Source organism: Balaenoptera musculus, chromosome 10, assembly GCF_009873245.2.
Source record: "Balaenoptera musculus isolate JJ_BM4_2016_0621 chromosome 10, mBalMus1.pri.v3, whole genome shotgun sequence".
Lineage (NCBI taxonomy): Eukaryota > Metazoa > Chordata > Mammalia > Artiodactyla > Balaenopteridae > Balaenoptera > Balaenoptera musculus.
Window position 1 is genome coordinate 26338095 of NC_045794.1, and position 72089 is coordinate 26410183.

Sequence of the window (72089 nt, forward strand, 5' to 3'; positions counted from 1 at the left end):
TTACCAAGGATGTTCAGGGCAAAAACCTGCCTGACCAAGTTCTCTGGTGAATCTTACTTGTAAAGTGTGTTCCACCATCACAAAGGAACAGACTTTAATGCCTACATTCATGGCAGTCAAGCAGTGGACTTTGCATAGCTCCTTTTGTGTTGGACTTACCAAAAAGCACAAAAGATTTCTAAAATCTCTGGTAGCTGCTCCATCCATCAGTATCCAGTAGGTGCTTCAGTCTGGATAATGATGGGAATCATGACACAGAAAATATTTTTTAAATGACTTCATATATATTGGTCTGTAATTTTCTTTTGGTAGTGTCTTTGTCTGGTTTTGGTATCATGGTGATGGTGGCTTCATAGAATGAATTTGTAAGTATTCCCTCCTCTTCAAAATTTTGGAATCACTTGAGAAGGATAGGTATAAGTTCTTCTTTGTATGTTTGGCAGTGAAGCCATCTGGTCCTGGACTTTGGTTTGCAGGGAGTTTTTTAAATTACAGATTCTATTTCACTTCTAGTGATTGGTTTGTTCAAATTATCTGTTTCATCTTGATTTAACTTTGGCAGGATGTATGCTTCTAGAAACTTGTCCATTTCTTCTAGGTTGTCCAGTTTGTTGGCATATGACTGTAGTATTCTCTTATGATTTTTTTTTATTTCTGTGGTATCGGTTGTTATTTCTCCTCTTTCAATTCTTATTTTGTTTATTTGGGTCCTCTCTCTTCTCTTCTTGGTGACCCTTGCTAGAGGTTTGTCAATTTTGTTTATCCTTTCAAGAAACCACCTCTTGGTTTTACTGATCTTTTCTATTGTTTTTTTGATCTCTTTTATTTATTTCCTCTCTGATCTTTATTATTTCCTCCCTTCTGCTGGCTTTGAATTTTGTTTTTTCTTCATTTTCTAATTCTTTCAAAAGTGGTAGATTAGGTTATTTAGCTGAGTTTTTCTTTTTTCTTGAGGAAGGTCTGTATCACTATTAACTTCCTTTTTAGAACTGCTTTTGCTGCATCCCATAGACTTTGTAAGGTTGTGTTTTCATTTTGTTGTCTCAAGGTATTTTCTTTATTTTTTTAATCTATTTTCTTTGAGGTATTTTCTGACTTCTTCTTTGATTTCATCGTTGACCCAGTGTTATTTTAGTACAATGTTATTTAGTCTCCATCTGTTTGTTATTTTCCCCTTTTTCTTCCTGTGGTTAATTTCTAGTTTCATACTGTTGTGGTCAGAAAAGATACTTGAAATAATTTCTATCTTCTTATATTTATTGAGGCTTGTTTTGTGACTTAGAATGTGGTCTATCCTAGAGAATGGTCCATGTGGGCTTAAAACAATGTGATTCTGTGTTTTTTTGGATGTAATGTCCTGTAGATATCAATTAAGTTCAACTGGTCTATTGTGTCATTTAGGATCTCTGTTGCCTTATTGATTTTCTGTCTGAAAGATCCGTCCATTGATGTTAGTGGGGTGTCAAATTCTCCTACTATTATTATATTCCGGTCAATTTCTCCCTTTATGTATGTTAGTATTTGTTTTACATATTTAGGTACTCCTATATAGGGTGAATATATGTTTTTTTTAATGGGATTTGTTTATTTATTTTTTTGGCTGCATTGGATGTTCATTGTTGTACATGGGCTTTCTTTAGTTGCGGCAAGTGGGGGTTACTCTTCGTTGTGGTGCACAGCCTTCTCATTGTGGTGGCTTCTCTCATTGTGGAGCATGGGCTCTAGGTGTGCAGGCTTCAGTAGTTGTGGCATGCAGGCTCAGTAGTTGTGACACACAAGCTTAGTTGCTCCATGGCATGTGGGATCTTCCCGGACCAGGGATTGAACCCGTTTCCCCTGCATTGTCAGGCAGATTCTTAACCACTGAGCCACCAGGGAAGTCCCGTGAGTACATGTTAATGAGTGTAATATCCCCTTCTTGTGTTGGTCCCCTTATTATTATATAAGTATATATAATTGGTCCCCTTCTTTGTCTTTCTTTATGGACTTTGTTGTAGAGTCTATTTTGTTTTGTATGAGTATTGTTACACCCGTTTTCTTGTCCTTTCCATTTGCATGAAATATCTTTTTGCATCCCCTCACTTTCCATCTGTGTGTGTCTTTTGCCTTAAAGTGAGTCTCCTGTAGGCATCATGTTGTAGGTTCTTGGTTTTTTATCCAATCTGCCACTCTGTGTGTTTTGATCAGAGCATTTAGTCCATTGACATTTAATGTAATTACTGATAAGTATGTACTTACTGCCATTTTAAATCTTGTTTTCCAGGTGATTTTGTAGTTCTTCTTTGTTCATTTCTTCTTTTTGTTTTTCCTTTCATGGTTTACTGGTTTTCTTTTGTATTATGTTTGAGTTACTTTCTTTTTGGTTTTTGTGAATCTACTGTATGTTTTTGATATGTCATTACCCTGGTTTTCAAGTATGTTAACCTGTAACTACATGTACTTGCTTTAGACTGATAGTCCTATAAGTTCATATTCTAAAGATCTACATTTTTTTACTCCTCTCCCCCACATTTTGTGATTTTGATGTCCTACTTTACATCTTCATTTTCATCCTTTTGCTGTTAATTGTAGTTCTAATCCCTTTTACAAAATTTTTTATTGTTTTTTAATCTATGTACTGCACACAAAAACCATAGAACTAATAAATGAATTCAGCAAGGTAGCAGGATACAAGATCAATACACAGAAATCTGTTGCATTTCTTTTTTTTTTTTTTTTTTTTAATTTATTTATTTATTTATTTATTATTTTTGGCTGTGTTGGGTCTTCGTTTCTGTGCGAGGGCTTTCTCTAGTTGCGGAGAGTGGGGGCCACTCTTCATCGCGGTGCGCGGGCCTCTCACTGCTGCGGCCTCTCTTGTTGCGGAGCACAGGCTCCAGACGCGCAGGCTCAGTAGTTGTGGCTCACGGGTCCGGTTGCTCCGCGGCATGTGGGATCTTCCCAGACCAGGGCTCGAACCCGTGTCCCCTGCATTGGCAGGCAGATTCTCAACCACTGCGCCACCAGGGAAGCCCTGTTGCATTTCTTTACACTAACAATGAAATATCAGAAAGAGAAAGTAAAAAAAAATCTCATTTAAAATTGCATTTAAAAAAATACCTAGGAATAAATTTAACAAAGGAAGTGAAAGACCTATTCGTTGAAAACCATAAAACATTGATAAAGGAAATTGAAGATGATTCAAAGAAGTGGAAAGATATACCATGCTCTTCAATTGGAAGAATTAGGATCATTAAAATAGCCATACCACTAAAAGCAATCTACAGGTTTAATCTAAGTTTTAAGATTTAATTTAATAGATTCCTATCAAATTACCCATGACATTTTTCACAAACTAGAACAAATAATCCTAAAATTTATATGGAAACACAAAAAACCCAGAATTTCCAAAACAATCCTGAGGAAAAAGAACAAAGCTGGAGGTATAACCCTTCCAGACTTCTAACCATGCTACAAAGCTACAGTAATCAAAACAGCATGGTACTGGCACAAAAGCAGACATATAGATCAATGTAACAGAATAGAGAGCCCAGAAATAAACCTATACACCCACAGTCAATCTATAATAAAGGAGGAAAGAATATACAATGGAGAAAAGACAGTTTCTTTAGCCAGTGGTGTTGGGAAACCTGGACAGCTACATGTAAATCAGTGATATAAGAACACTCACTCACACCATATACAAAAACAAACTCAAAATGGTTTAAAGAACTAAATATAAGACATGACACCATAAAACTCCTAGAAGATAGCATAGCCAAAACATTCTCCAACATAAATTGTAGCAATATTTTCTTAGATCAGTCTCCCAAAACAAAAGAAACAAAGGAAAAATAAATAAATGGAACCTAATTAAGCTTAAAAGCTTGTGCAAGCAAAGGAAACCATAAACAAAACAAAAAGACAACCCTCAGAATGAGAGAAAATATTTGCAAATGATGTGACCAACAGGAGTTAATATCCAAAGTATACAAACAGCTCATACAACTCAATATCGAAAAAACAAAAAAACCCAATCAATAAATGGGCAGAAGACCTAAGTAGACATTTCTTCAAAGAAGACACACAGATGGCTAATAGGCACATGCAAAGATGCTCAACATTGCTAATTATTAGAGAAATGCAAATCAAAACCACAATGACATATCACCTTACACTGGTCAGAATGGCTATCATCAAAATGTCTACAAATAATAAATGTTGGAGGGGGTGTGGAGAAAAGGGAACCCTCTTACACTGTTAATGAGAATGTAAATTTGTGCCACTATGGAAAACAGTATGGAGGTTCCTTAAATAACTAAAACTAGAGCTACCATATGATCCAGCAATCCCACTCCTGGGCTTATATCTGGAAAAGATGAAAACTCTAATTTGAAAAGATACATGCACCCCAATGTTCATAACAGAACTATTTACAATAGCCAAGGCACAGAAAACTCAAGTGCCCATCAACAGAGAATTGGCTTTAGAAGATGAGATATATATATCTATAAAAATAAATATTGCCATTTGCAACATCATGGATAAACCTAGGAATATCATACTACGTGAAGTAAGTCAGACAGAGAAAAACAAATATTATATGATATCACTTATATGTGGAATTTTTAAAACAATACAAATGAATCTATATACAAAACAGAAACAGATGCACAGACATAGAAAACAAACTTATTTAAAACAATACAAATGAATATATATACAAACAAACAAAATTAATGCACAAAACCAAAGGGGAAGTGGGGGAGGGATAAATTAGGAGTTTGGGATTAACAGATACAAACTACTATACATAGAGAATTCCCTGGCAATCCAGTGGTTAGGACTTGGCACTTTCACTGCCATGGCCTGGGTTCAGTCCCTGGTCATGGAACTAAGATCCCACAAGCCACACAGCATGACCAAAGGGAAAAAAAAGAGAAAAACTACTCTATATAAAATAAGTAAGCAACAAGGATTTACTGTATTGCACAGGGAACTCTATTCAATGTTTTTTAATAACCTATCATGGAAAATAATCTGAGATATATATATATCTAAATCACCTGAAACTAACACAATATTGTAAATCGACTATAATTCAATTTTTAAAAGTCTTCAAATAAATGGTCAATGAGTTTGGGAATGACATAGAAAAATCTAGCCAATCTAATTGCTTATAAAAATATAAAAGTTGAGGAAGCCCAAATTTTAATTGGACAAACTAATGAAGATAGTAGTTCTGGAAAATCTTCTGGGGAATTTTTTAAAAAATGCCTAGCCTAGCAAAAATCAGATTTCAGCTACAGACTTAAGAATCTTCTTAAAACAATCCTCAACATAGTACTAGCAAATCAAATCCAACAATGCTTTAAAAGGATCAATACACCATGATCAAGTGGAATTTATCTCAGAGATGCAAGGATTTTTCAATATCTGCAAATCAATCAGTGTGATACACCACATCAACAAATTGAAGTATAAAAACCATATAGAGATAGATGCAGAAAAAGCTTTTAACAAAATTCAACACCCATTTATGATTTTAAAAAAACACTTCAGAAAGTGGGCATAGAGGGAACATACCTCAACATAATAAAGGCCATATATGACAAACCTACAGCTAACATCATACTCAATGGTGAAAAGCTGAAAACATTTCCCCTAAGATCAGGAACAAGACAAGGATGTCCACTCTCACCACTTTTATTCAACATAGTTTTGGAAGTCCTAGCTATGGATATCAGAGAAGAAAGAGAAACAAAGGGAATCCAAATTGGAAAAGAAGAAGTAAAACTGTCACTGTTTGCAGATGACATGATACTATACATAGAGAATCCTAAAGATGCCACCAGAAAACTACTAGAGCTAATCAATAAATTTGGTAAAGTTGCAGGATACAAAATTAATGCACAAAAATCTCTTGGGACTTCCCTGGTGGTGCAGTGGGTAAGCCTCCACACTCCCAACGCAGGGGACCTGGGTTCGATCCCTGGTCTGGGAACTAGATCCAGCATGCGGCAACTGAGACCCGGCGAAGCCAAAATAAATAAATTAACGAATAAATAAATAAAATATTTGGGCTTCCCTGGTGGCGCAGTGGTTGAGAATCTGCCTGCCAATGCAGGGGACACGGGTTCGAGCCCTGGTCTGGGAAGATCCCACATGCCACAGAGCAACTGGGCCCGTGAGCCACAATTACTGAGCCTGCGCGTCTTGAGCCTGTGCTCCACAACAAGAGAGGCCGCGATGGTGAGAGGCCCGCACACCGCGATGAAGAGTGGTCCCCACTTGCCGCAACTAGAGAAAGCCCTCGCACAGAAACGAAGACTCAACACAGTCATAAATAAATAAATAAATAAATAAAAAGAACGTGAATTTCTTAAAAAAAAAAAAATCTCTTGCATTCCTATACACTAATGATGAAAAATCAGAAAGAGAAATTAAGGAAACACTCCCATTTACCATTGCAACAAAAAGAATAAAATACCTAGGAATAAACCTACTTAAGGAGACAAAAGACCTGTACTCTGAAAACTATAAGATGCTGATGAAAGAAATCAAAGATGACACAAACAGATGGAAAGATATACTAGGTTCTTGGATTGGAAGAATCAATATTGTCAAAATGACTATACTACCCAAGGCAATCTACAGATACAATGCAATCCCTATCAAATTACCAATGGCATTTTTCACAGAACTAGAACAAAAAATCTTAAAATTTGTATGGAGACACAAATGACCCCGAATAGCCAAAGCAATCTTGAGAAAGAAAAAAGGAGCTGGAGGAATCAGACTGCCTGATTTCACTCTACTGCAAAGCTATAGTCATCCAAACAGTATGGTACCGGCACAAAAACAGAAATATAGATCAGTGGAACAGGATAGAAAGCCCAGAAATAAGCCCAAGCACCTATGGTCAATTAATCTATGACAAAAGAGGCGAGAATATACAATGGAGAAAAGACAGTCACTTCAATAAATGGTGCTGGGAAAACTGGACAGCTACATGTAAAAAAATGAAATTAGAACATTCTTTAACACCATACACAAAAATAAACTCAAAATGGATTAAAGACCTAAATGTAAGACTGAATACTCTAAAACCCTTAGAGGAAAATATAGGCAGAACATTCTCTGACATAAATTGCAGCAAAATCTTTTTTGATCCATCTCCTAGAGTAGTGGAAATAAAAACAAAAATAACAAGTGGGAACTAATTAAACCCAAAAACTTTTAGCCAAGGAAACCATAAACAAAACAAAAAGACAACCCACAGAATGGGAGAAAATATTTGCAAACAATGTTACCAACAAGGGATTAGTCTCCAAAATTTACAAACAGCTCATGCAGCTCAATATCAAAAAAACAAACAACCCAATCAAAAAATGGACAGAAGATCTAAATAGACATTTCTCCAAAGAAGACATACTGATGGCCAAGAGGCACATGAAAAGATGCGCAACATCGCTAATTATTAGAGAAATGCAAATCAAGACTACAATGAAATATCACCTCACACCAGTCAGAATGGCCAACATCAAAAAGTCTACAAACAATAAATGCTGGAGAGGTTGTGGAGAAAAGAGAACCTTCCTACACTGTTGGTGGGAATGTAAATTGGTACAGCCACTATGGAGAACGGTATGGAAGTTCCATAAGAAACTAAAAATAGAGCTACCATATGATTCAGCAATCCCACTCCTGGGCATATATCCAGAGAAAAACATGGTAGGAAAGGATACATACACCCCAGTGTTCACTGCAGTGCTGTTTACAATAGCCAAGACATGGAAGCAACCTAAATCTGCATCAAACAGATGAATGGATAAAGAAGATGTGGTACATATATACAATGGAATATTACTCAGCCATTTAAAAGAATGAAATAATGCCATTGTGGCAACACGGATGGACCTGGAGGTTATCATACTAAGTAAGTCAGACAGAGAAAGACAAATATCATATGATATCGCTTATATGCAGAATCTAAAAAAATGATACAAATGAACTTATTTACAAAACAGAAACAGACTCACAAACTTAGAGAATGAACTTATGGTTACCAGGGGGAAGGGTGGGGGGGACGGATAGATTGGGAGTTTGGGATCGACATGTATACACTGCTATATTTAAAATAGATAACCAGCGAGGACCTACTGTATAGCACAGGGAACCCTGCTCAATACTCTGTAATAATCTAAATGGGAAAAGAATTTGAAAAAGGATAGATACATATATATGTATACCTAAATCACTCCTGTACACTTGAAACTAACACAACATTGTTAATCAACTATACTCCAATATAAAAATTTTTTAAAAAGAATCTTCTTAAAGACAGAACTTTTAAATGCTGACAAAGAATTCTTATGAGGCAGGGGTGGAACAGGTGAGTGGGTAAAAGAATATGCCATATAAGATTGTTTAAATATTAAATAAAAATATCTGTCCTCATAATCTATTATCTTCACGTCATGCACATCTTATCTTCTTCTCTTTAAGTTTTTTCCAAATACTAGTCAATATTTGTTTAAATTTTTCTCTTCACAGGACACTAATGATAAAACTTTTATTTAAAAAAATTAATCAGTGTATATGCAATCTTATATTTGTATGCCAATAGAAAAGGATGATGGAAACCAAATCAAGAATAAATGAGAAAATAGTGGTGACCAAAAATAAAAACTAATTTTAAAATCAATTACATAATGCTAGTAATATTAAACATTTATTGAGGGCTTACTGCGTGCTAGGCACTGACTAGGATTTATCATGTACTATCACACTTAAGTCTTATAACAAATCTGAGCGTGTCAGTTGGGTTTTCTGGGAAGCAGATGGAGTTAGGAATGCAAAAGGTTTATTGGGGGACGACGCCTGTGGAAGATAAAAGGCGGGAAAATCAGGATTGGCAGGGGGTCTTCAGACCACACTGCAGATCTGACACGTTAAAGAGTCAGCAGGCTGGGACGGGTGAGCCTCAGACCGCACTGCAGTCTGACAAAGTCTTGGCCATCAGGAACTCTGGAACAATGTCTCCCTTTAGAGGAGTACCATCTTGGGCTGCAGTGACTATGCCCGTACCCCACTGAGCTCAACCGCTAGCCGGGGGCTGCCCCAAATCATGATCTACCTCAGAATCTGAGCGAGATCCTGAAGGTGCTAACACTTTAGAGCTCAAGAGCAAGTCCTTTCTTGAAGGCAGATCTGATTGTTGTACCTCATGGCTGTTACGAAGAGGTGGATTTTATTATGATTCCCGTTTTTTAGAAATGAAAACGAAGCACAGAGGTTATATAAATTTCCCAAAGTTACACAACTAGTAAAGAGCTAGTAAATGTCCCCTATTTTCCTTGTGGCCGAGAAGTAAACATTTTTTTATAATTTATTGGAGTTCTTAGAAATGTTCAACTTTCATCAATGCATCTTAAAAGGCTTTTTTTAAAGTGTTTTATATTGTTTTTAAACCTGCTAAGTATACAAAAAGACTATCATGTAAAAGTTTTCGTTTTAAAAAGCAAAATGATGTGGAAGAATACATTCCAAGTTCCAGAAATATTTAGTCTTATTTTTCTTTTCTCCCCAATCAAAAGGTGTTGTTGTTTTTAACAATTAAATCTCTGGGCAGCAGTAGTCAAAGGTGCTAAGTGTCATTGTGGATGAAGAGTTTACAACATAGTTTTAAACATCTGAAAACTGGAATTGGAGGAAAGTGCTCGGAGCCCCATAATTACAGTAACACTCCCTGGTGCTGCCGTAACAATTTTATTGCCAACACACTGGTCTTTTTTACCTCCTTCACGAGGGGGATATGAAGGGCCCGGGGGAAACTATCAAGCAGCAGGCAGTCTAGCAGTTATAGGTACCATTTGCCTAATGACATTTTCTAAAATGATTTCCTTATTACCTAGAGAACTTTCTCCTTTCCCTTCAATTTTCATGTTTTTCTGACTCTGAGGAAAACCCAGCTTTTGGGCAAGCCAGAGAGTCAAGGTGGCCCAAGTCTTCAGAATTCCTAGGCTCCTCCATCTTTGCCAATTCTTTGACCATAATCTGTTATGGGAATGAAGGGAACTGTGGAAAAACCAGAGAACTCGAGGAGGCAGAAAGAGGAAGAAAACTGCCACACACAGCTCTGTAACATGGTAGTGTATACCCTTCCAGTCTCTCACTCTCTAGTGTATTTTGGTTTTCTATTTGTTGTTTTTTCAAAATATAGAATCATTCCTTAAATATTATTTTATAGCTTTTTCTTTACTCAAGATCATGAACATCTTTTCACATTAATAAATTAATTTCTACAAATGTATGGCTCTAGTCCAATTCATTCAAAGAACACCCCATAGTTGAACATTTAACACTTTTCTTTTCCTTCTTTTTCTTTATATAAAAGCTAGGAATTTAGTGAATACCCTTGCAGCCAAATTTTTTTGTAATTTTTTGAGATAAAATTCACAAAACAAAATTTACCATTTTAATTATTTTAAAGTGTACAATTCAGAAGTTTTTAGTATAGTCACAAGGTTGTACAAGTATCTAATTCTAAAACATTTCCATCACCCCAAAAAGAAACCCCATGCTCTTAACAATCACTCCCAATTGCCGCCCCCAACCCCTGGCAACTACTAATCTGCTTTCTGTCGCTATGTGTTTACGTCTGGACATTTTATATAAATGGAATTATACTATGTGTGGCTTTTTGGGTCTGGCTTCTTTCATTTAGCAAAATGTTTTCAAGATTCATCCATGTTGTAGCATGTATCAATACTTCATTCCTGTTTTTATTTATTTATTTATTTATTTATTTATTTTTGACTGTGTTGGGTCTTCGTTGCTGCATGCGGGCTTTCTCTAGTTGCAGTGAGTGGGGGCTACTCTTCGTTGCGGTGCATGGGCTTCTCATTGCGGTGGCCTCTCCCGTTGCAGAGCAGGGGCTCTAGGCATGCAGGCTTCAGTATTGCAGTACGCGGGCTCAGTAGTTGTGGCTCACGGGTTCTAGAGCGCAGGCTTAGTAGCTGTGGTGCATGGGCTTAGTTGCTCCGCGGCATGTGGGATCTTCCCAGATCAGGGCTCGAACCCATGTCTCCTGCATTGGCAGGCGGATTCTTAACCACTGTACCACCAGGGAAGTCCCTTCATTCCTTTTTATGACTGAATAATGTTCAATCATATGAATATACCACATTTTATTTATCCATTTATCAGATGATGGACATTTAGGTTGTTTCTACCTTTTGACATATTACAAATAGTGATGCTATGAATATTTTTGTACCAGTTTTTGCATATGTCTTCAGTTCTCTTGGGTTTATACCTAGAAGTGGAATTGCTGGGTTAGGTGGTAACTCTATGTTTAACTTTTTAAGGAGCCACCAAACTGATTTCCACAGTGGCTGTGCCATTTTACATCCCCGCCAGCAGTGTATAAAGGTTCTAATTTCTCCATATCCTCCCCAATAGTTGTTATGTTCCTTTTTAAAAATTAGTAGTATCACTATCTTAGTAGGTATGAAATGGTATTTCCTTGTGGTTTTGATTTACATTTCCCTAATGACTATTGAAGTTGAACATTTTTCATGTGCTTACTGGTTGTTTATATATCTTCTTTGCAGAAGGTCTATTTAAATCCTTTGCCCATTTTTTAATTGGGTTGTTTGTCTTTTTATTGTTGGTTGTAAGGGTTCTTTATATATTCTGGATACTATGCCCTTATCAGATATGTTACTTGCAAATACTTTCTCCCATTCCATGGGTTGTCTTTTCACTTTCTTGACTGTGTCATTTAATGCACAAAAGTTTCTAATTTTGATGAAGTCCAATTTATCTATTACTTTCTTCAGTTGCTTGTGCTTTTGGTGTCATATTTAAGAAACTGTTGCCAAATCCAAGGCCATGAGGATTTATACCTATGTTTCCTTCTAAGAGTTTTATAGTTTTAGCTCTTACATTTAGGTCTTTGATCCATTTTGAGTTAATTTTTTTATATGGTATGAGGTAAGGTTTGAAATTCATTCTTTCGTGTAGCTAAATCTTACATACAATCTTAATCACTTACGTTGGATAGATTCCTAGACATACAATGCTTTAGTTTTGAACACAGAATTTGGATCTCTAATTCTAGTGACAGTTCCATCATCAGTGAAGATAAAAGAAGCAAGAGTGCACTCTCGAATAAAGCATTATGTTAATTTTCTTTATGAGCAAAGGACTAAAATCAACAACAAGAAATTATTGGATCACTGCCTAACTCATTTTCTATTGCTATTTGTCTGCTACCTCTACTATCTTAATTACTTTTGTTTGGTGCTTGTCAGAACCATCACTGTGAGAATCCATTTGGGACCTTAACTTCTAGATCACTGTGGGCAAGTTTCATCTCTTTTTAAAGACTCTACATGAGGAGATGGCATGGAGGAGTGAGTGGATACACAAGGCTCTTCACAAACGTGAGAACCTGCAGAAACCATTTATGACTATCAACCCTTGTTCATCTAAGAAAATAGACTTTCTTTTATCCTCTTATTTTCCAAATGTGAATTACCCCTCTTTCCCTAAACTTCCTTTCCTTGGAGCTACAAAATAGAAACAGTTGAAGTTCCCATCTCTTCTCCCTGCCAGTATTTCATCAGTGCTGATAAAGCTATAGAGAAGAAACCTCCTTGAGTCTTCCACCATCTACAGACTTGGAAAACTGCTTGTGTAGCAGTGGAACATAAACCACAACTGGGAAAGAGCAGGACCTAGACACCAGGATCTGGAGTGGAAGACAAAAGACCAAGGCTATTATTGTACTGGGGGCTGGGGATGGAGAGTTGGATTTATAAGTGATATTTTTTTTTAGTTTGTTTAAAAAAATGTTCCATTATCTTTACAACAAGAATACATGTTTTTAAAGCCAGAAATTTTGGCTTCTTAGCTATGGTTATTTGTTCTGGTGTAAAGAAGGTCATGGTTAATGCGCCCATTGCATCCTACATAACGTGAGGATAATAGCCACTGTCAAGGAAAATCGTGTGAACTTATTCATCTAATATGTATTAGATTTTAATCAATAAAAGAAGAAACCTGTATCTAACCAAGTAGTAACTGAGTTCTCCCACAATGTAAAAAAAATAAATAACTAAAATGTGGGGTTTGAAGATATTGGAGGTCTAAAAATCTCTCTCCCTCAGATGAGTCAAAAATTAAGCAGCTTGGTTCTCCAAGCTGCCTGGCACAGCTAATACTGGGAGTATGCACTACAGTAAGAGTCAAGTGGGCAGTATTTTCTGTAGAGAGCATACTTTGCAGTTTCACTTTATATTCTATAAGTCCCAAGCAATGCTGCCTTTCTGAGCTCTTTTGGTTGAAAAAAAAATCATTCCACATGATATTATTTTTCTGCTACTTCCTATCAATGGCAAGCCTCCTTTTCCATTACATTTAAAATCCATTTAAAAGGATACCTTGCAGCAAAGATTTCTTAAAGAGGACGTAAAAATTTAACCATAAAGGAAAAAGGTGATAAGTTAGTCTGCATTAAAATTAAGAACATCTGTGTTAATTCAACTGGGGTATCCTTTCACAATACATATACATATGTATATCAAACCATCACGTTGTACAGTTTAAATATTTTACAATTATACCCAGTAAAGCTGGAAAAAAACCAACAATTTCCTCCCCAGTTATGTATATGAAAGTGTTCAAAACTACTATGAAACTCAATAGTTCTCAGGTCTCAGTTCCTTAAAAGTTGACCAAGCCAGACACACTTCCCTACACACCACCCAAAATAAAAATTAAGAACATGTGTTCAAAAGACACCACTAAGAGGTCTAAAAGGCAACTTACAGAGTGGGAGAAGATATTTGCAATATATATATGTATACACACACACACACACACTCACAGACACACCTATCCCTCCAAGGACTCATAACCCGAATATACATAAAACTCTTACAAATCAATAAGAAAAAAAGACAACCCAATAGAAAAAGACAACCCCATAGAAAAAGACAAGACACTGCAGACATTTCATAAGAAGATATGAAATGGTACATCTGATAAACATGTGAAAAAGTATTCAACTGAACGATCCATCATCAGGGATGTGTGGATTAAAACTAAAATGTGACCAGATGGCTGAAGTGAAAAGAGGCAAAACACCAAGTGTTGGAAAGGCTATGGAACAACTGGAACTCTTATACACAGGTGGTGGAGTACAAAATGGTACAAACACTTAAAAAATCATTTGCCAACATCTCCTAAAACTGAACATACACATCTCCTAGTATATAACCAACAGAAATGCATCTATATGTTCACCAGAAGACATGTACTAAAATGTTCATTGAAGCTACCCAAATATCTATGAAAATGTATGGTACATTCACATGATGAAATATTATATAGTAAGAAGAATGAATGATCTAAAACTATGTGCAACAATATAGATGAATCTCACAGAGCTAGCAAAAAGAAAAAAGGCCCGACAGAAAAGAGTACATGCTATATAATTACATTTATATAAAGTACAAAAACAGGTAAAATTAATCTATATTGTTAGAAGTCAGGGGAAAGTAGTGACTAGGAAGGAGCACGGGAGGTAGGGATAGGGGGGTCTTCTAGAAAACTGGTAATGTTGTGTTTCTTACATTGGATGCAAGTTACATAGGTGTGCTCAGTTACTAAAATTCATCCAGCTGTACATTTACCATAGTGCCCTTCCCTTTTGTATTACACTTCAATGAAAAGTTTGAAAATAAATGTACCCAGGGAAGCTTAAATTTTAGTGGCTGAATTGTTTCTTTTATCTTTAATACTTTTCAAATTATTTTTACTTTCTCATATTTCTACTTAACTTACAGAATTTTTGGTATTGGCATCAAAATTTTTTCCTACTATTGGTCTTTCTGAGCCTCTATTTTCTCATCTGTAAAATGAAGACAACTGTAGAGTTTATTAAAAACTCTAGTTTTAAAAGTAGAGTAGCTGTTAAAAGCCAATGTGATTTTTAAAGTGTTTGTTAGCACAGTGCCTGGCACAAAATGCTCAATAAATGGTCACTTAATACCTTCCCCTAAACCAGTGGGGCTGTTCCGTGTGCTAACATGGTACCAGTGCTTACCCCTGTCTAAGCATTTCTTACTATTTTCCAAGACTATGAGACACTTGAGAGCAGGGGTAGTGTGTAGTCCATCATAATTTTCTCAGTGCCTCGTTCAGCAGCTGGTGTGGAATAAGAACTCAAAATTAACTAAATAGATGATTGAATAAATAAATTTCTGACACTTTGCAACATCTATTATTTTATTGCTAAAGTATGGAGTCACATTCGTTTTCCCTGAAACAAGTTTTCTTAGTTTCTACCATCCACTAATAATTTCTCTCAAAATGTTCTGACTTGATTCTCTTCCAAAAGAACCTCTTTCTACTACTTCCTCATATTCTTCATTACCTGTCATGTTGGGTAGCTGTGGAGCTTCATTTTACAACTGCTAAATCTAAATAACTGATTTTCTACCCTCCACTCTCAACCTCCCTTAAAAAGTCTTGCACATAATTTTATCTCTCCTGGCCCATTTCAGTGCCTTCAATAGTTTGGCAAATATAGAGACTTATCCTTGACTAATAAGCCAGTGCGGTCATTTCTATTTTCTATGGAGTTTCAATACGATTAAGAAAAAATAATTGGGGGCTAGGAATTGTGGGTATCCAGTTGAATGGGAGGCAAAGGAAGAAACTAGAAATCCCCAGGTAAAGCCAGGCTTTTTTTTTCTTTCCACCAATGACAAGGCACACTTAATAACTTTACTCCCGAGGGAGGATATGCCATTCTGAAAAACACTCCACTCTCGGTGATAAAGGCAGGGGAGAGGAAATATTACACCGCGGGAGAGGAAACTGTTTGATAAGCATGTAATATAAACCAGCTCTGGCAACTGTCATTCCTCCTTCCCCATCAAATTTAGGAAAGGTCCATAAACCACTTTCTCTAATATTTCACCAAAATGATCTCTTGGACTTGAAAATAAACAGTTCCTACTCCTAACCCTCCATCACTATGTGGTAACTAGAGCAATGAACTTCAAATATTTTAAAAGTAAACTTCTTATTGACATGTAATACACATACAGAGAGGTATGCAACTCTCTCCAAACCTTTTTGATCTCTCTCCAATTAATAAAAAAATAAAATGAGTATATACTCCTAATGTCTCTTCCATACATATATATATATATATGCACATGTAGCACTGTGCTAATATTATGTGCCTTAAAAAACATAAAAACATAGAAGAAAAATAGATCTTAAAAGTTATCACAAGAAAAAAATCTGTAACAGTATGTCAGTGATGGATGTTAACTATAGACTTATTGTGGTGATCACTTCACAATGTATACACATAACAAATCATTGTTGTACACCTGAAACTAATACAATGTTATATGTCAACTACACTTCAATAAAAAAATAGGAGACAAAAAGAATGAGAAAAAATAAACAGAAATTGGGACTTCCCTGGTGGTCCAGTGGTGAAGAATCCACCTTCCAATGCAGAGGATGCGGGTTCGATCCCTGGTCAGGGAACTAGGATCCCAACATGCCGCGGGGCAACTAAGCCCGCGCGCCACAACTACTGAGCTCACATGCCTCAACGAGAGAGCCTGTGTGCTGCAAACTACAGAGCCCACGTGCTATGGAACCTGCAGGCCACAACTAGAGAAGACAAAACACGCACACCGCAACTAGAGAGAAGCCTGCGCACTGCAACGAAAGATCCCAAATGCCTCAACAAAGATCCCGCCTGCCGCAACTAAGACCTGACACAGCCAAAAATAAATAAAATAAATAAATAAATTTTAAAAATAAATAAATAAATAAAATAAACAGAAATTATTTTGTATACCCCAAAGGACCAGCCTTGCACACTACTTGGAAACCACACCTGTACAGACAGTGGGAGCACGCTGCCTTAACAACGAGATCAATCAGAGGCTCTAGGGAGGGCTTGGTAACTTCTGGTCTCAGTTGTATGGCAACAGCTTAATCTCCAAATGTACACTGGACAGACATCAAGGCTGTCCTAATCCTTTAGGACTATGGCCACCGTATCTGCGATATTCAAGAATTGACTCCCCAGGAGCATGTGTTTATCACAATGGCAGTCTTCTGGGATAGGGAATTTGGAGAAGGAAAACACAAGTATGCTTTCTTTCTCCTTTGTGATAATTTAAAATTAACTGCAGAAAGCAGTAAAGGTTGGCTTTTAGTTCTTAATAAAGATTAAAGTTATCTTTGTCAAAAGGAAATAGAAATAGATTCTCCAGACATTTTAAATATGTTTCTAAGACTTACATTTAAGCTAAAATAACTGTTTGGCTGACTGTGGATTCAACAATGGATTAGCTCCAGTTTTAGCTCTACAACTAATGAGCTAGGTGACCATTAGGTAAGTTTCTCCATCTGTAAATGAGGGCGCTAAACTGGATGAGCCGAAAACATCCTCAGAGTACTGTGTGTGACTACCACCACCTTGTGGACATTCATATAGTACCATATGATAAGGGAAACTTCGTAGCCAAGATGAAAAAGCTGCTGGTTAAAATAGTAGCAAAGGGCTTAGTTTTTCCTGGTAGTTCTAGATGTCAGCCTCCTCAATAATGAAATGGTTTAAGTTCTTCAGAAGAAAATGAAAATTAGAATTTTTAATTATGACAGATTCCTTATTTTAATAATTGACAGACTGATATCACCAGGATGCTCTAGAAACGGCCAAAGATATCCCTACTGCATCCTTCATCACTGGTTTATTTGAGAAAGAAGGAAAACATTACAAAGAGACCTGAACTCTGTCTCATGGAGTTTAGGAAGCAGAATCTCAAGCTGCTAGAGCCAAAAGCATCCCTGAAATCGTGCACTCCACTGCCATTATCTTCAGTGCTAGCACGACGCAGGAGTGGGGGGAGGCCGGGGAGGGGGAAGGGTGGAAGGGACAGCATTTCTGTTGGATGTTAATGGTGCGCCCTTGGAGTTGTTCCAGGAGGCTAGGCTGGCCGAAGCAGGCAACTGGCCTGGCTTAAACTAACTGGAGATTTAGGCCTTGAGGCTAAGAGGCATGTTGTACTATTTCAGCATGTTTTATGAATTGGTTCCACTGTACTGTTACAGCTCAGCCAAACTTTACCCTTCAAAAATCATCCTGAGAGCCTATCTTGGCCACTCCCTGGATCTCAGCACACTTTTGTACGGCGTAATTATATTTGGCATCACTTCATGCCCTCTATACAATTTCCCAATCCTGGGATTCATGTGCTGCCAAAGTGTAATCATCTTGTAGTGAATACATTTTCTCCTTTAAGCACCGAAACTTAAGAAAGCTTAGGGGTTTTTTTTGGTTTTTGGAGGGGGTAGGTGTCTTGATGTGAACTGTTGATGACCTTTGCTGTGTTCACCATAACTACAGATAATAAAAAAGTTTTCATTCCTCCTGTATCCTGTATTTAGACCCCAGTGCTAAAAAGAACAAATGATGGCACAAACCTTCACTGTGCACCTACTCATTTTATTATTACTACAACTCGGGTTGCTATTATATCCTCCACTTTACAGAGAAGGAAAAGAGCTCAGAGAAAATTTATCAGAGATCATAAAGCCATTAAATACCAAAACCAAGATTTGAATTCAAGTCTTCTAACTTTAATTCCATTGCTTATTCATCTATGCCCCGGTGATATTAACTAATAAGCTCATGTGCCAAACATAAACCCTACTCCCATCCATCACACCTTTACTTCTGAATGGGAACCACAAGGAAATCAAGAAAATAAAAGTCAAATGCAAGTAAGTGGCAAGAATAAGCAAAAGAACGTTAGTGAGCTAGGATTCTCAAAGGACTTAAGGATTACATGATTCCTCAAGCATCAAAGGACTATTTAGAACACTTAGTAGGGTCTTGGACATAGGTACTCAATGAACACTTGAATGAAAGGGTGTCTAAAAAGTTTCACAGTATCAGCCCACAGATTATTCATTTACAAAAGGAAAAAGTGTGCTTTAAAATGGAAAGATCTGGCAGTCACCACCTTAACCAAGTGATCATCTTAACATCATCAACAGTAGGGCAACTTGACATTGTGTGCCTCTATTGATGCACTAAGAGATGCCCCACACAGCCAGAAAGTGTAATCTAAATCTACTAAGAAAACAACCAGAAAAAGTCCAAGATTTAGGATTCTGATACTTGAAAAAGTTCAATGTCATGAAAAAAAAAAAAAAAAAAAGGCAGGGAGGACTATTCCTGATTAAATTAAAAGAGGAGAGACATTAACCAAATGTGTATATAAATTGTGACTAGATCCTGGATGAGGAAAAAAGTTTTAAAAGACATATTGGGACAACAGGGGCAATTATTCCATACAGATCTATCATATTAGATATTACTGGGCTATTCATCTCAGGTGCGGCAATGGCACACCTAAGGATGTAGAATATCCTTATTCCTAGGAGATGAATGCTTACATATTCAGGGATGAAGTGTCATATTGCCATAACTTACTTTCAAATGATTCAGCAAAGCAGATAAAGTACTTGTGGTAAAATTTAACAGTTGGTGGATCTAGGGATATATATATAACCTAGGGAGAGGTTATACTATTGTTCAATCCCTTCAACTTTTCTGCATATTTAAAAATGTTCAAAGTCAAAATATTTTTTAAATTCTTGAAATTCATCAAGGCCGTTAGCATAAATTCAACCCTTCTATGATCATGACTTGTGAAAATACAAAGTTGTAATCAGTCAGTTAGTAAATATTTATTGTGCTCCTACTTATATACTAATAATCACTGTACTAGACTCTGGGAAATATTGTAGTAAAAAATAGACATGGTTCCTGCTTTCATGGAACCTACTTAGCATACAATTCTGTGTGTGTGTGTGTGTGTGTGTGTGTGTGTGTGTCTGTGTGTGTCTGTGTGTGTCTGTGTCTGTGTTGGGGAGGGTAGTGGTTGTTCTGGAAGCCTTCCCCAAGTGGTGCCTAAGCTGAAACCTGATGGATAAGTAGGTGTTGCCTAGCTATAGGATAGTGGGGAAATGGGTCAGAGGGAACAAACAGTATGTGTAAAGGTAGTAATGATGGAGTTGGTCAATCTGGAGAGTGACAGGAATATTTATTCCTATGGCTTCCCCGAGCCCCCCACCCTTTTTTACATAGCCTGTCTCCTGGTTCCATTGACCACTCCCTACCCCCAACCCTTCAGACCTAGGGGTAGTAACGGCACCCTAACATTACTAGCCCCAATGTTACCAGTCCTGAGAATTGCACTTTCCCTTGGAGTTTCCCTACACCGTATGCATAGCTTTGTAAAGTTCCTTTATTAAACTTTCCTCAAATTATCCAGTGTCAGTAAGCCATCTATTTCCTGCTGGCACCCTGATTAATCAAAAGTTCTGGAGAGAGACTTGGGAGATGTCTGCATATTTTAGATAGTATTTGGGACCGTGGGAATGGAGGTGGTCTGGGAAGAGGGTTGAAGATGAACCCTGGGCCAATGAGCATCTGAAGTAGGAAACCTGGGAACAGCAGTGTTATCAGCCAAGAATGCTTCAAAAAAAGAAACTATCGGGCTTCCCTGGTGGCGCAGTGGTTAAGAATCTGCCTGCCAATGCAGGGGACACGGGTTCGAGCCCTGGTCTGGGAAGATCCCACATGCAACTATCAATTGTATCAAGTGCTACTGAGAGGCTGGATGAGTAAACTGAGGGCTTTGGAATTCCCCATGAGAAAGCCATCAGTGACCCTTGGAGTGTTGGGGGCAAAATCAACACTGGAGTGGACTGTAAAGGTGACTGGAAGCAAAGAACACACCTGTTACCTTCAAAAAATAACATAACTGTTCAGGTTCCTATTTTAACTCTACCAGTGACTTGCTGAAGAATCTTGAGACTTTTGTCTTAATTCCTGAGAGGTAAGTATAAACATAAAACAACCACTCTCCTTGCAGTTACAAAAAAACAATACCTGGACAATATTAAAGCTAATGTAAGCTACAGAAGTGTAGAGAATTGAAGCTCTAAAACAGAGTAAATTATTTCCCCCACTTTCAGACACTGAGACAAAGGGCAGGCTTTGCCAAAAATCTTTTTGGTCTCTCTAAACTGAAAGATTAAGCTCTTTTACACTGAAGCCTGCAACTAAGCCTGTCTAAGAAGCCCCTACTCGACATACAATAACAAGCAGTTTCTAACCAGGGTGCAAGATATTTGAAACCTAAAGCATTCTCATGACCACAATAAGTAACCAAACTCCATAGCCCGAGAAATTGTTAGAACCCTCAGATCCCTCTCTTTGAGAACATGAGCCTGTGAAATTATCTAACTTTGATCCAATTTGGCTTTCTCCTCCCTTCCCAGTTCACTGAACATCACACAAAAATGACTGCCAGGGCAGCATAATGCTAAATCTGGGCGATTGGGAAACTGCTCTGGGGACGGTCAATCAAGAGGCTCCCTCAGTATCTTCCATTCTTTACTACAGAGCAAGCAGTTAGTTCTGGCTACCTTCATTTATTTTTAGAAGATTCCGTTGTTTCAACTAAACCTCCTGGAGACTATTTTCTCCACAAAAAGACAGTATATGATATGTACTTTCAACATCAAAATTAACAGAATTTGATTAACTGATTTAGACAAAGGTCAACCTCTTCACAAGGGTAAAATTTGCCCCTCATCTTCATCCTTCGGAAGAGACCCAGGTGACCACCCAAAATGCAGGTTAAGAAGGCACCATTGCTATAGCAGGGACAGGGTCCAGTTTGAAGAGCACAGGCTTTGGAATCAGGAAAGCTGATTTTATTTAAGTTATATGGCCCCCCTTGCACCCCTTCACTGACTACCTGTAAACAGGTTGTTTTGTTTTTTTACTTTGCAAGGTTGTTTGAACAGTGTTTACACGTGTCAAGCCCACCACAGTAGGTATTTCATAATAGGGGAACTATTTTTCTTTTTACTTGCTACACCCAAATGCTTGTATTATAGGACAAAGAGGCCCAGTTTCAAGTGGTTCACGTAAGAAAAAGAAGAGGTGCTATGGCAGACAAAACTCTATGGTCCCCACACACCACCTCTTGTGTTCACTGTGTAACTTGAATGTGAACGACTGTCTTGTTAGGTGACTGGCTCTGGAGACATGCTGGCTGGGTACGGTGAGTGCCATGTTGGGAGACCCCAAGTGGTAAGGAACTAAGGGGGCCCTCCAGCCAGTAGTCTGGGCTCTCCGTCCTACAGCCACAGGGAATGAATTCTGCCAACAACCCAAGCAAATTTGGGGTGAATTATTCCCAAGTCACCTCATGAGAATGCAACCGAGTTGACACCTGTTGCAGCCTTGTGAGACCCTGAGCAAAGGACCCAGCCACACTGCACCTAGATGGAAACTGAAATCAATTTCTCTTAAGCCACTACATTTTTGGTAATTTTATTAAACAGCAATAGATCATGTAGGTGCTGTCATCTTTCCACTACTTAGGTTAACTTAGTAGCTTCACAGTAACTAGATTAGGTGCTGGCAAAATCACCTGGACTATCCCAAAGCTAATTTAATTGTAGTATAAGAAGTTTCACCCACAGGATCTACCTTTCCCAGGTAATAAACTATCTGTTTTTAAAACTTTGATATATGGGAGTTCCCTGGTGTCCTAGTGGTTAGGATTCCAGGCTTTCACTGCCGTGGCCCAGGTTCAATCCTTGGTTGGGGAACTGAGATCCCGAAAGCTGCACGGCACAGAAAAAAAACCTTTGATACGAATTATACCTCTTTGGATTCATCATAAATCTGTAAAGTAAACAATTCTGTGAAGTAACAGAAGTTTGGAGACTCACTAAGGTCAAGTGACTCAAATGGCTAATAAGGGGGTAGAGCCAGGAATCAGAGAACCCAGGTCTGACCCCAATCCCAAAAATCTACCTTTCTCTATAATCACCTTTTATAGTTTCTCTAAAGTCTCAATGATGCTTCCCACTATGTCCATAGACAATACTAATAAAACCATATTACAGACATTGAAACACTGGAGACCTTTTGTCCTTCACCGTTAAAATCATCTTATCCACTAGATTAATTATTGTGCACATCAGTTAAAATGTCTTTTACAGTCAGTCTCCGACTTAATGATGGTTCAACTTAGGATTTTCTGACTTAACGATCGTGCAAAAGCGATATGCATTCAGTAGAAATCAGACTTCAATTGTGATCTTTTCCCAGGCTAGCAATATGCAGTATATGACACTCTTGTGATGCAGCGGCAGCAGGGAGCCACAGACCCCAGTCAGCCATGCGATCAGGAGGGTAAACTACCAGTACATTTAGCCATTCTGGCTTTCACTTTCAGTACAGTATTCAATGAATTACATGAGATAGTCAACACTTTAATGAAAAATAAGTTTTGTGTTAGATGATTTTGCCAACTGTAAGCTAATGTAAATGTTCTGAGCATGTTTAAGGTAGACTAGGCTAAGTTATGATGTATTAAATGCATTTTTGACTTACAATATTTTCAACTTACTTTGGGTTTATTGGGACATAACCCCATGGTAAATGGAGGAAGATCTGTATTTTAAAGTCTGTATTTCTCAGTAAAGAGGACTTTTTTCCTTCATGGCTTGTTATAATACTAAGGGCTTACACTGAGTATCTGTGAGGGTCAAAAACATTAGTTACTCTTACTTAAGAACACCTTTCAAACAAAGCCACAAAACAGCTTCTTTTATTTTCTAGTAAGACTAAATTTATTCAATACCCTAGTAAAAGTTTTGATTATAAGTATCCAACAGTATAAAAAGTACAAAACAGATTTGTAGATTTCTAATATATTAATACAAAGTGCATGACTACATACAGTACGTCCTACAGGCAAAGAGAGGTGGAAGGGGAAAAAGAAGACTGTGGTTGAGGTCTAGTAATAAATAAATAAATACAGAAGTAGAGATGATCCATATTATAGTATATTCTACCACCAATACTGCAGCCAAAATGTACAAAAAAAAAAGAGAGAGGAAAAAAAAACCATTTCAAAATAACTCAGGAGGAAGATGATAATGGCTGGGATTCTGGTCATACACCTCAAAGTCTGTGGGAGAGCTGACCCAACTCACTATGTAGTCTGTGCATATGGTGGCTTGTAGTTTTTTCCAAAGGAAGAAATATAAAATTTTAAGTTTAGATTAAGAACTATAAAACTATAGGGTACCCATAAAAATTGGCTCACTCCTTCTTGTTATTTATACTATCCAATCTTTAAAATCCAGTTTTAAAAATAAGCACTGAGTCATGTTATTACAACAAGGTAGGCAAATGATCCTCCCGCATTATGAAAAGTCTGAACTGGTGATATATTCTTCCTGAACTTTTAGAAAAGAGGCAATAGATAGTACTTTGGTTTGGGTTCAAGTAAAAGGCTTTTAATGAAGGTTTTACAGTTGAAGAGCTCCACGTTTAGGATGTATCATCTAACACCTCAATGTTCAGAAAGCCTGACTAAAAGAAACCAAACCAAAACCAACCCACTCAGCATTAACACACACCTCTTTTCTTTTAGTAGAATTTTACTTTAATATAGAATGAAAAATAAAAAACAAAAACCCAAAACCCAAAACCCTAATAGGTTAAAACAAGTCAAACAACCATTCTACACAGATAAAACCTTCACAAAGGTCAACCGAAGTAATCCAGAGCTAAAACTGAATTGTGCAGATTTTCAATGAAGTCACCAGTCATGTAACATAAACAAATTATTTACACACTTGCAAGCCCTCTAAGAAATGTGCCCCAAGAAGCATTAACCTTTGTGTTTTTCATGTGCCATCCTGAAGACTTGCACATTTTATTTTTCAGATAATTTAACATTTTTAATAGAGTGCGTTCTCTACCAAGGGGTAATGCTTTGGTACTATTCATATAGGATTGCCTATCCTACTAAAGATTTGACATTTCCCCAAGAGGAACTTTGATTCTGCTTTAGAAGTTTCATATAAATTAAAAACTTTATCAAATATCAATATGGAGGGAGGTGACACAGGATGCAACATATACAGTCAAGTTACCTCTGTATATTTAGAAATTACTCCTTCAAGATATTCGCACTAGAGAGCTTAGTCCGTCCTGCTTAATATTCAGTAGTACAGGTTTGAATCATCAGAACCTTGGCAACACCTTAATATTTCAAAGTTATTAACAGCTACCTCTAGGGGCAAGTCTGTGTTTACTGAGTTATGACAAATTTATTATAACGAAGGAAAACAAGTGTAGCCAGCCATCTTAAAAAATGCCCCAACCACTGCTTCTCAATATAGAAAGACTAAAACTACATACGTTTATCATACAACAAATCCCATCTCTGTCCCCTGAAATTCCCCTAATTTCATTCATTAGAAGGGGATTTTTTTAAAAAGCCTTAAAGAGCACTTTACAGCAGCATTCAGCTTTCCTATGAAATACTCAGCATCTTAAATATTATGTACACTTCTTCTTTTTCTTTTAGTAAGCTAGATACTGGCTTCAGACTTTGTGGAACTGGAGGGAAAATAACCCACTCAAAACTATTCTAGAAATCATCTTTTGGCAGAATAACAGATATCCAAGTTAAAAATAGGAAGGTCATTTTGTTGGTGTTTTCCAAAATTTAAATCATTTTTTGTTCCCCTTCTACATAAACCTCAGTCACCACTCCTGAGTGGAGATGGGCAGAGGCTCTGGCCGCTGCTCCTCCGGCTTCTCAGCAGCTGCTTTCTTATTGCTGCAGCAAGGCTTGAATAGATGTGTGTCAATGAGGACTTCCCCAAAACGGCCTTTATAGATAATGCCACAGCATATTTTCTGTCTAAAAGAAAAAAATGGAGAGAGAACAAAATATATTAAATAAGGCAGAAAAATAGGAATACAAAAAAAGGAAAAATCTACTCATCATTATAACTAGTACAGCATGATCAAAGGTTCTACTTCCACAATCTCATCACATTCCTAATGAATGGGCTCCTAGAGTGACCCCAATTTGCTAGGTAATGGGAATTACCCAGGCACCTTAAATCCCACACTGGAATCTTATCAAATATTAAGGGGGAAGAAGGCAATCTGAGAGACTGCAGTCAGTTTCAGAGGCTGCTCCTAAAGTTATAAATGGTTTCCTCCAAAAATCACCAAATCTTAAAAGAAAACAGCCACCATAAACAGGCTGATACAGCTGGTGGTTTTATTTTAATACTGAGCAGACAAAAAATATATACACATATTATCAAATATACATAAAGGCATACAAAAATGACAACACAACAAATCATCCATGGATCACACACTCTGAAAAAAACTATTATTTCCTATGAAGTCCCCTGTATGCCCCTCTCCAATCCCACTCCACCCAATCTCATTCTCTCCTCCTTAATTTTAGGTTTATCACTCCATTTTTTCTTTATATACAATGTTTGCATCTCTAAACATATTGTTATCTCATATATATAATATATAAAATGAAAATAATATATAGAAATGCATATATATGGAATCACACTGTACACTGCAATTTTTTTGCTCAACAGTGACTGAGATTCATACATATTGTTAGAGCTTTATTTCATTTTAACTTATGTACGGTATTCCACCATGTGAATATACCACAATTTACCCACTCTCCTTCTGATGGGACAATTTTTGCTATTACAAACATGCTGTACATACTGGTGCACAGGTCTGAAGGTTTTTTCCTAGGTTATGTTGCTGGGCTATAGGAATGGGAACGTGCTCAACTTTACTCAAAAATGCAAATTATTTATCAATGTGGTTCCCTTCTATTCCTATTTTGCTAAAGGTTTTATTTTAAACCTTGAAGCAAAGTTCAAATTTATCAAACATCTTCAATATACCACTAATACGATAGGCATTTTCTCCCTCCTTTAGGAAATGGTCAGACTATATTAGTTGGCTTTCTAATGCTTCAAACAATCTCACATCCCTAGAATAAATCTAATCTAGTTATGATATATTGTTTATAACATATCAAAGTTATGTTAGCCTCATAGAATGCTTGGAGCCTATGCCCTCTTTTATCCATAATCTGGAAAAGCCAGTGCAAGATTAGAATCATTTGTTTCTGGAATGTTTGGTAGAATTTGTCTATCTAGGCCTGGGCTTTTTTGAGGGAAGACTTCTGACCACTGAATCCATTCCTTTATTATGAGACAATTCAGGTTTTCTACTTTTTCTTGAGACAGTTTTGGTGAACTGTCTTTTTCTACTAATGTATCCACTTCACCTATATGTTCAAATTTACTGTCATGAAACTGTTTCTAATATCTTATTGTCTTCTAAACTTCTGCTTTTTCTATAGCTGAATCTCGCTTTTCTTATCCAAGATGCTTATGGGTACCATCTCTTTTTCTTGACCTGCTTTATCTCTAGTAACTTTTTTGGTTATCTTTTTCAAGAACCAACTCTTAGCTTTACTGATACTATCCATTCATATTGATTTTCTACTCTATTTATTTCTACTCCTATCTTTAGGATTTCCTTGCTTTTATTTTTCTTTATATTGAGCTTCATTAATCTTTAAATTGGATACATGAAACTTCATTTATTTTAAATCTTTCTTTTGTAAGAAGCATTAAAGGCAACTTTTCTTCTATCTACCTCTTTAACGTCATACCACATGTTTTGATTTGTGGTATTTTTCAGTTATTTTTTAGTTATAAGGATTTTCTAACTTATACTTTCTTCTTGGACCCATGGTTTCTTAATTTACAAATATATGGAGATTTTCATCATTTTATTTTGCTAGGTATATATTTTTTTAATTAATTAATTTAGTTATTTATTTTTGGATGCATTGGGTCTTCGTTGCTGCAGGCAGGCTTCTCACTGCGGTGGCTTCTCTTGTTGCGGAGCACGGGCTCTAGGCGCGCGGGCTTCAGTAGTTGTGGCTTGCGGGCTCAGTAGTTGTGGTGCACGGGCTTACTTGCTCCACAGCATGTGGGATCTTCCTGGACCAGGGATCGAACCCATGTCCCCTGCATTGGCAGGTGGATTCTTAACCACTGCGCCACCAAGGAAGTCCTGCTAGGTATATTTTAAAACTCTCCATCCTTCCCTTCTTCTCTGGAGGTTTTACATTCTTATTTTTATTCTTTTAGTGGTTATACAGTTAATTAATCGAACTCTAAAGTTATTCAATACATTTATTCTCAACAATACAAAGATATTAGGACATTTTAACTCCCATCACTTCTATTACTTTGACTTATATGTTACTGTTGTCATTTAATTATTTTTTTTAATTCCCATCTATTATCATTTTAAGCCTTCAGTGTTTGTTTAAATTTACCTATAGGCAACAAATATTTATTTATCCTTCTCAGAATTTCAATCTTGGATCTCTTTTTTCTGCCTATAGAATTTTCATTATTGAGTCAGTTTGGCAGCAAACTCTCAATTTTCTTTTTCTAGTCAAAAAGTCCTATGCCCTCATTTACGAAAGATATTTTTGCCACATATATATAATTTTAAGTTGAGAGCTATTATCTCTTGGGCCATTGAAGGTATTAATCTATTGTTTTATGGCTTCTGTTGTTCATGCTGAGAATTCAGCTTGTGTGTTTGCTGCTCCTTTGAAAATAATGTCTTTACTTTCTCACTACTTAAAATCTGTTTTGCCTCCCATGTTCCATAGTTTCCCTATGATGCATCTATGGGTGAATTTTCTTCACCCATAAGATAATTGCTTATTACCTTGCTTTTAACTTGTTAGTCTTCCCAAATCTGTGAACCAGAAAATCCTTAACCACTTTCTCTTTAAATATTCCCTCTTTCCTAGTCTATTATCTCTTTTTTGACTTTGGGGTCCCTCATTCACTCAGCATTTGGCCTCTGATTACTCCTTATTAACTTGTCCACTTGTTAATGCCATTTTTAAAGCCATAAAAATATATATACTTCTAGCCCTTTTACCGTTTTTCAGTGGGAGAGTTGGTCAGAATGAATACCTAGTATACTCCATCATAGGAAATTTAGATTCCTTAACATGATTTCTACTTTAAATCAATTTTAATAGAAAAAACACACAAAATCCACACTCTCAACTCCATTCTTGCCCAATCCACCTCCAAACACATATGCTACCAGCTGTGTGCCAAATGCCATTTAATTGCTAAGGAAGTGGGAAACCGTTGCCTATAATTAAGAAGGTTTGCTGGTTAGAGACATATTTTCTGTTGCTTTTACCTTTTCCAGTATGTGAGATCTAAAAAGGAAAACACTGGCGTTCTGTTAGAGCCAGAAGCCATCTCTGTATCTGAGCCATCATCTGACTGGTTACTATAACAAGGAGATTGAGCTGGAGAGGCACTTGAGGTGGTACTGTGAGCATCAGAATCTGAAATAAAGAGAAAACAAATTATAATTTCACTATATGCAGCTGCAACTAAGCCTCAGCATAAAACACAGTGAATGAGATAGTAAAAAAAAAAAGAAAAAATTTATTTTCTAGGCACTACTGACATTTGAAGATATTTGTACTAAAGTGTATCTAAAAGAAAATGAGCTTCCAATAAGATGAAGAGCCGACATACTTTTCTCTATTCTCCTGCTAATAAGTACAGCTAAAAATAGATACGGACATAACATATAAAACAAAACTAAACACTCTGAAAGTCGGCAACAGCTAGTAAGCTCGAGACTCAAGGAAGGAAGCGGGGGTGAGGTCCCTAGCTTTTATGGGTTTTCTTTTTGCCTCCTAAATCCCAGTCTTGCAGCTGAAGAAGCCAACAACTCAGAAATGCCAATGGGTGCAGATATAGACACACACACACACACACACACACACACACACACACACACATACACACACACAGCCAACAGAAGCCTGCCCTCTCTAGCCAAAGGACCAGAAAAGGGGCAGCTTAGCGAGAGAGGAATCCTTTCGGAGACAATAACCCCTTTACTCCAGCCAAACACCACAGAAAAGAAAGGGTCCCCACCCTCCACCCACAGGAGCAAAGGCCAAGTGGGGAGCCTAGGTTTCCATCCTCCCAAGACTGTTAGGAGGCCCCCCAACACCTCCACCAGGGTGACGTCAGTGGAAGCCCTCTGAAGAGTCAGGGCCTTCACTGTGGCCCGCCAGGAACAGGGGCACCCTCACCACGTGGGAGCCTTAATTCCCAGCCCACCCCCACCCAGCCGCAGTCAGGAGCTCCTCTACCTCAGATACCAATGGAGGCTGAGGGGGAACCTGACTTTTAACACCACTTGGCAGTAACAAGGTGGTGCCCCCCCCCCATTTCCCCTTCTGGAAAAAAAAAGGCCAGTTAAAACTCAGAGTCTCACAACACAATTTTTAAATGTCTAGGTTTCAATAAAAGATCGTTATCATATCCAGAACCAGGAAGATCTCAAATTGAATGAAAAGTCAAGCATCTATTAAACACCAAGATGACAGAGATGTTAGAATGATCTGACAAAGATTTTAAAGCAGCTATGACAAAAATGCTTCAATAAGCCATTATGAACAAGCTTGAAATAAATGAAAACATAGCCTCAGCAAGTAGCCCTCAGTTTAAAAAAAAAAAAAAAAAAAGCAGCTATAAAGAACCAAGGAACTGAAATCCGAACTGAAAAAATACAATAAATGAAATAAAAAGCTCAGTAGACGGGCTCAACAGCAGAACGGAGGGGACACAGGAAACAATCAGTGAACTGGAAGAAAGAACAACAGAAATTACCCAACCTGTACAACACAAAGAAAACAAATGAAAGAGCCTTAGAGACCTGTGGAACTACAACAAAAAACAGACACTCATGTGACTGCAGTCCTGGAAGAAGAGGAGAAAGAGGGCGCAGGTGAAAAAGTACTCAAATATAACGGCTGAAAACATGCCAAACTTGGCAAGAGACATAAACCTATAGATTCAAGAAGCTGAGCAAACCCCAAACAGGATATACCCAAAGAAATCAATGCCAAGACACATTATAATTAAACTTCTGAACACTAAAGAAAAAGAAAAAAATCTTGAAAGCATCCAAAGAAAAATGATACCTTACCCATAAAGGGAAAACAATAGATCCTGACTTCATAAAGAGTAAAGGCAATTCATCAGATACAAGCTAAACATGATTTAGTGTTTTTGCCCTCAGAAGACTTCATATAAATTTACAAGCCAGAAAATAAATCTTTTGGTTGATAGTCACTGAGCTATAAAGCTATCATACTGCTATTCTCAGCAACAGCAATATCAGACAGGGGTTGAGCCTACCACACATCTTACCTTTGGCTAAAGACTCACCGCCCCCGCCCCCAGGATAGGTGGATAGAATAATCCTCCAATTCATAGAACCAATCAAATATTTATTAAGTATCCACTAGACACCAAACCCTGTGTCATATCCTACATGGGAAGAAACAGACTAAAGAAAACTTTTTTGAATAGCGCTCACAAGCATTTTCTATTAACAAAAGTTCATATAAAATAGCATAAAATTAAGTATCTAAAACAAAGAAAGCACCATTGGTGTTTTTAATATGTTCATTTACTTCCAATATATGAATAGCTTAACTTCATGAAAAAACAACCAAACAAAATTCTCAAGAGTAGCAGGCTTTACATAAAAAAGAATGAAATAATGCCATGTGCAACAAGATGGATGCAACTAGAGATTATCATACTAAGTGAAGTAAGTCAGAAAGAGAAAGACAAATACCATATGAAATCACTTATATGTGGAATCTAAAATATGACACAAATGAACCTATCTATGAAACAGAAACAGAATCACGGACATAGAGAATAGACTGGTGGTTCCCAAGGGGGATGGGGCTGAGGGAGAGAGGAAGTGGGAGGGTGTGGTTAACAGATGTAAGCTTTTACATATAGAATGGATAAACAACAAGGTCCTACTGTATAGCACAGAGGACTATATTCAATATCCTATGATAAACCATAATGGAAAAGAATATTAAAAAAAAAGAATGTAAAAAAATAAATAATTAAAAAAAATAAAAAAGGAGTAGCAGGCTTTAAAGGAATAAGTCTACAGGAATATTTAAAAGACTTCCCTGGGACTTCCCTGGTGGTCCAGTGAGTAAGACTCCGTGCTCCCAACGCAAGGGGCCCAGGTTCGATCCCTGGTTGGGGAACTAGATCCTGCATGCGTGCCACAACTAAGAAGTCCACATACCGCAACTGAGAAGCCCGCATGCCACAAATAAGAGTCCGCGTGCTGCAACTAAGAAGAAGTCCACATGCCGCAACTAAGAAGTCCCCACACCGCAACTAAGAAGTCCGCACACTGCAACTAAAGATCCCACACATCGCAACTAAGACCCAGTGCAAACTAACTAAATAAATAAATAAACAGCACATACACTGCTAGGGTGTTTAGAAAAAAAAAAAAAAAAAAAAGACTTCCCTAATAATTAACAGCAATAGCAGTCATCTCTATGTTGCTCTAGTGATGGTCATCACTATCCTAGGAAGTGTTTAATATCTATGAACCATTTGAAATTGCAGTTATTTGACCATGTCTACCTATAAAAATGGCAATTTTATATGGTTCAATCTAACACCTGGGACACTAGGATACAATTATATATAGAATCACAGATAGGGAAAAAAAAAACTCTCTTCTAGAATGTAAATCTGGAAATTCTTCAAAGAACTGAAATTTTTGAAGTCTTAAATATTAGGTAGGTAGGGTTTGGAAAGGCACAAAAGACTAGTTAGATAGCATGGGGTAGGTGGGGATGATGAGTAAAATTGTGGAAGCAGAATACACTATGCACACGAAGGGAACTGACCCTTTCCCTAAAATGGTACATCCAAAGACTTGCTAGGGGTTTTCCATTTTATTCTACAGCAGCCAGAATCATTGAAGGTTTTAGAAAGAAGAAAGACAAAAAGAATGGCTAACATTTATATGGGAATTTATTTTGCTTTGTTTTGTTTTACAAAACCCCTTTTACTTGATTATCCTCACTTCTCTGATTAGGAAATTGTGGTTAAATGTTAAGCAACACCAGGGTCACATATTTGTTCAAGAACTATAACTCAAATCCAGATCTTCAAGCCCTAGGTCCAATGCCTTTCCAGTACACCACGAAGGAAAGAATGTCCCAGGAAGAGGAATACAGGGCAGGTACATGCAAGATGCATGGAAGCAAATATCTAACCAGAGGCAGGGAAACCATTTAGTGGGTGATGTATAAAAATTCAAATATCTCAAAACTGTTATGGTGCACACAGCTGCTAGCAATTCACAATGCACCTGGGAAAATCATGTTTCACTCTGAGTCTCCAAGACCCAGTTATTTTCAGTTTCCAACCCCTCCACAGCACAGCTTTATCACAAAAATCTAAAATTACACTGGACATATTCCCTTAGGTAAGGCAAAAGTTAGTCAGATGTCACTTTCCCTATAATTAAAGGGAGACGCTAAGAATATACAACGAATATCAATTTCTCTACCCCTCAAGTTATAGAAGAAAATTACTATTTTCTAAATGTTCACTAAAACATTTAATGAGAATAAAGGGTAGAGTCAGTCTTTCTTTCCCCCTTGGTGATAGCTGGGAAAGAAACATGTATAATTAAAATATACACATATTTGATGTTGCCTAAATATTTTATTATAAATGTATTAAAATATTTTAGCCAAAGATTAAATATATTATCAGAATAACTATGGACTGGTAACACCAACTTACCTGAGAACAGAGTTAGTAGCAGATCTGGAAAGACTTTGGAGTCCTGCAGCATGAGTTACACTATCCCAGAGAGCAGAATGATATTGTAGAAACAGCACAGGGCTTTGATATTAGACAAACCCCAGGTCCAATTCATTTCTACCACTTACTAAGTGACCTCGGGTCAATGTGAAATCACTACTTTGTACTTCCTATCCTAATCTCTAAAATAGAAATCATTGGGATAATTATGTGTGTAAAGTGCTTGGTACATATACCAAAATGCTCAAGAGATGATATAGTTATCCTTCCTTCCTCTGATTCTATCTGATCAGTAACTTGTCTTTTTCCATTTTTCTAAAACAAGCACTGATTGATAAAACTTTGTCTAACAAGGTCCTACAGATTTTTTTCTTTAGCCGCACTCCGTGGGATGCGGCATCTTAGTTCCCCAACCAGGGATGGAACTCGTGCCCCCTGCGGTGGAACCTCGGAGTCCTAACCACTGGACCGCCAGGGAATTCCCCAGACTTTTTTTTTTAATCCTGAAAACTCCAATACAGGTCCACCTACAATTCTGTAAAGGTTCTCAAAAAAAAAGTTTATTCCTAATCCATTTGGTCACAAAATCTGGCCTGACCTGGACTATAATTAGGTAAGCAAACCTGACTAGCTTATTTACAGTCAGTTTATTCCACCTATATGAATACGCCTACATTTTTCCCACAGAAACGCTAATGTGTTTGATTCAATAGTGCTGCCTCAGACCCCCCTGGGAGTAATAAATAACATTATAATATTATATGCAGTGGATTTCCTTTTCAAAATCTGAAATCTAAATTCCTAAATACAGAAGTACCACAAAAGGTCCCCTGCCCCCAATGACTTCCGATAAAAGTAGATGAGGTTAATATTAATTTATCATTCCTTTCCCATCCTCTCATCCCACACAACACACCAAGCCCCCTTAAACCTAAAGGTCTTGAGGCTGGCTTTTACTGCAATATCTGAGTTATGATTTCCAAAATTACTCTCCAGAGAACCTGGGCTTTAGTCTCAGATTGTCCACTAATTATTTATATACCTTTCTGCATATCTCCAGGCCTCAAACTCCTTAAGAATAAAAATCAAGTAAACAAACTTGAAAAATTCATCTTCTAGAAAATTAAGATGTCAATAAAGAGATCAGAATGTCTGAGTATTCTTAGCACAATCTGAAGAAGTGGCTGGTGAATGTACTTTTAAGACACCAAAATCAAAGATAAAGTTCAAAGATTTCATAGAAAATATCTCTACCAAGTCAACATTGCCTCCCACTCTTTTTTTAAAAAGCAATAAAAGAAAAAACGGTCCATACATGCCATGTGCCACCCCAGACAAAAATAAAAACAAAACAACTATTCTTAAATCCTCATGTTTCAATATCAAACTTACTGTGACGTTTAAATTCCTTCTGCAGTTTACTGATCTGGTTGCTTTTTATCCTGTTTCCAGATAGAGTTTTCACTTTCTTTGGTTTCAGTGTAGTCTTTAGACTGGGTCCTGCCCTTGCATCTACCACCTGGAAGAAAATACTGAATATTTAATACCATTTTAAAAATGACACCTCTGTATTCCCCCTTGGTTTAGACGAATGCTTATCTGAAGGAGCCAAATTTGAATTTTCTACTCAGTGTTTGAGAGCTCATGTGCACTTTTAATCATCACATGGTATTAAAGAATAATTTATCTAGTGGTTTTTTTCCTTTGAAGTAAGTAATAGCAGGAGTCTGCTGGACAAAAAATTTACATAGATTTTATATATGGTGAAAATGACCCAAGTAGGTTATGAAAAACCAAACCTAACAACAATTAACATTTCTATAGGATGATGTTCTGCAGTTTACAAAAAGTTTTCATATACTTTTGATTTTAACTTCACCACAAAGCAGTAAGCAGTAATTTGTTACTCCAGTTTTAGGGTAAAGAAAAACAAGAGATATTCAACTATGTATTTTGCCTTATTTCACTAAGCTAGTAAATGGGCAAGGGTGGGTGGGGAAGGGGCCCAGACTCAAATCACGGTTTTCAGACCTATGCTTTATGCTCTTTTTACTACACACCCTTAATCCCTGAGGTCAGCCACGTGAGGGCAATGGCATGTTCTCCCACAGCCTAGAGTGGCCAATGGTCTAGCCCCATATGGTCTCATTTCTCATGCCTTCACTCACATTTGCTATTTGCAGATTTCTACCCTTATGTAAAAAGGTTGACATCACCTTCAAAATCACAATTTGGATCTTCTCCAGGTAAACTATTAATTAAAGAAAAACTCACATTTTTATAGGTTAACAGACCCACAGAAACCAATTATAATAATGAAACATTGTCAAAGGACAGTGTAAGGCTAATGTAAGAAAAAAGGTAAAAAACAAATATTTTTTGCCCACTTAAAAGCAAACATTTTGTGTAAATGTCATAAATCTTCTGAAAGCTAGCATACAGAAAAATTAAATAAGACCTAAGAGTGTCGTTCTGGTCATTGAAAATATTTTCTAAAGAATTCTAGTGATGTTATAAAGTGAAATGCAAATAGAAAACACATTTACATTCCAGTTTGATCTCAACTAGATTTAATATAGAGAATAACAATAGCTTCTATCTGAGTGATTACTATGTGTTATACTTTATATACATCATCTCACTCAGTTATTACAACAGTTCTGTGAGATAGCTATTATCTTTGCACTTTATAAATAAATGTCACTTGCCCGAAGTTCACAACTAGTAAGTGGTTTAAAGGCAGGCTTTAAATCCAGTTCTGATTATAAACCAATGTGCTCATTAGTACCAACATGAATTAGGACATACATAATCCTAGGAGATGAAAAAAAGGATCCATGTCTAATTAACTCTAGGAATTTCTGGGTTAAACCTAAAAATATGTGAAGTGTACACTGTGGATCTCCAAAAATGGGTATATTCGATACAACCTTAGAGAAATGCCATACCAAGCTATTTTGCTCCCAAAAATGCCAAAATGTTAAGTGATTATATCTGAGCAGCAACCAGTGCTTTTCTTTATTCTTTTCAGACTTTTCTACCCTAGGAACATATTATTTCCTAAATTAGGGGGAAAACTTAATGTTACTTTAAATATAACAGAGGTATAATTGAGAAAGACAAAAGATGAACTCACATGATTCCAGTTTTTTTTTGATCCTGCTGGCAATTTCTTCCATCTTTTCACAAGCAGGACACAGGCATTACAGATGTCTCCTGAACGAGTCTCATGTAACCTGATAAGAAAACAATCAAACCTTTATTAGTCTCCTTTACATTAAAGAACTCATGCAAGTACATTTCTTTCAGAAAAAACACTATTTATAGTTTATAGATGCTATTTCTAATTGTCTGGAGTGATCCAGTTCCATTGTTTCTGTAGAATATTTCAGAAATATAATTAACTTCTAGATCCAATGAATCAATTCCATGTGCTACAATTTGGTCATTTTAAAATAAAGAATGTTTTTTAAAACAATAGCAAAATTTAAGACCTAGAGAAGATCCTGGTCACCATGGTTTTAAACAATGCTGTACAATTAATCTTTCTTGAAATGTGTAGATACTTCATAAGCAATAAAACACGACCCTTTAAGTAAAATAATGTACCGTGATATTCTAGTGTCACAACAAACAAAACCAGAGAGGCACTGTAATTTTTTTTTTAATGAATATATCTGCATAGGGGGAAAGAAATCTATAGTTACCAAGCTATTTTTTAATTGTCTCTCTGAGGAATTTTTCATTTACTACACTTTTCCTGTATTATAAATACACAGAAAAATACTAATAACATTTATTATATATACAACTGGAAATAAAGACATTAGGAGAAAAATGTAATTTCAAAAGGCAAGGTTGGTTAGTGGAGACTCTGACAACCTTCAAAATAAGTACAAAGTCTAGGATTAACAATAAATAATCCACAAAATGTTTTGACAAGAAAGAACAGTGGTGAAATTAATTTCTAACATGGGAAATGGCTCAACATTAAGTATTTTATTTCATCCAAATATTTGTTGGACAGCATTTTATTAAGCAGAGGTTTATTGTCAAAAGATAAATAAAGAACGAAATTATAAAATAAAAGCTAACATAGCCTGACAGGTTTCAGGGCAGAACATTAAGTCCTGTTAGTATCCTCAGCAGATTGGGTTAAAATATATTTCTATAATTTAGAAAAACAATACAAAGGACAGAAAACTAGTGGAGGACAATTACTGTAAGAGAGAATAAGGGTAATTTTTTTTAAAAAATCTCTTTGGGGCTTCCCTGGTGGCGCAGTAGTTGAGAGTCTGCCTGCCGATGCAGGGGACACGGGTTCGAGCCCTGGTCTAGGAGGATCCCACATGCCGCGGAGCGACTAGGCCCATGAGCCACAACTACTGAGCCTGCGCGTCTGGAGCCTGTGCTCCGCAACGGGAGGGGCCGCGATGGTGAGAGGCCCGTGCGCCGCGATGGGGGGTGGCCCCCGCTTGCCGCAACTGGAGAGGGCCCTTACACAGAAACGAAGACCCAACACAGCCATAAGTAAATAAATAAATAAAATAAATAAACCCAAAGTTTAAAAAAAAAAAAAAAAACTCTTTGTACATCCTTAGGTTAACAACAAAAGGGTTTGTTTGATTATAACTTCTAAAGGGCTTCGCAATTAATTTGGTAGTTCCTCATAATCTGGAAAAAGGAAGGCTGTCAATATTGTTTGATTTGTTTTAAGAGCAAGTGCCTTGAAATAACCTAGATTAGAATATGAGTGATTTTAATTATTAGCACACTGTTCCAATCCCTTTGCTTAGAAATACTTTTGTATACTGTGATCTTTTTCACTCCAAAAATGGTACAAACATCACATGATCTTACCCAAAACAGCTCTGGAAGTCCTTTTCATAGCGTTTACTGTCAGTGAATCGAGAACTGGAGGATTTAGCTCTGCAAATACAGCAGCCCTCTATACTTCGGTACATCTTTGGCTTGTGAAAACCAAACATCTTTTCTTCTGGGCAATAGTCTGTAAAGCCAAGGGAATTGATGACACAGCTTTGTTGAGGGCTATAACAAGAAACCATTAAAAGCGAACTCTCTGCTCCACCCTACCCCCAGCAATGCGGTATTACATGACCAAGCGAGACAGGAGGGCTCTGGTGAAAACTTCTCGGATCCACCTCAATTCTAGGCACACGGGCATAGCAAGTGTCTAAAACACACAAAGTAGCTTAGGTATTTAACAAGGCTTCTACTACCTCCTTCTCCCCTCCTGGCAAACACTCATTATAAAATTGCAGGAAGGGGTCTTCCCTGGTGGTGCAGTGGTTAAGGGTCCACCTGCCAATGCGGGGGACACCGGTTCGATCCCTGGTCGGGGAGGATCCCACATGTTGCGGGGCGGCTGGGCCCGTGCGCCACAACTACTGAGCCTGCGCTCTAGAGCCCGCGAGCCCCAACTACCGAAGCCCGCACGCCTGGAGCCCGTGCTCCACGGCGGGAGGGGCCACTGCAATGAGAAGCCCACACGCCACAACGAGGAGTAGCCCCCACTCGCCGCAACTGGAGAGAGCCCACACGCAGCAGACAAGACCCAACGCATAAATAAATAAATTAATTTAATTTTAAAAATAAATAAAATAAAATTGCAGGAAGGAGGCATTTTCTAAAATTCAAGATTTTAAGTAGAGAATACAACAAACTCTCCCCACTATCCTGTGAAATAATGGAATCATACACAATGGAGGACACATCCTAAAATTTAAGCTAAGGCACCCCCTTTTATTTTGCATCTCTGCATTAATGTGATTCCCCCCCCCTCTTGGAAAGTTTTGGGCATTTACTACAGGACCACTATTTGATACTAAGCACACAAGTAGCTCAATATGCATCAACCTACACTACTTTGCCCTATGGGAAATCAGAGGTGATTTCTTCTGTGATAAATGGGAAGTTCTAAGGCAAGTTGTCCCTGAATTGAAACTACTGAAAGGAAGATGTGAAATACACAAAAATCCAGGGTTATAATTTAAGAATAATAATTTTATAAATCTTTAAGATAAATTAAGAATGAGCTCATGTTGCCTGACCAGTGGTCTGCACCCCACAGCTGTCACAGAGGTTTTTGAAGCTCTGCCTTAGAGCAGTAATAGTGGGAGGCCTATGTTCAAAAACATAAACTGTGATTTCCATGATCAAAAAGATCTCAACATCAAGCAAGGAAGGAAGATTCAGCTCCAGGGCTGGATGCAACAAAAATGTAGCTGGCAGTAAACATGTACCTTGTAAGTAATTTAGAATATCCAAACCAAGGACCAACTTCACCAGAACATCTGGACTGAGAGGTGATGAAAAGGTAATGAACAGAAACTAAACCCCAAGGGACAAATCCAGAGCAGGGTGTGTGTGTCTGTGTGTCTGTGTGTGTGTGTGTGTGTAAAGGTCCAAATACAAATTATCACAAAACCATCATATAAAGCAACAAGAAGAGAAAATTATTAATACTAACTAGATTTGTGCCCACAGTCTTAGGAGTTATAACCACAGAACACCACCCTTTTAAAAGTTCTGTTAGAAATACACTCAAATATACAAGTAAAACAAAAATTTTGGTGTTTGTCTTTGGATGACCTCTTGCCTAACCTCATTCCATTCCATTTCTGGTTAGCCATACCAGAGCAAGTATATGAAAGTGATTCAGAAAAATAACCAAATATCCAGGATCTCTGTGTGTGTGTGTGTGTGTGTGTGTGTTTGAGATGCAGGGATTCTGAAATATAGACAAAGGGTTTATAACTTGTTTTTAAGAAAATATTTTATCAGCAAATAACTAAAGACTTAAGTCTTCCTTTTAACAGGGGCCACTGTTCATTAAGTGTTCTTTGATGTTTTTGTTGGTGAGGGAGGCAAGCAAAAAGGGAGGTGCAATGGGGCAGAAGGCCACTGATGCATTTCAATAATTAAGCCTAAACTAACAGTTACTTTAAGAATTGTTAAAAACAAGCAAATAAAATACTCCTAGTTGATAGTTAATTATTTTCATTAAATGAGATTTTTTGAAAGGAAAAAAATGAGGAAGGTGCTCTGTATATAGTAGGAAAAGGCACAGACCTGTGAAATGAGGTAGATTTCTTTTTCAATCTAACAAACCCGTATGATAAATGAAAAGAAAATTGCCTCCTGAAGAAAATGGCCATGTGCTGCTTTGGAAAAAACAATGTCAAATGACACAGGTTTATAGAAACTTTAAAAGAAGTACTCAGAAAGTACAAGCTATTGCTTTAATTTGTATATTTGTTTTGAGGCAAAAACGTAACCTCTTTCTAGTCCTTTCTAGTCTAGTGGGCTCTCCAAACTCCCCCAACGCCTTCCATTACCATCAAGGTCAAAAGTCCAGAGTTCCTCTTGCAGTCACCAGCTTCATCAATAGCTCTAGGAAACTTCAACCTCCCTTCTCAGCAAGGACAAAGGAAGTACAGCAAGAAAGGCCAGTTCATTCCATTAATACACAGACCAAATCCTATTACAACAGACAGACTCCTATCTCTACCCTCACAATCCCCTTCTCTCCACAAATAAACATGCCATCAAAACTATACAAAAATCAGATCATCTCCAAGACATGAACTACCTTCACTGAAGCTGGATTTGACCAAGAAGCCAGAGTTTGTGCCAGTTATCATGCTGGCAAGCTGCTAAGAAATACTAGGGCTACCGCTAGGTACTGAGGCTTTCCTTTTCATCAGCAGCTATTGTGAATCAACTGTTCATCTTCAGTATGATTTTTGTTGTTGTTGGGGATCTCCACAAAACTTACCCAATAGTACCAGTGAAACAATCCATTCTTCAGCTTGAGGATATTCTTCTTAGACATCAGAAAAAATATAATAGCCTGATATCTTCTGATTGATAATCTTTTATGTAGTTCTGCAACCTTTTTTTCCTGACAAAATTCTTCTGCCTAAACATCTGAGTGGGGTCTAAATCCTAGGGTTCATCCTCTTCCAAGCAGTGCTAAATGCAGTAAGGAGGCAGGCACTTGTCCTAATGCAGCACACAAGTAGTGCATGAGCCTTTTAACGGATGATTACTTAATAAACCTATTAAACCTTTTCTGAGCTTATTCCTGCACTTGAGAGGTACCTGGGAATCTGCAGCAAATACACAGGGGTTTCATCTTGGGCTTTGTTTACAGCAACCCAGTTAAGCAGTGGTTGGTGTTTAGCCATTTTGAGCTTTGGGGAACTCAGAGATTAACTGAAAATATTTTCACAAAATCTACAGACCCACTAATGTTTTAAAAAACAAACAACCTTACCTAATCTCTGGGAAAAAACTAAGGACACAAACTGGCTCTGAAACCAAGTTACTTTATATATTTGAGAAGGTAGTGGGTGAGCATGGCACAATTTGATTTTAAACTTGGAATTTCTGTTATCTCAACAAACCGGGTGGTTCTTTAGAATACTTCTTTCCTATAAAAATACTGAATCACTATGTTGTATACCTGAAACTAACATATAATATTGTGAATCAACTTCAATTTTAAAAAAAGAATATTTCTTTCCTAATCCCACATTTGTGCAATATTAAATGATCCCTCCAGAACAATCTATTTTATCTGTTCAAATTATTTGTGATTTTTGCATCTATTCTTATAGATGTCACATCACTCAGCAGTGTTCTAATAGAAGGAAGCTAATACCATCTGCTTCCTAATTGATGAACAGTTACAGATGAGAGTAGACCCCGTACAATCTCACCCTTAAGCATGTATTTGCAGAAGGCAGAAGAAAATTGACCTTTGAGATAAAGGCAAAAATCAGAAAGAAGTAAAATGCTGATTATAAACCGTCATTTGCCTTCTAAAATTAGATAGTGATAGCTGCAAAACTCTAAATACACTAAAATCCACTGAATTGTACACTTTAAAGAGTGAATTTTATGGTACATAAATTATATCTCAATAAGCTTGTTTTTAAAAATAAAAAGACTGGGTTGGGAATTCTCTTATTGCCTTTATTCATCTTTGTAACCTCAGCACCTAGAATAGTGCCAATCATGTGGTATGCACTCAATAAATGTGTTGATTAAACTTTTTAAAAAAGTTGTCATCTGTATAGCACTTCATGTTTTATAAAGCACTTTCATTGACATTAGTTCTTTATCTACTGTCAGCCAAAAAGCCACAAATCTTTTTCAATACTGTAACAGTTAAAGACAAATCAACCATGCTGAAATTACTGTTCTGTCCAATTTAATTCAATCTCCCCAAATTAAAAAGATTAAAGTTAATAGCTAAGTCAGCAAAAGCCGTAAGAGAAATAACTGTAATTATATGAACAAATAGCATACATAGACAACAATGTGAATTTTTAAAATGCAACAATCAATTCTAAACATTTGTTTTGATTGATTTACTGGGGTTTCTTCCACTTTAAAACTTCCAAAAAGTTGATCATAAAAATTCAGTGATCGGGCTTCCCTGGTGGCGCAGTGGTTAAGAATCCACCTGCCAATGCAGGGGACAAAGGTTTGAGCCCTAGTCCGGGAAGATCCCACATGCCACGGAGCAACTAAGCCGGTGCACCACAACTACTGAGCCTGGGCTCTAGAGCCCGTGAGCCACAACTACTGAGCCTGTGTGCCACAACTACTGAAGCCCACATGCCACAACTACTGAAGCCCACGCGCCTAGAGCCCGTGCTCACATCAAGAGAAACCACCACAATGAGAAGCCCACGCACCGCAACGAAGAGTAGACCCCGCTCGCCGCAACTAGAGAAAGCCCACGCGCAGCAACAAAGACCCAACGCAGCCAAAAATAAAATAAATAAATTTACCTTTAAAAAGAATTCAATCATTAACTTAATGAAAGGATGGGAAATGCAACCTTAGTGTTGGACAAGGAAAGGCTGAAGTAACCACTGTTTGTTTATCAAGATACAAAAGAGCCAATTCTAATCTGATCTAATGAGATTATGAAGCCAAAGAGTAGGGATGAAGTCTTACTACACTTAATTCGGCACACATAAGGTAAGTGTACTGAGTACAGTACAATATAAACGGGAAAGAAATCTTCACAGCCAATAGTGAAGGAATGCTATTTAAGAAAATTTTTCTGATAAATAGCTTAAAGGTGATGTCTTACAATTTTTAATAATACCAAATACCTGATTTTAAGTTCCAACTAAGAAACAGTATGAAGAATCGTGAAATGCAAATTTTAGAGCTTCTAGTACCCTTTTTAATATGGAATTAGGAGACAGTGAGGTGAAGAACTTAATTCTGAAGAGTATTTTCTTGTCTTTCAAATCTTATAAGGGTGTGATTTTAACATTTAGGAAAATGGAGAGGGTTCTTATTATGATAAATGTAACATGTATTAGGCTCACCTTAGTTGGTATGTATGCTTTGAAGGACACCAAGAGTTCCTCCAATGTAATAACTTCCCCAATTTTACTTTCTAGATTCCTTCTGGGTAATAAAGTCTTTCTTATATTCAAAAATACTTTTCAAAACTCAAAATGCCACTGGATGGACTAGATAGATTGAAGAAAACAGAGAGAAGTAAGTATGCCAAGGATGATAAATTAGCTTTACAGTTAACTTCACAACTTGTCCATGCCATCTTGAGAAGTGAAATTCTGATGCACAAATTAGGGGTGCAACCTCCCAAATTAAAGCATTCTTAAATTAAAGTGATCTTAGTTTTCAACAGACCAAAACCCTATAGCTTCTAATCATCACTTTTTCTCTCTAAAATCCAAATGACCTAGACCTTTAAAAAAAAAAATACATAAGATATTGGAAGCAACCTAAATGTCCATGGATTCTCAGACTGGTTAACGTATGGTGTCTTCATACTACAGGATACCCTTTCAGCCCTTAAAAAGATGGCAGTAGTTCTACGACATGTGCAGGGAGGGAACTTTTATCCAAGGTATCTTGTTATACAGTATAATCCTATAGTATGTTTTTAATGAGAACTTAAATACACAAACTGGCTTTTTAAAATAGATTCTTAAAAACTAGTAAACAGCAGTTGCCTCTGAAGGGTACAAGAATGAAGGAGGCTTACTTTCACTTTACTCCCTTCTATACTGAAATTTTTTTTAATCAAGAGCACCACACCCCAAAACCTTAGTTATCATCACATATCTTGACTTAACTAAAGAGGAATCTGAAAAAGCCCAGAGAGTTTAAATAAACTTCCTCAAAGACATACAAAGAGACACACATTAGGAAATATATTCCACAGGAGAGAGTACAGAATAGACTAGTAAAATCAGAACAGACAGAACAGAATGGGAAGGAAACTGCAGAGAAGAGACAAGCAAAAGATTTGTAAAGTGGGAAGGAAGCAGTGGTGAACAAAGACAAAAGGAACCAAGCAACCAAAGACAACTTTGAAGTGAAGGAGATGTATTCTTTAGACCTGAACTTTAAATGGCAGGATGATGGGAAGTGAAGAGAAATAAATACGAAAGAACACTCACGATCAAAAGTTATGGGCAACCTTGAGTTCTTGGAACTAGTAATGCTACCCTCGACACCATTTTAGTCAACGGTACGCTATCTTTAATCACATATAAGTACAGGACCCAGTAAACACTAACAGTGTAACTGGAGCAACACTCTTCACAAAGGGTCAAATAGGATTGAGTGTTTTGTGTTCTCCTCCTGCTAGGCCACTTGGATGCAGTATTCCCCTACAAGGAGACATGTTTCTGCAGGGCTTAAGGAAAGCCATGGGGCAATTAAACACTACTATTTCCTCTCACCTACTTCTAGTAGATACCAACCCACATCCCAACACCAAAGGTTCTGAATTTACTTTACTGATTCACTTTTTTAAGTGAAATTTAAAAATTTAAACCTGCCTGGAGGAAAACTGAAAAAGAGGTGATGGATCCCCACTTGTTCGCCAATAGCTTCTCCAAACATGTACCCAGCCTGAGAAATTATATGGTAAAATATTTATACAGTGGTGCCTATGGAATCCACGTTAGCAGAATCTAGAACTCCTCCTACAGGAAAGGGGTCAGACTCAGAAATAAGTGTTCAGCTGAAGTAGCACAGGTTAAAAATAAAAATCACAAATCCAGGTCTGAGTTTTAGATAGTATAAAAAAATCCCATTTTGACAGTGTTAAAAAAAATCTGGGTATCCCAATACCAGATTAAGAGAGATTCCAGTGGATGGGAAAGTTAAAGGTTGGGAACATAGTATTTATTTGCTTTTAAGAGATGATTATCAGTAAGAAATATAACTATTGTGAGTGTGGTGAAGAAGGCACTATGAGTCAAGTTGGAGTCTATTTCTGCTTTTGTCTTTACAAGTAAATACGAAGTCACTTAGAATTTTACTTCTCCCTTTGTAATATTAGGGTGAAATCTCACTTCTACTTTGCAGGGATGCTGTGAAGCAAGAGTATGAAAATATCAGTGTATGTACACCATTTATTTCCTTAAATTTATAAGACTTGCACATTATAGAAATATAAACTCTATCTGTCCCAAGACATGCACAACAAATTAAAATGAAGGTAGAATCTTGATTTCTGGAGGTTTTCTTTTAAGACCAGGTTTGTGGGAAAAGAGAAACTTAGCATTTTCAGAGAGACTTTTAAGTTCATGAAACTAGACCATATTCCTTTCAGTGAAGCTTGTTCTCCCATTTTCAAGTTTGACAAAAATGTGAAGAAAGCACACACCTGGTCTAACCCAAACCTCAGGAAAGTTCCTTAAGCTCTCTGAAGCACCAATACAAGAACTGGCAGTCCTAACCTTTAAATGCCCTAAATTGATTATATAGTCTTCTCTTCCAAACACGCTCCTCCTGTGTTCACCCATCTTGGTTATCATCCATCCATACAGTCACACAAAATATCTGCAAGTCAACTAGGCTCTCTCTTCTTATCCTCTGCATGGTCCCCACCATGTCCACGATGAAATCCTTAGCAAATCTGCTTCTTCCTTCACTTCTCTGGTTCATGTCCCTTCCATCCCCATTGCCTGTTTGTCCCTCATTATGGTGTTCAAACACCTGTCAGAGCCTCATAACCGACTTCCCTGCACCCTTCAGACAGGTGGTATCTTCCTAAAGTTCAAATGTTAATATTCCTTCCAAGGTACCAACACTGGCTTCAGGATATATCCAAACTCCTTGGCAAGAAATTCAAAGCTTTTCAGGATCTAGTCCTGACTACCAGCTGCTCCCAACTTAGAATTCTGATATTCCAGGAGTGTCAAACCAACTTAAATAACTAGCCGCATCTCTACTTAGGCTCCTATTTTTGTCCAGGATGGTTTCTCCTCCATCCCCTTAACCTGAGAAATTCTTTAAGGATTATATCTTTTTACAAAACCTTTCCATAGCTAACAAACACATCAGAACTTGTTTAATGTGTTATTTCCTCTACTCAATGATAAACTCTTACAGGGCAGAAACTAAATGTATTATTTCCTCTACTCAATGATAAACTGTAACAGGGCAGAAACTAAGTTATATTACAACCAGGTGCTGAATGTACAAAGTATACAAAACTGGGTGGAACTTGCTAAGAAGAGTGGGGTAGCCAAAACTGATGTTTTGAATGGTGTCATTTTTCTTTAACATATAGTCTGTAGACTTTTGTAGAAAAAAAATTGTGAGCTTTTAAGATTTCCAGGAAATGTAAACCAAATGAATTACTTTAATTAGAAAAGATTAATAGTAAACAAGTCAATGCTTTCATAACAACTGGTAGAAAAAATATTTCTTGCTGATTTCAAGCAGGCACGTGGAGAGGAAGGGAAGATTAGGAGAATGCTGTGCGGAGAAATGAATCGCAGAATGAGAGCTATTTAAACTCAGCATATATTAACACCAACCAAATTTAAAAAACATTAATCCAAACTTATAGTACGTGAAAACAACTAAATACGAAGCTAGAAATGAATTATTTTAGTTCAACTGCAACTTTTGTACTTGAATATATAATAGCAAATGTGCCTGTGACTTCCATATTTCTAGTACAAAAAGAAAACTTTGCTCCCTTGAAAATACACTCCCTTCTTTTGCATTAGCTGCATTTCTAGATCATTTCCATAATACAGAAAACCTTAGTTGCAGATTCAATTAAAAGAGAAACTGAAAAAAAAGAGAGAGAGAAAGAAACTGGAGAACCAAAAGACAACAAAATATTTTCACTTTATAACAGGACACTCTTGTGGACAAATCAGGAAGAAAGAAAATAGCACATCCTAGATTTCCACAGGACTTTTTGATGTAAAGTGGTTGAATCAGAATTGGATTGGCAACCAGGAGTTGAAGGCAGTGTATTCCCAGAACCAGTTTCTGAAGGTGGGGGAGAGGCCAAAGACATTCATTCTTTCCACTCATCATTTACTGAATTACTTCCTCCAGCAAGGAAACTGATCCAGGCCTCAGTTTTGTCTTCTGTAAAATGTCTACTTCCCAAAGTTGTCAGGACAATAGTCAGTATTTACCAAGCGCATGATTTGCTTATTTATATCCCCAAGAACCAGGTATTATTATTATTATTGCTATTCTGCAGGTGACAAAATTTGACTACAAAATGACTTACTTAAGATGATCAAGTCTTTGGAACCTAGGCATTTCAACCCCAGAGACTTCTGAACAACTAACCTAGTGCCTCAACAAATGTGTTCCCCTCCTTCTTAGCCAATTATATTCCCAGCACTGCTTAGGGAAAAAAGGAAAACAGCATACTTTTAAAGCAACCTACTATGTGCCTGGCACAGTAAATTAATTTGTCCTTACAACAGCTTATGAAGTTGGTTTAGATTTCAAATAAGCTTAAGCTTTCCCCAGTGAAAAACTTATTTTACATGGAAAATCATTCTCAAATTGCTTTTTTGACATAAATCTGCCTGAGTTTGAGCCTCATGAGCCAGGTTTTCCCAGGGCCTGATTACAACTCTGGGAAAAAATTGATCATCCAGGTTCCAGATATACAGAATTAATAGTACTGTGCAACAGCAGCGTTGAGGCCCACAAAGGTTCTAGAATATACTATGTATTGAACTTTTCAACTCCAATCTCTTGCAAAAGTAATGCAGAAAGGGAAGGCAGCAGAGACCTTGTCTGTGTCTTTCCCAGTCTCAACTCATTTACCTTTATAAACCAAATCTCTGCTGCACATTTCATCTGATATTTAAAACAAAAACCCTTAAGATATTTTATTTGAAATTTCCCGGAATATTGAAATTCTAGCTGTAACTCGGCTATAAAATACTAATTAAGAAAAACAAATCAAAGAATTTCACAGTGTATTTGCAAAGCTCTTCATATGCATTTTATTTTTTTATGCTGCAAACATTTTAATGATTATTGTTGAGCATACATTTTGGAAATTTTTTTACTTCAAACTGCAACAAGTTAAATAAATGTTTATAATATACAAAGAAAATACAACCAAAAGTAAAACTTGCTTTAAGTGTGCCTTGCCTCATATGCATTTTAAATACCTGACCCAGAGAAACAACTGCCCAAAGCCAAAAAGTTATTAAATCCAAAGTTTCTCATTCTCTCGGGGAAAATGTTTATTTAATAACAAAACAATGACAGCACAAAACTGGTTTCAATTTGTATGGATGTTTTGGTTTGTGTGGGCATGGCATCTCAGGATATTATTATTTTTCGGTAATGACCACTTTTAGATTCTAGCCCTTAAACATGGTCAAAATGCAGGAGAAATCAAGAAAGAAGCAACAGACGTGGTGCTGCTCATCGGATGTCTAGACTGCAGGCAAACCCCAAATACCAAAGAAGCATCCATGTGTCAAACCAGCATAATTTCTGAGCTATGCCTGGGGCCACATACCAAAAAAAAAAAAGTTAGCTTGGAAAGAAAAAATCTAAGAGGGGTAACCAGAAGGTCAACCCCAGTTCACAGGAACTATGAAGCAGCTAGCGGGGATCGCTAGCCATTACCTTGTGTCAACCCCTGAGCAGCTTCCTCCCCAGTCCCCACAGAAAATCTGCAAGAAAGGCCTAACTCCTACGTGCTAGCTTCTTCAAGGTCGTCCAAAGATAACGCCCGGAACATTGAGCCAAGCATACCTTTAGGGCCGAGGAAGATTCCCCCTTCCCCAAACCATTATATAAATACTTTAAATGCCATCGGGCTTTTCTCCAAGTCCACCAGAAATAAACTCCCAGAATTTAATTTAGATTCAGCAACTAATATACGTGTTCGGTTTTGCAACATAAATTATTAAAGGGCTTTTCAAGTCAGGCAAACTCCAGTTCAAAAACAGGTGCTTTCAGAGTACTTTTAATGACAAGGTCAAATTCATCTTTTTAATTACTAGGAGGAAAGGGGGTGTAGTTTTCTTAAGCTTCCTTAGGACAACGTGAGAGAGAAGTGCGGGGGGAAGGACGGCTGGGGAGAAACTGTCTCGCCCCAGGTTGATGTTTGACTAAACAGTAATTCCTGGTCTTCCGGGTGCCTGGAGTAATCGAACGTTAGAGCGAGAAAACAAAAACAAAGAAACCTAGTAGGGTCAGAGTTACGAGAACAAACTCTGCACCGCCCTACCACCCCCAAGAAGCCACCCCCCCCAACCAAACCAGCCCTCGCCCCAGCCGGCCCCCCTCCCACACGTAAACACACAAAGACGAGAGCTGCACGCACGATTCACCCACAGTCCTCACTTCCCTTTGTAGGACAACCGGAGCCCCGAACTTCCCCGCGGTGGTTTTTCGGGTGTCGTCGGGGCTGGGCCCCCTGCACTTGCGGGCCGCGGCTCGGCTGTGGGGGAGGGGTGCTCGCCGCGCTCGCCGGTTTCCCCGAAAGCAGCAAAATGCCTCCCCGTCCCGCCCCGGTTCTCAGCGGTCGCCCCAGGCTGCGCTTCCCCACCCTCCCCGGGCACGCGGCGACGGCCGAGACAGAAGCAACCAGGCAGCAAAGAGAACCGCTCCCTGGCGGATCAGTGGGTAAACACAGCAACTGGGGTCGGAAGGAAAGTTCCCGCAGAGAGCTGCCTGCCGGAGCGGGGCGGGGCGGGGGCGGGGGCGGGGGCGGCGGGAGGGAAGCGCGTCTCTCGCCGCCGCCTCCCTCACCTGCGCCGGAACAACGGGCCCCGCGCCCGCCCGCCCACCCGGCCGGCCCGGCGCCTCCCGCAGGCCGCGCCTCCCGCACGCTGCGCTGCCGGGGCTTGTTCCTCCTCATGGTTTTGCCCTGACGTAATTCAAACATGGCAACAGTTCGACTTCAAAGGCGGATCCACAGACCTCCCAGACGCAGGCTTCGGCCCCGGGGAGCGGGCCGAGCCCTCGCGGCCGCGCTCTCCCGGGCCCTCGGCCGTCGCGGCACCCGGCGCCGGGGCTCCAGCGCCGGGCCCCGACTGCCGCCCCTCGGCCGCCCGCCGCGCGGTAGCACGCCGCCTTCCCCGCGCACCGGCACCGCACCGCGCACAAGTAGCGCCGCCAAAGTTTCCCCGCGAGGGCCCGAGGGACAAAAAGCCCCTCCCGAAACTCGTCCGAACTTCGGGGGGGCCCAGCCCGCCCGGCGGCCACCCCGAGCGCCGGCCGGGCCCGCACCGGCACATGCAGCTCTTTGTTTTCTGTCCAGCCGGGCGCTGCCTACGTGCAGCCTCAGGGACGTGGGATTGTTTCTCAGGGGGAGACACTTAACGACCGCCCAGGGGAAGGGTCCGGACCCCGCGCCCCGGGACTCCGGGGCTAGTCCCGGCGTCCTCCCCTAGCAGCAGGCCCATTTAATCGAAGTTTTGCAATGTCCTTGATAAGAAACGCCCGGATTCCCCGCCCCGCACCGGCCGAGAGTTGGCGACTTTCACTCTGCTTTTTAAACTGGCAAGACGCCATCATCAGCAAGTCACATTGTCCTGCCGGCCGGCCCCGACAGCGCCTGCATCTCCTGGCTGACCGCGAGCCGGACGCTCAGCCGGACCCCCGACCAAACCCGGGTCGCAGCCCCAGCACGTGGTCTGTCACGCTCGGCACAAAAAGCAGTGCCCTCCGGAGTTCCCGCACTCCTCCGGCTCAGTCAACGCCGCTGCCTCCATCCCGGAGTCAACTCGGCTCCGACTGGCCATCTTAAGCCGCGCACGGTCGCCCCAGAGAGCGCCGCGGCGCCCACATCTACGCTACAGGTGAATAAATTGCGAACCAAAGTTGAGGCTCCACAGACACCCCGGACGCCCGTGCTGACTGGGCGCGGCCCGGGGAGAGGCGTCTGCTAGCCGGGCCGCTTCCGAGCAGCCGCGTGTTGCTCATTGTCGCATCCGCATCCCTCCGGAGTTGGGCGGACAACGCCACCCGCGTGCACTCGGGCCACGCCGGCACCGACCCGAAAGGCCGATTTAAACGCCCTCCGCCCGCCAGCTCGCAAGTAGGCGGCAACTTAGTTTTCGAGCGAGGGGCGTTCATTGTCCACCCTCATCACAACACGCGCGGGGGCCGCAAGAAACTAAAGCACGAGGTCCAACAACGGCGGCCGGCCACTCCCGGGCGCGCGCCCACGCGGGTGCACCGACCCGGGGTCCCTCCGCAATCGCCAGCAACTCCTTTTCGCTCGGGCCTTTCAGCCACCGAACTCCTTGTCGCCAGCGAACACTGCGGCTGAGAAAAGTCATTGTCACCTTCAACGTGGATCCCTCACCTCCGGCGATTCCTCACTCCTTTCCAGGCTTCACTCACTTCCCCCACCTCAAGACTTTCGGTTTGCCTCAGATACCCTCCCCAATTGAAAAGGACACACTAAACATGCAGATACAAAAGAATCTGAGGTCTGAAGATCACGAAAACAGCGCTCCCAGCAATGCCATCTCCAAGACAAAACTTCCTGTGTGTATATAAATGTGTGCGTGTGTGTCTGTGGAAGGAAGGGGGAGGTGGTGAGGTGAGGTGAAAAGAGAAAAAAAGCCACTCTTAAATCAATGCCTCGTGAGACAGTTTTGCACCACAGCAATGTTTCGAGTCACTCACCTGCCAAAAGCAGACGTTCCACGCGCAATAACGTTCCCGAGGTGCGGAGTGCACGCCAAGCCAAGCCCACCTCCAAACGCTCCCTCCTTCTCAACTGCCTTGTCTAGAAAGATTGTCTCCTGCAGTTCTGCAGTTGCTACCGCTGGCGCGGAAGGTGTAGATTCCGCTTTCCCTCTGCGCACGCGCGGCTCCTGGTACAAAATTCTCCTGAATCGAACTTATTTGCATACGGGCGCGCGCGCGTCGATGGCTGGGAGGGGAGAAGGCCCGGCGGGCGCGCGCGCTCCCGAGGCCTCTATTGTCCTTTTAAGGGGAGAAGCGCCGCGGCGCGGGAAACGAGGCGGCCAGAGAGAAACGGGGGCGGGGACTGCTTACTACAGCTGACGTCACGTAAACAAACGCCCCCTGGCTGGAGGCGGCGGCCAAGGGGGAGTGGCGGGATGGGAAAGGCGGAAAGGTTAGCAACCCAGGGAGAACACTAGACTGCGTGAAGTGCTTTCCGCTCTGAAGCTCTTCAGGCGCGCCGTTTCGCGTTGAAAAATAGTTTTGAAAACTGTTTTTGCAAAATGCTCACACCTGTGCCCGGTTTCTGGCCTGAAGTGACGGGGAGGTGGTCTTGCAAGCATCCACACTGAGTTTATACGTTTCCCACATTTGCTAAATTTTGTTTGAAAATGGGTTTTTGAATCTTTTTTCTTTTTTAATTTTCTGGGGCCAGAAGAGGTTTGTCTTTATTGCAGTTTTAATGAGTCTTTTAGTAAAGTCCCATTTTGACACTCTATCCATTCACTAACTCCTGTCTGCCCTCCTCAAACGGTAACCCAACCCTTTACAATCCAGTTTTCTTCTCCACTTCGGCCTTAAGATTTCAAGCCTGAGTTGAACGGTTGTTGATTTCCGTGGGAACAGTGTCGCTTTCCTAAAAGACTAGTTAGTGGAAAGCCAGTGATCTAGGGACTTGCATACCATCTCCAGCTGCTGGTAAAGTGTGTGTTCCACTCACCCAGAAATAATACTACCAATTGGTGGTCTTGGGAATTGAAAAAGTAGCCATGCTTCTTGCCTCAGGAGGGGAAAAAAACTGAAAAACTGAAATAAATCTTCTCAAATTAGTAAGTGAAAAATGACTGTGATACACCTTTATTCCCAGACACATCTAACACCAACAGGCTGAGACCCTGACTTAATGATAGAGGGACATGGGGAGAGAGGAAGGATGTTTTTCCCAGAAACTTGATATTGGTCCCAGGATACAAAAGTGTGGACATCAACCATAAAACTTAATCATCTGCTGACAAGTTTCACTGCTTTCACTGTAGTGTCAACAATATGGATTTAAATAGATACTTCTGAAATGCTAATTTAATAGGACAGCCAATTCCTAGTACATACAAGACAAATCCACTTCTGAATTCAACTAATGCTTCTTTTTTTCTTTAAGCTCTGTAGCATACTATTTCTGTAACTGTATATGAAAATGATATATTAAATACCTGCAAAGGAGAAAAAAACTGACACCTCTCACTAAAATGTGAGCTCCCTAAGGGCAAGAATTTAATGTTGTATTCATTTTTGTACTCTAGTGCCTAAAACAGTGCACAGAACATAATAAACTCTGACTAATTGCTTGTAAGTAATAAATCAGTGGACATTTTCAACTTTATTATAGACTTATCTCACATAAAAACAGTTTTAGTTTAGAATTTTTGTGTTCAACCTAAAATGAGTTTGGAAGTTACAGTGATCACCTTGATTGATATAATGCCTGTCCTTAGCATAAGTAAAGCAGAATAGGCTTAATAACCATTTCTGGGCTTTGGTGGCAAAATGGACTCTGAGCATAAACTTCTACCTTCTTTTTGAAGAGGATTTTTTAAGTTTGGCCCTGGTTGTCTCAAGTACTTATATGGTTTATGACAGATACTCCAAAAATAACTTCACATTAGTATATGCTTCTGAAAGTATGGAAATTGCAAGTATAGTAATATTTTTCAAACTTCAATTATTGCTTATAGGATATATCTATATATTTAATATAAATATAAAATATATATTTATATAAAATATAAATATGCACCTTGAATGCCTTTTCTCTTGAAAGTTTATGTAAAGAATATATAATGTAAGCCATTGTTTTATAATAACTTTAAACAGAGTATAATATAAAAATATTGAATCACTATCTTATACACCTGACATTAATATATTGTAAATCAACTATACCTCAATACCAAAAAAAAAGAATATATATTGTAATCCAGGGATGAAATAGGTCCAAATGTGCAAAGAATGCAGGAATTACAGTATTTTGGATATACTATGCTACTGAGCTAATACCATACAGTAAGACTTCCTCTACTCTCAAAGTAGGGGTCAAGAAGCAATCTGGGTAATTTTTGTAGGAAAGGTAGCAACAAAATCCTTAAAGAGAAATTTGAGTTCTTTAGAGTCTTAAAAAAAAAAAAAAAAGCACCTGCTATTTTTGAACAACCAGGTGCATTCCACAGGTTCTTTTGTTCATTTCATTGCTTGAGCGTGTTGTTATATCTGGCTCTATCCAGGGCCAATAGCTTCATTTATGAGCTACTTTAAAATACTATTTCCTGAATAGCCTAAGTGACTTTTTCATAAGGAAGGAAGGAGGGAAATAGGAAGGAAGGGAGGGAGGGAGGAAGGAAGGAAGGGAGGGAGGGAGGAAGGAGGGAAGGGAGGGAGGGAGGAAGGAAGGGAGGAAGGAATTTATAATATGTAAATTTGGATTATAGGAGATTGAATTACACCATGTTAGGAAAATATTTGAGTATTTTTAATGACTATAGTGCTATTTTGAAGTCATACTGAGTTATCAAAAATATTGAAATTGGGACTTCCCTGGTGGCGCAGTGGTTAAGAATCCGCCTGCCAATGCAGGGCACACGGGTTCGAGCCCTGGTCCGGGAAGATCCCACATGCCACGGAGCAACTAAGCCCGTGCGCCACAACTACTGAGCCTGCGCTCTAGAGCCCACGTGCCACGATTACTGAAGCCCGTGGGCCTAGAGCCTGTGCTCCGCAACAAGAGAAGCTACCGCAATAAGAAGCCTACGCACCGCAACGAAGAGTAGCCCCCGCTCGCCGCAACTGGAGAAAGCCCCCGCGCAGCAATGAAGACCCAACACAGCCAAAAATAAATAAATAAAATAAATAAATTTAAAATATATATATATATATATTGAAATAGAAAATGTAGTAAAAATTGAAATTGAAAATAAGTTACCAGATACTCTGGTTAAGCCAACTACCTCGCTTATAATTTGTTGTCCCCGCTGTAGAATTATGCTTATTGCTCAAATGTTTTCGTTCATTTAGCAAACATTTAATGATCATAACTGCCAGATAGTAAAACCATTTCAGAAGTAGGGAGGCTCAAGCCCCTCTTACCTCATCTAATTTATTTCTATATAATTCTATTTTACTTGCTACTTTTTCTTCTGTAGCTTTTGTTGTCTTCTTTTGAGGATTAACTATTGTCAGCAATTTTACAATTTATTATAATCTTGGAATGGAGGAAAAATTATATATAAAGGACTGAAAAGGACAATTCGTGCTTGGTAATGAAGGATATTATCAGCAATTTAGTAAGGTTTGTAATGACAACTCAAGCTAATGATTGTTTTTTAAATGAAGGCTGATACCCTCATCAGAGACTGGTACAAACCACATCAAAACATTTTTGCTGAGCCCAGGAAAGAGCTGATTATTATTAGTAAACATTGGGTTTGGTTCCTTAGCAGGTAATAGCTATAAGACTAAACGTTTTCCTCACGCCTAAACAAGCACAATATTTTGTTACTTATTTGTTTAAATCCTTTTGAAATTCAACTAGCAAGTGGTCAGAGCAAGTCAGATAATTTTAAACTATAAGTATAGAATTGGTTATGTGATCTAAGCAATCCTCCAGCAACTGTTGACAGCTGCAAGAAAAAGGTATCTATTACTTAATCAAAATTAACTTTTCAAATTTCTGAACTTAAAGACTTAAAGAATTGTCACAAATTTACTCTTAGAAAGAGCAACCTCTGAATTTATAGAAATTTTAAGTCTTATGACATTTGAATAGCATACTTTAAAAAATAAAATTACCGGTAACAAAAGTAATTTTATTTTAAGAAGGACATTGACAAACTAGAATGAGTTCACAGGAGAGGTAATCACGATGATGAAAGAGTCTGGAAACCACAGCATAAATGCAATAATTGAAGGAAGGGCTATGTTTTGATTGAGCAAGAGAACAATCTTTGACTATCTGAAGGACCATCATTAGAAAAGCCAGGGACTTCGCTGGTGGCACAGTGGTTGAGAATCTGCCTGCCAATGCAGGGGACACAGGTTCGAGCCCTGGTCAGGGAAGATCCCACATGCCGCAGAGCAAGTAAGCCTGTGCGGCACACATCTACTGAGTCTGTGCTCTAGAGCCCGAGAGCCACAACTACTGAGTCGGTGTGCCACAACTACTGAAGCCCGCACATACTGAAGCCCGCGCGCCTAGAGCTGGTGCTCCACAACAAGACAAGCCACCGCAATGAGACGTATCGAAGAGTAGCCCCCACTCACCGAAATTAGAGAAAGCCCACGAGCAGCAACGAAGACCCAGCGCAGCCAAAGAAAAAGGAAAAGAAAAGCCAATGGGCTTATTTTTTTACACTTAGAAACCAAATTAGTCTTGAAAATCCCAAGAATGTCTTGCTAAATATCAGAAATATTTCTAAACATATGAATAGTCCAAGGATGGGTGAGGATACTTCAGAAGGCAACTCCCCATCATTAATGATGGTATTCACAAAAATAAAACCAAGACTTTTATTTCAATGAGTTACATTATTTACAATAGAAACCTTGCTATCTGTAAACTCCTATTGAATTCTGTGAATCTATCAGTATGATTCCATGGGATAAATGAGTGGTATCAACAGTAGGAGCCTTAAGTAAACTTCCCTGGTGGTCCAGTAGATGAGACTCCGAGCTCCCAATGCAGGGGGCCCAGGTTGAATCCCTGGTTGGGGAACTAGATCCCGCATGCATGCCGCAACTAAGAGTCCACATGCCGCGACTAAAGATCCTGCATGCTGCAACGAAGTTCCCACGTACCACAACTAAGACCCGGCACAGCCAAAATAAATAAATAAATATTAAAAACAAAAAACAATAGGAGCCTTAAGTTCAGGAAAGGGATTTGTCTATCACTGTGGCTGGAGAGGTTAGGAATGTTGTTTTGGAGAGTATGAGATTTGAGTTTGGACATGAATTTATTCATTCATTCATTCAACAAATACTTATTGAGTATCTACTAATTGCCAGGCTCTAACAATAAAATGAGGAGCAATGCAGAAACAATTTCTCATGGAATGCAGTAGGCAGGCATTCCAAATAACCAAACAAATATAATTACAAACTGTGAGAAATAAAAGGGAAAAAGTACTGTGAGCCTAACCATGTATAGCAAGGGGATCTGATGTAATCTGGAGGTAAGAGAAAGCATCTTTGAAGAGGTGAAGTTGAATTATCAGCAGGATTATATGAAGGATTGGAGGGTGAAAAGAATGTTGAACCAATGGCAACTTCAGGAACAAAGTTCTTAGAGACAGCCAGGTACTTGGGGTGGTGGGCAAAGACATGACTAGAAGTATCATGACTTTGAATAAAAGTCACACATGAATCTTGTTCAAGTGAAAAGATCATGTCAGGTATTGGAATCTAAGAGAAATCAGAATGTAAGCCCTCTGGATTTGGTACCTACACTGAGTTGGAAGTAGTTGCACCACAAAAGTGCAGAGACTCTAGAGACAAACCCCTATGATTAGATTACAGTTGGTATAATCAATATATATTTCTTCTGCAAAAATTTATTTTTCTAAATGTCAATAAGAAATTGATCCCCCAGCCATAGAACCCACTTCCTGGAAGAACCCTTGTTCTAATTATTAAAATCATTACTGAAGGCAAGCATAGTACATCACCAACAGATAAACAAGTGAAGAAGCAGACACAATACAGAAAAGTAAAAGAAACCTGCTGGGTTGCCATTTCTAAGAACTTTGGGAATAAAATATCTAGGAATCTAGAAAAATTTAATATTTTGCTCACAGTTAATTTTTTAAACTTTTTAAATATATATTTTGAAGAATTTGAATTTTTGTACTTGAATTTTAAAAAATAGAATGCAATCTCATAGCTTAGGTCAACAAATAAGAGATATTGGTTTCAAGGTTTCAGATGATATAAGCATTAATAGTTTATCTAGATATATTGTTAATTTGGCAGTGCTTTAGTGTTCCAGAAATGGAAATACAAGGCAGAGCAGTTGAAACAGAAGTAATCAATGTACCATATTGCATCTGTGGCAATGGTTAGAGAAGATGGTATCAGAGGAGAGTAAAACATTGCATACTGTTTTGCTAGCAGGCAAGGTCTAGTATATGAATATAATTTAAATTTCTTTACAGGAATAGAATTAAAACATATCCTCAGGCTTGTTGAAAATAGGGAAGGCTGTTAGTACGCAGTTGTTGACAACTAAAACACTACTGTAATGCCAATAATGTAATCTATACTTAGATTAATAATTTACAAAATAAGACTTTGTGGAAGGGAATCCCAGATCTTTGAAACTACTACTGAAAAAATGCATTCTTTAAAATTTTACCTCTGACATTTCTTCAAAGCAGAACAGTTGCCAGTAGCACTAGAATAAATTTCATATTTTTAAAATATAAATATAAATAAATTTATTTATTTTTATTTATTTGTTTATTTTTTTTTTCTTTTTCTTTTTTTTTTTTTTTCTTCACACACACACACATATTTTTATTTATTTATTTTTGGCTGCGTTGGGTCTTCGTTGCTGTGCGCAGGCTTTCTCTAGTTCCGGCGAGCAGAGGCTACTCTTCGTTGCATTGCAAGGGCTTCTCATTGCGGTGGCTTCTCTTGTTGCGGAGCACGGGCTCTAGGTGCACAAGCTTCAGTAGTTGTGGCATGCAGGCTCAGTAGTTGTGGCTCGTGGACTCAGTAGTTGTGGCCCGTGGGCTCTAGAGCGCAGGCTCAGTAATTGTGGCTCACAGGCTTAGTTGCTCCATGGCATGTAGGATCTTCCCGGATCAGGGCTCGAACCCATGTCCCCTGCATTGGCAGGCGAATTCTTAACCACTGCGCCACCAGGGAAGCCTCCATATTTTAAATAATTAGGTATTTTTGTCCAAATTCTTGATTTGGAAAACTGAATATAAACAAAATATATTCCTGTTAACTTTTACCATAATTGATGCAATATAATCAAAAGATAAAATTTATAAACTTTCCCCTATTTTTGTCATATCATGAATATTATTTTTTAAAAATGTTGCAATTAAATGTTGGAATTTAAAACGTATATCAAATAACTTTTTAATCCTGGAGCGAGGGAACTCAAAAGACTTGAAAGATTAATAAATTTAACTACATAAAAGTTAAAAATTTGTACATAGGTAAAAATATGATAGTATCAATGAAAAAAAGTCAAACTGAAAAAATCTTGCAGAATAAAGATAATTTCTTAATAGAGTAAGAATATAAAAAAGTTAATTCACCCAAAAATATATAAATGGAAATAAACATGTGGAAAGATGCCAAACTTTAATCATACTTATAATAAGATTTTTATTTATAAATTTTATAACTTTATTAATAATTTTAATGTAAGGAAAATCAACCACTTTTATCTAGATTTGATTATAAATAAATTTGTTTGATAATATCCAGGGTTGATGAACATGTAGGAAAACAGAAACTCTCATATTCTTTTATTGGGAGTATAAATTATTCATTCCATTAAGATAGCAATTTAACATTATCTATTGAAATGTGAAAATTTTGTTTGGTTCCACTCTGAGAATTTCCCCTAAGATATATTTATACAGAGCACACAGGTCCATCCAAAGATACTCATTCCAGCATTATTCATAATGGAAATAATGCAAATGATCATCAATAGGTAACTGATTGAAGAAAAGATGAAACATAACATAAAATGGAATCTTATGCTGCTATTTCAAAGAATGGGGCTGCTTTATATATACTAATATAGGAAGATATTAGCACTCTAAAGTGGATAAAAAGCAGTTTCCTGAACAGTAGGTAAATTATGATTTCATTTGAGGGGCAAAAAGGAATATATATATGTAATGTGGTTGTATGTGCATAAAAAGTGATTTTAAGTAGACATACCACAGTGTTAATCACAGTTATCTCTGAGGAAGATAGAATTGAGAAAGAAAGTGGGAGGAGTAATTTTTATTTTATACAATTTTTTCCTCTTCGAGCTTTTATGAACATCAATTACTTCTAAAATATTTTAAGGTAGAAAGACACCTATTAAAACGCATGTAGCCCATTAAGAATACGAGCAACATTACAAAAGAAAAAGTATCTGTATTAGTTTTTGTTTGTTTGTTTTTAATTTATTTATTTACTTTTGGCTGTGTTGGGTCTTCGTTTTTCTGTGCGAGGGCTTTCTCTAGTTGTGGCGAGCGGGGGCCACTCCTCATCGGGGTGCGCGGGCCTCTCGCTATTGCGGCCTCTCTTGTTGCAGAGCACAGGCTCCAGACGCACAGGCTCAGTAGTTGTGGCCCACGGGCCCAGCCGCTCCGAGGCATGTGGGATCCTCCCAGACCAGGGCTCGAACCCATGTCCCCTGCATTGGCATGTGGACTCTCAACCACTGCACCACCAGGGAAGTCCTGTATTAATGAATGAATTACTAAGGTAACTGTTAGCTTCTTGAACCAAAGATCCATATCTGGTTTGGCTTCAAAGGTTCCAAAAATGTTTTGTATGGTACGTGTATATAAATAGCCATAAAACCATGCAGCCCATAAAAGCTATTCTTTCTTTCTTCTACCTAGAATTACTTTCCCTCTCATCTCTGAATGTTTAAATCTTATCCATCCTTCAAGCCCTGACTCAAATGCCAGCTCAGGTTCAGACATAATTATCATTTATTGATTGTCAGCTCTAGATCTAGCATTACTCTCTGTGCTTCCACGTGTTTTTATCTCTCTTCATTGTTTAAAGTCTTCACAATAATTCTGTGACAGATGTGAGTCTTTCTCACGGTTATGAGGCTTATTCAGTGCCTCATGTGTCATGGTAAGAGGTGGAGGTGAAAGAGGAAACCACGTCTCTCAGGTCCAAATTCTGGATTCATTCCACTTTAGTCCCCCATGGACTTGGCCCTGATTCCTCAAACAGCAAGTACTATTTTCCTCCTCTGAACTCTTCTAGCACTTTGTCAGTCTATCTTAAGGCACACATCAATTTCTGCTTTATATTTCAGTTACTCTGTCTCTATATGACAATGAGAGCTAAATCTAATAGTTTCAACCTGTGGAGGGCATGAAAATCACCAATGAACTTTTTTTTCAATTTTTTTTAATGTGCTAAAATACACATAACAAAATTTATTATCTTAACTATTTTAAATATACAGTTCAGTGGTATTAAATACATTCATAATGTGCAACCATCACCACCATCCATCTCCATGACTCTTTTCATCTTGTAAAAGTGAAAGCATAGTAAAACTATACCCCTTAAACAGTAACTCTCCATTCTTCCTTCCCCACAGCTCCTGGCAACCACCATTCTATATACTTCCTGTCTATGATTTTGACTACCGTAAGTATCTCATATAAGTGGAATCATTCAGTATTTGTCTTTTTGTGACTGGCTTATTTCACTTAGCATAATGTCCTTAAGGTTCATTCACGTTGTAGCATGTGTCAGAATATTCTTCTTTTTAAGGCTGAATGATATTCCATTATATGTATATACCACATGTTGCTTATCCATTCATCCATCAGTGGACACTTGGGTTGCTTCCATGTTGTTTTTTTTTTTTTTTTGCTTCCATGTTTTAGCAATTGTGAATCATGCTGCCATGAACATGTACATACAAATATCTCTTCAAGACCCTCTTTTCAGTTCTTTTGGGTATATATCCAGAAGTAGAATTGTTGAATGATATGGTAATTCTATTTTTAATTTCTTTTAGAAAACACCACACTGTTTTCCACAGGAGTTACACCATTTTGCATCCCCACCAACAGTGCACAAGGGTTCTCCACATCCTCACCAACAATTGTTATTTTCTGCCTTTTTGATAGTAGCTATCCTAACATGTATGAGGTGGTATCTCATTGTAGTTTTGATTTGCATTTCCCTGAAGACTGGTGATGCTGAGCATCTTTTCATATGCTTATTGGCCATTTGTATATCTTTTTTAAAAAAATAAATTTATTTATTTTATTTATTTATTTTTGGCTGCGTTGGGTCTTCGTTGCTGTACGCGGGCTTTCTCTAGTTGTGGCGAGCGGGGTCTTCTCTTGTTGCAGAGCACGGGCTCTAGGCATGCAGGCTTCAGTAGTTGTGGCACGTGGGCTCCAGAGCGCAGGCTCAGTAGTTGTGGCGCATGGGCTTACTTGCTCCGCAGCATGTGGGATCTTCCTGGACCAGGGCTCGAGCCCGTGTCCCCTGCATTGGCAGGCGGATTCTTAACCACTGTGCCACCAGGGAAGCCCCATTTGTATATCTTCTTTGGAAAAATGTCTATTTAAGTTCTTTGCCCATTTTTGAATCAGGTTGTTTTGTTGTTGTTGAGTTTTAGTAGTTCTCCTTATATACTGAATATTAATCCTTTATATATGGTATGCAAATATTTTCTCCCATTCTTTGGGTTGCCTTTTTACTTTGTTGATATTGTCTTTTGATGCAGAAAATGTTTTAATTTTTATGAAGTGCAATTTAGCTATTTTTTCTTTTGTTGCCTGTGCTTTTGATGTCCTATCCAAGAAGTCACTGCTAAATCCAGTGTCATGAAGCTTTTGCCCTATGTTTCGTCTAAGAGGTTTTTTTGGTGGCCATTTTTGTTTAGGGGGCTGCATGCAGCTTGCAGGATCTTAGTTCCCCAGCCAGGTATTGAACCCAGGCCACGGCAGTGAAAGTGCCGAGTCCTAACCACTGGACCACCAGGGAATTCTCTCATCTAAGAGTTTTATAGTTTTAGATATTACGTTTTAGATATTACAGTCTTTGATCCCTTTTGAGTTAATTTTTGTATATGGTGTTAAGTAAGTTCCAACTTCATTCTTTTGCTTGTGGAAAACTGTGGGTGCAGTTTTCCCAGCACCATTTGTTGCAAAGACTGTCCTTTCCCTGTTGAATCGTCTTGACACTCTTGTCAAAAGTCATTTAACCATATATGCATGGGTTTATTTCTGGGCTCTCAGTTCTATTTCATTGGTCTATATGTCTCTCTTTATGCCAGTACCACACTGTTTTGACTACTGTAGTTTTTTTTTTTAATTTTATTTATTTATTTATTTATTTATGGCTGTGTTGGGTCTTCGTTTCTGTGCGACGGCTTTCTCTAGTTGCGGCAAGTGGGGGCCACTCTTCATCGCGGTGCGCGGGCCTCTCACTATCGCGGCCTCTCTTGTTGCGGAGCACAGGCTCCAGACGCGCAGGCTCAGTAGTTGTGGCTCACGGGCCTAGTCACTCCGCAGCATGTGGGATCTTCCCAGGCCAGGGCTCAAACCCGTGTCCCCTGCACTGGCAGGCAGATTCTCAACTACTGCGTCACCAGGGAAGTCCTGACCACTGTAGTTTTGTAGTAAGTTCTGAAATCAGGAAATATGAGTCCTCCAGCTTTGTTCTTTTTCAAGATTATTTGGCTATTCAGGATCCTTTACGATTTCACATAAATTTGGGGATGGGTTTTTCTACTTCAGAGAAAAACATCATTGGGATTTTTATAGGGATTGCATTGAATTTGTAGATCACTTTGGGTAGAACTGACATCTTAACAATATTAAGTCTTCCAATCCATAAACATGGGATACATTTCAATTTATTTATATCTTCTTTAATTTCTTTCAACAATGTTTTGCAGTTTTCATTGTACAAGTTTTCCTTCACTGGTTAATTCCTAAGTATTTTATTCTTTTTGATGCTATTGTAAATGGAATTATTTTCATAATTTCCTTTTCAGATTGTTTATTGTTAGTGTATAGAAATTCAGCTGATTTTTGTGGGTTAATTTTGTATCCTGCTACTTTGCTGAATTCATTTATTAGTACTAACAGTTCTTTTTGTGAAATCTTTAGGGTTTTCTTCATATAAGATCATATCATCTGTGATGATATTCAAGACATGCTACCCCATATTATGGCACCTTGATATGTTGGATATTTCAAGCTAAAGAAGTTTGAGAAATTGGCAGAAACAGGAAAATCATTTTGACCTTCCCCCCAACCCTTCTCCCCTGAAGCAAGTCATGTTGTTTCATCAAGTTTCATCTCACGTGAGAGATGCCCTGCCTTTACCCAGAGAAAAGGAGCATCCTTATCTCCAAAAATAAAGGGTCACCAAGGAAAGTCCAATCAAACAGGCCTTGATAAGTTTCCCTCAGTTTACTACCCTTCCCTCATATTCTGACCTATCATTTTTTTTAACAACTGTCTACACTTTTTCAAATCTGGCATAAAAATATTTAGGTTTTAACTGTTTCTTCAGGTCTTTATTTCCTTATGGAAGCTCTCATGTCATGTAAAACAAATAAATCTGTATGCTTTTCTCCTGTTAATCTGTCTTTGTCCATTTACTTTTCAGACGCAGCCAGGGATAAGAGTGTTCAGGAAAATCCTTTCCTTCCTTACATCTGCAAACAGATAATTTTACTTCTTCTTTTCCAATTTGGATGTCTTTTATTTAGTTTTCTTGCCTATTTGATCTGGATAGAACCTCCAGTGCTATGTTGAATGGAAGTGGCAAAAGTGGGCATTTTTGTGTTGTTCCTAATCTTAGAGAGAAAGCTTTCAATCTTTCATCATTGAGTATGATGTTCACTGTGGGTTTTTTCACACATGGATTTTATTATGTTGAGGCAGTTTCCTCCTACTCCTAGTTTGTTGAGTGTTTTTAATCATACAAGAGTGTTGAATTTTACCAAATGCTTTTTCTGCATCAATTGAGATAATCATATAAGTGGGTTTTTTTTTTGTTTTTTGGGGGGTTTTTTTTTGGTATGTTGAACCATTCTTGCATTCCAGGAATAAATCCCACTTGGTCATGGTATGTACTTTTAATATGCTACTGAATTTGTTTTGCTAGAATTTTGTTGAGAATTTTTGCATCAACATTCATAAGGAATGTTGGTCTGCAGTTTTCTTTTCTTTCAGTGTCTTTGTCTGATTTTGGTATCAACGGAAGTGTTAACTTTTAAAATGTATTAGGCCACAAACCAATGGAATCAGAATTTGTGCAGTTGATGCCTGCATATTAAAAAAAAAAAAAAAAAAAAAAACCTTCATAGGTCATTCTGATGCATACCAAGGGTCAAGGACTGCTAGGATCGTCCACACCTGATTTGTCTGTGAATTTCCATAGTGCCTTGTGAAAAGCCGTTGCCTAAGAATATTTGTTAAGCTACTCATAATCATTAACGATTTTTGTAAATTCAAATGTAGAATCAGAGATACCTCTATAGGAAGAAAAGTCCAAGTGATTGGGTGATACAAACACTGTGAGGATCAAGTGGCATAAGCTCTAGGGAGGTAGTGAACAATGAGGTTAAGAGGTAAAACAACTGGTGCACGAAGGTGTGCTCAAACACACCTTAAGTATTAACAAGGAAATAGCCATAAGGAGTAAGGAAAACAGGCTTCTTAGGTCTTTCCCTCAGGCTACATGCTGCCCTTTTATGATGGCTATGTTCTTTGTTTTCCTTTGAAAGGTATCCTTCTTTTATCCAGATCACACTTGCAAAAAAATGTTTTTGCTATATTGGAAGAATAAAGAGTTTGCCTTCATTGCTCTCCTGGTCCCATGGATCTGTCTCTTGCTTCAACAGTATTTGGACAGAAAAGGCCCAGGGACGCCCTTTCTTCTAGCTTCCTATCACCCTCCAACCTCTTTTCCAGTCACAAGCTTCAGAATCAACCACTCAGCCATCCTCAACCTCTGGGACCAGCCAACAGTATGGAGCTTAGCTCCTTACTGCTGATCAACCATGAACTCCCAGATTCATCAGAAGTGTGAGTATCTCTTGAGAATGCAAAACCTACACGGCGGCTGAGCCCTCTTCCAAGACAAGCAGAAGCACTCCCAAGATGAGTGGGGAAACCCAGGACGCTAGGAAAGCCACCATCTCATGAACCAGCCTTTTGGGATCTGCATGCCCTGGGTTCTGCCCATGCAGACCCCCATCTCTGTGACTTCCTGGAGAGCCCCTTCCTAGATGAAAACGTGAAACTCATCAAGAAACGGCCACCACCTAACTACGCTCCACAGGCTGGAGGCCCCACACTGGGCTGGGCGAGGGTCTCTTCGAAAGGGCTTACCCTCAAGCACGTCTAGGAGCCTCCAGAACAGAGCCTGGTGGCCTTTGAGGAGCCCCTCTGGCATCCCCCTTGTGTCAGGCCTTTGGCCTGAAGACTCTCTCTGCAACCACTAGGCAACTTTTAAAAAAAAATTTTATTTTATCGAAGTACAGTTGATTTACAATGTTGTGTTAATTTCTGATGTACAGCAAAGTGATTCAGTTATACATATACATACATTCTTTTTCATATTCTTTTCCATTATGATTTATCACAGGATACTGAATATAGTTCCCTATGCTATACAGTAGGACCTTGTTGTTTACCTATTCTACATATAATAGTTTGCATCTGCTAATCCCAAACTTCTAATCCATCCCTCCCCCACCTCCCCTCCCCCTTGGCAACCACAAGTCTGTTCTCCATGTCTGTAAGTCTGTTTCTTTTTCATAGATAAGTTCATTTGTGTCATATTTTAGATTTTACGTATGTGATATCATATGGTATTTGTCTTTTTCTTTCTGACTTACTTCACTTAGTATGATAATCTCTAGGTCCATCCATGTTGCTGCAAATGGCATTATTTCATTCTTTTTAATGGCTGAGTAGTATTCCATTGTATATATGTACCACATCTTCTTTAGCCATTCATCTGTTGATGGACATTTAGGTTCTCTCCATGTCTTGGCTATTATAAATAGTGCTGTTGTGAATATTTGGGTGCATGTATCTTTTCGAGTTATAGTTTTGTCTGGATATATGCCCAGGAGTGGGATTGCTGGATCACATGGCAACTCTATTTTTAATTTTTTGAGGAACCTCCATACTGTTTTCCATAGTGGCTGCACCAATTTACATTCCTAGCAACAGTGTGGGAGGGTTCCCTTTTCTCCACACCCTCTCAGCATTTGTTATTTGTAGATTTTTAAATGATGGCCATTCTGACCTGTGTGAGGTGGTACCTCACTGTAGTTTTGATTTGCATTTCTCTAATAATTAGCGATGTTGAGCGTCTTTTCATGTGCACTAGGCAGCTTTTTAACCACCTGGAGCCCTCTCCCAAGCAGTGGGCCAAGTGGAAATAATAAATATTCTTACAGAAAAAAACGTTTTCCTTGACTCTCCCAAATTCCCTTGAAATTGTAAGAAAGCAAAAGAGGACTAGATCATTCTGGTAGTGCTTTGAAAAAAAATGAATTTATCTGGGACGGGGAGGGGGACTTAAAGGTACCACAGCAAGAATGTGGTTGAACAGGACTGCCTACATATGCCGTGCAAAATATGGTGTTCCTTACGTAAGGAATCATCTATTAAGGCAGCCAAATTTTGTTGATATCTCTGCCTGTTAGCTGGATACTTTTACAATAACAAAAAAAAATTTGTGTGTATGTGTAATATTAACTGACACTTCACTCCTCTCAATGTTTTATATTAACTATCAGTATAAGAATTTAGAAATCTTGTTGGAATTTGTTATAATTAGATTTTACCTGAAATGGACTTCTCTTATTATGTAGGAATGATAGAGCTAACCCACAAGTAGTAAAGTATAAACTTGAGTTGTTTTTCATAATATTCACAATAATAATGGTTAATTAATATCTTTATGAACATTTGCTATTTGGTAAGGATGCACAATGTTATAAAATATACTTCCTATCCTTAATGGGCTTCCAGCCTCACAAGGGAGACATAACAGTTACATAAAAAGTAATTACCCAAATACTCAAAATAATACAAGCTCTGTATTAAATAAGGCATACTCCCCATTACTACTGTATGAGTTCACATGGTCTGTGCCCTTACGGAGCTTGTAAGGATCCCAGATAGGTAAATAGATAATTTCAGCATAACATGATAAAGTATGCACAAGGTACTAAGGGAAAACAAAGTTGGAATATTTAGCACAGCCTGGTGTTCAGAGAAGGCTTGGAGAAAATGCTGCTTGAGTGGATCTGGAAGGATGAATGTGAGGTTGACAGGCGAACAAACATGGGCAGGGCTTCCCAAGTTGCAGTAACAGCATAAACAAAAGCTCTTAAGTGGGAAAATGCATGCCATATTGAAGGAACATACAGAATTATTACAGTGTCAAGTGCATGATTGGGATTAATGGGGGATAAGTTTGGTCAGGTCATGAAGGGCCCGTGAGCCATGTTAATAAAGAGCTTGGACTTAAGCTGTAAGAAATGGGAGCCATTAAAAGCATTTAAGCAGGGGAATGACAAATTAGATTCATGTTTTAATTTTTTATTTATTTTATTATTTTATTTTTTTAATTAATTTATTTTATTTTTGGTTGCGTTGGGTCTTCAGTTGCTGCACGCAGGCTTTCCCTAGTTGCGGCGAGCGGGGGCTACTCTTCATTGCAGTGCACTGGCTTCTCACTGCGGTGGCTTCTCTTGTTGCGGAGCACGGGCTCTAGGCTCGCGGGCTTCAGTAGTTGTGGTGCACGGGCTTAGTTGCTCCTCGGCATGTGGGATCTTCCTGGACCAGGGCTCGAACCCGTGTCCCCTGCATTAGCAGGCGGATTCTTAACCACTGCGCCACCAGGGAAGTCCCAGATTCATGTTTTTAAATATCTAATTCTAGGTGCAGTGTGGACGGATTAAAAGGGAATCAGACTGGAGTCAGGCTGATCACTTAAGGTTATAGTGCTATAGTTTAGGCAATATATCATTAAGGGTGAGGCTCCCCTGGTGGCGCAGTGGTTAAGAATCCGCCTGCCAATGCAGGGAACACGGGCCCTAGCCCTGGTCGGGGAAGATCCCACATGCCGCGGAGCAGCTAAGCCCGTGATCCACAACTACTGAGCCTGTGTGCCACCACTACTGCAGCTCATGTGCCTAGAGCCTGTGCTCTGCAACAAAGAGAAACCACCGCAATGAGAAGCCCGCACACCACAACAAAGAGTAGCCCCCGCTCGCCGCAACTGGAGAAAGCCTGCGCACAGCAATGAAGACCCAACGCAGCCAAAAAACATTTTTTTTAACTTAAAAAAATATATATCATTAAGGGCCATAATTGGATATAAATGAACTAACTGAAGAGGACAGATTGGGAGATTTCAAGGAGGGAAATAAGATGGACTTGGTTTTTACTAAATGTATATGAAGGAGAGGATGGAGTCTAGAATAAGTGTTTTTTTCTAATTTGGATAATGGTCACATGAAGTGAGATGATTGAGAAAACTGGGAAATCAACATGTTTAGAGGAAAAATGAACAGATCTGATTTGAGGAAGGGAAGGAGAGAGCAGAAGCTAGAGAGGAATGAAAGTTCAAGGGAAGTTTTTTGTTTATATGTTTTGTTATGTTTTAGTGTGTGAATAATTTGATCATGCTTGTAGGCTGAGACCCAGCATTGCATTTTATGCTGCATAGTAGGTACTCAATAAATATTTGTTGAAAGAAATGAAAAGAATGAGTTGAGAGGAAGACATTGGAGATAAAGAGAGAGTATATGTCTGATAAAGCAAGGTTCTGGGAAAAGAATACAGAGAAGACTCAAGGACAGAAGTGGATGAGTTGGTCTGGAGCAATAGAAGGCTATCTCATCCTCTGAGACCCATGGGAAGGATGTAGCCATGGTGGAAAATGAAGCCACATTTCTAGGAGTGGGAGAAGCTCAGATATCTGTTGCTTGATGACCTTGATTTTGTCAGTGAAATGGAAGTAAGTTCAGTCAGTTTAAGACGGAAAGTCCCGTGCTTGAGTGGATTGAGAAGAATCGTGAGGGAACCGTTGCTGAGTGCAATGGGAGAGACTGCTTTCGAAGGATAAATGAAAGTGTTGTCAAGGGGGTTTGGGGGTTTAGCTGAGATTGGACATCATGAATTTGCAGTGGTGCTGATCTGTACTTGCCTAAGTCCTAGAAGGACTCAGGAGTTTTAGAGACAATGGCTTTCTGGATAGGTGGGAGAGAAGACATGAATACAAAGAAGTAGAGGGTGTTGGAGAGAGTGCTTTAAGCAATTAACCATGCTGGTTGGAGTTAAGGAAGTAAGAAAGTTGGGGCAGTGTGGTAGGCTGAATAACGGACCCCATAGATATTCCAATCCACAGAACCTATGAATGTTACCTTGTATGGCAAAAGGGGGGTTGTAGATGAAATTAAATTAAGAATTTTGAGATGGGGAGATTATCCTGGATTATCTGAATGGGGCCTAAATGTCATCACTAGTGTCCTTATAAGAGGGAGGCAGAAGGAAATTTTACTATAAGAGAGAGAGAAAGCCATTTGACAACGACAGGTGCAGAGATTGAAGTGATGTACTTTGAAGATGGATGAAGGGGCCACAAGCCAAGGAATACAGGTGCCTGCTAGAAACTGAAAAAGGCAAGTTAATAGATTCCCCCTCCAGAAGAAACCAGCTCTGCTGACATCTTGACCTTATCCTAATGAAACTGATTGTTGACGTCTGACTTCCAGAACTATAAGAGAATAAATATGTGTTGTTTTCAGCTACTAAGTTTGTGATAATTTGTTACAGTAGAAATAAGAAACTAATACAAGCAGCGAAAGACTTGTCAGAAAAGCTAGGCCTTGGAGGAATGGTAGGACATGTATAAACAAAGACAAGGGAATGGGGAAATGCGTGATAAAAAATGCAGATAGCGAGAAGCTGACCATGCCCACAGCATACTCAGGAGCTGGAGACTAGAAGAAAAAGAGTGCTGGAAAATGAGGCTGAATCAGTGGAGTCTGCCAAGTGCTGAGGGCCTAGACTGCCTCCTTAATGAGTTGAACTAGTTGAGCTAGTTGCTCCTGCAGGCTTGGGGGAGCAACCAAGGAAAGATAAACTTAAAGTTGATGTATAGGACTTCCCTGGTGGTGCAGTGGTTAAGAATCCACCTGCCAAGGCAGGGGACATGGGTTTGATCCCTGGTCCAGGAAGATCCCACATGCCGCAGAGCAACTAAGCCAGTGTGCCACAACTACTGAGCCTGCGCTCTAGAGCCCGTGAGACACAACTACTGAGCCCACGTGCCACAACTGCTGAAGCCCGCGTGCC

General features: G+C 38.7%; 1 protein-coding gene across 1 annotated transcript; it reads right to left on the reverse strand.

The window, feature by feature from the left end:
- Positions 1-23742: 23742 nt before the first annotated feature.
- Positions 23743-54213, reverse strand: SINHCAF (SIN3-HDAC complex associated factor). The gene is made up of 6 exons (XM_036867075.1): positions 52690-54213; positions 38590-38737; positions 36866-36965; positions 35122-35248; positions 29234-29384; positions 23743-25847 (listed from the first exon to the last, which is right to left on the reverse strand). Exons 2-6 carry the CDS (start codon positions 38715-38717, stop codon positions 25688-25690), a joined length of 666 nt encoding a protein of 221 aa, XP_036722970.1. The 5' UTR covers positions 38718-38737; positions 52690-54213; the 3' UTR covers positions 23743-25687.
- Between the last annotated feature and the right edge of the window lie 17876 nt (positions 54214-72089).

Coding starts and splice junctions, on each gene's coding strand:
- SINHCAF (XM_036867075.1), bottom strand. CDS start 38,717: ATGTTTGGTTTTCACAAGCCAAAGATGTACCGAAGTATAGAGGGCTGC. Junction 35,249..36,865: donor CAAAAAAAAACTGGAATCAT/GTGAGTTCATCT, acceptor ATTTTCTTCCAG/GTGGTAGATGCAAGGGCAGG. Junction 25,848..29,233: donor GATCTCACATACTGGAAAAG/GTAAAAGCAACA, acceptor TTTTTCTTTTAG/ACAGAAAATATGCTGTGGCA.